General features: G+C 49.4%; 1 pseudogene; it reads right to left on the reverse strand.

The window, feature by feature from the left end:
- Positions 1 to 37616: 37616 nt before the first annotated feature.
- On the reverse strand, positions 37617 to 46895 carry LOC132347477 (developmental pluripotency-associated protein 2-like; annotated as a pseudogene).
- Between the last annotated feature and the right edge of the window lie 7941 nt (positions 46896 to 54836).

Here is a 54836-nt window from a genome sequence, read left to right on the forward strand (position 1 = left end):
CCCTTAGGTTTTACCTTGGGAGAATGGATACACAGCAGGTAGTCCTAAAAGACCTGGAGGGAAGAAGGGGTGGTCATCTCCCACAGGCTCTCAGTAATGATGGGGGAGTGGGCGGTGTTCTCATTTCATTCCTAGAATTCGTATCAGGAAGTGAAACCCAGTGTCACTTCCCTCCCACCTTCAACTTGAGTGGTGAGTCTGCCCTCTGATGACTTAAGGCAGCAAAGACTCATTGCCTCTTTGCATTGGAGGGAACCAAGATGAGCATTTCATCCCAGTGGCGAAAGAGCAATAAGTATCCACTTTGATACTCTGGACAGAGGGCCATCTGCCAGTGATTGGGAATCTACGGGTCAGCCCATCCTAATTTGGGGCAGAATGAACTGTTAGAATCTGCTTTGTAATATTAGGCCACATCTATGTCTTGTAAGTCTTGGCCTGGCCTTGAGGAGCTACACAGACCATGATCCCTCCTCTTTATAGTGTCAAGTATTTGACAATAACTGTATGGTCCCCTTCTGAGGCCTCCAAGGCTTCTGTCCCCAAACTGAACACCCTCCCTCCCCCCAAAAGTGTTCTTTTCTTAACAGTACTTTTATGAATATCCTCGTACATAAATCTTAACATAACTGTCTTTGGATACATTTCTATAAGCTTAACTACTGGGACAAATGGTACATTTTATAGTTTTTGCTCTGTGTTTCCAGATTACCCTCCAGAAAGGGTGATTTTGTTTGTACGCCCACAATCAGTTTACCGAAGAGCCTGTTTCCCCACACCCTCGCCACCAAACTGGGGAATTTTCATCCTTTTAATCATTGCCAATCTGATAGGGGAGAGTGATTATCTCATGGTTGCTTTAATTTGCATTTCTTTGACTACGGGTGAAGTTGGACATGTTTTCCAATCACATCCTATACTTTTGCAATCAAGTTTTGGAGCTAGACGCAGGAGCTTACATGTATTCCAGTTAAATTTTATCTTGCTGGATTCCACCAATCATTCCTTCCTGCTGAGATAATTTGGATCCTGATTCTGTGATTCCAACATATTGGCCTTCCCACACAGCCTTGTGTTATTTGCACGGTTGATAAGCAGTTATCTTTGGCTTCATCCAAGTTGTTGATAGAATGTTAAAGAGTTTAGGGCCAAGGATAGAACGGCTTGGCAGGTCACTGGAGAAATCCTTGGGAGGACACTGCCCCATGTGCTGTTAGGATTCTACCTGACCACGCCCAGGAGCCATGGCCTGTGGGTGGAGCCTTCACCTGGGGCAGGGGCCAGGCACAGACTCCAGCCCGGACACTAATCGGCTGTGTGGTCTTGAGCAAGTGGTGTCACCTTAAAGGGAGATGTGACACATGATTATCTATTTTCTCTTCAGGCTCTGGTGGCCTTTTTGTCACTATTTTGTCCGTAAAGATTTCATGAGAACCTTTCAAACTATTGTCAAAAGTCATCACTCTGGGACTTCCCTGGCGGTCCAGTGGTTAAGACTTCATGCTTTCACTGCAGGGGGCACAGGTTCGATCCCTGGTCAGGGAACTAAGATCCTGCATGCTGCACGGTGCAGCCAAAAAAAAAAAAAAAGGATATATAGATATAGATAGATATATAGATATAGATACAGATATAAAGTCATCACTCTATGGCAAAACGCTCACCAGATTTACTAATCTAATGAAAGACATTCCTTCGATTATCAATATTGACCCTTATGCTCGCCCTTTCTAAATGCTGGTCAACCATTCATGTGATTATCTGCTTTAGAATTTTGCCCAGGATCAACACTTAGCTCACTGGCCTTCCATTTATCCAATTTGTAATTTTTTAAAATTTGGGACATTTGCTTCCATTCTGCATGATTCCTGAAAGTAGTCTGAGCGTCGGAAGTGTTCCGTGCTCCCTGCGGAGACAGGTCGGTTCTGCCACCCTGGTTCAGTTTTCTTTCATATCATGAAGGAGCAAGTCACTGGGATTGTCTCCTCTGCTCCCAACATGGACAGAGGGTCCAGGGAATCCGAGGAGGGTTAATAGATAACTTGGACGGTATTGACAAGGAAGCAGGTAGAATGGCCCAGTTTGAGGGGAAAGAGGGTCTTTGTGAGGCTGAGGTTTGCCAACTGTTCTCGTCATTGGCTGAAGAAACAGCTCCAGTGGGCCTGGAAGAGGGGCCTCTGGTTATCCAGCTCCGGGCGTAATGAAGAAAACAGGCATCAACAGAATCGTCTTGATGACACATGATGGCACTTTTCTTTGAATGGCTTCCATATCAAAAATCAGACAAGACTATTCTAAGGAAGGAACAGTAAACACCCCCATGTCACAGATAAAGAAACTAAAAGAGAAATTAGGTCACTGATTTAAGTGACATAATGAGTCAGTCCTAACTCTGGCCATCTGACTTCCTCTAGCCATGTCTGCGAGGTAGTTGTTGATTTTCACCTTGTAAACTTACCACTAACGGACATAAAAATGGTCATTCCTTGCGGTGTGTTCTTGCTCAGACTAATAATAGCCACAAGAATGATAATAAAGACCTGATACTTCGCTCAGGATCCTTATGCGTGCCAAGCACTGTCCTAAGTGCTGCACACGAGTTAACCCTTTAATCCTGACAGCACCCCTGAAGGGTCAGTGCTGTTTTCACTTGGTTTTTTCACAGATTATGAGATGGAGGCATAGCTGCGACCTGCCTGAGGTCACACATCCCTGAAGGGGCACAGCTGGGGTTGGGACTCAGGCAGCCCGGCTCCCCAAGTCAGGAGAGATGAGTAAATGAGGACGAAAATGGAATAGCTAGTGGAAGTTATTTCTCCCCCAAATTATGAATGTCTTGTCAACAGTGGTCTCAACTGCTGTGGAGGAACAAACCGACTCTTTCACCCCCTGAACGAGCTGCGTGAAAAGGAAGGAGGAGCCATGTGGAAACAGGAACTCGGGATGTGAATAACCTGTCGGGTGGGCGCACAGGCTCTGCGGAATCCTGAGGGGACGGCATAAACCGACGGTGAGTGTGACCATGATGTGGGACACACAAACACCAGGACCCAGGATTACAACCAAGCCAGATCCGTGAGACGGGGCCTCGCTCCACGCGCCCCCCGCCTTCCAGTAACAGGATTGCGAGCGCAGTGACCACTGGCACAGGGGAGGGAAGGCCTGCAGACCCGGCCAGGCCTGGGCTCTGATCGGCAGAGTCCCAGTGTTGTCTTCCAGTTGCTAGACGACGCTGCTTTCCAGTACATGATTAGGGATATAAAAACTAAAATGTAAGGAAAGCATTTTCATACAAATAATTTCAACCGCAACGAGGCAAACTGGCTTCTGATGAAGTTGGCAAGGGCAGGTAATGAACTCACTCCAGTTGACATATTGAGAGTTGCTCTCTCCAGATCCAATTGGCAGCATCATAATTATGGAAACGTCCGTGTTGTTTCCACTTATCCAGGGTTAGGCCTGCTGGTATCTGATTCAGTGTTTACTTCATGAATGAGGTCAGTTCCCAGCACAGCTGGGGTTTCAGCAAAGGAACCAGAGCCGCTGGTCAGCAGACAGCGTTCCCAATCACCTCTGACCGTGGATGTCAGGGCCGCCTTCTCACAGCTCACCCACGCTAGCCACTCTCTCTGGCATTTTCTGGGGCTTGGCTCTCCTCCCTGCTCTGCTGACACTTCCCTGTAGGAGCAGACGGAACCCGAGCTGCAGCCTGAATGTGATGAGATCACGTCCAAGTTTCCCACAGCCCAGCGGTTCACTCTTCAACCTGCCCCCCGGTATTGCGACATCTCGCCCCTTCTGAGTTTCAGAACTGCCAGGAAACCGGGTCGGTTTTTAAAATTATTTATTCCAGGATGGTTCCACTTGTGTGGCGTGAGAGTGACTCAGAATACCTTGGAAGCCACCTCCAGAGGTAACTATGTCCCACAGGCCAGAGCATTCTCTGGGCCAACTCCCCACACTGGTGAAAACAAGAACAAAAGCTCACAAGGGCTCAAAACACTCGTTTACGGAGTGACATCCCCAAAGTTCACGGAGGTGACAGGGAAACCTGCTGAGGGCAGAGAGGAGAGGAGACGCTCCACGGCAGGGCTCAGCTCCAGATGACTGCAGAAGCAGCAGGGGTCTTCAATGTCATCGATCCGCTCCCCTGCGTCCTGAGCTGCAGCCTTGGGATGGCAGCAGCGACAGAGCGTGAGGTCCAAGTCTGAAGCGGCTGTTTCTCAGCTCTGGCGGGGATGTCTTTATCTCAGTGAGAGAAGGTCGTAGGAAGCTTAGGGACAGCAATTTGGTTTGGATTCCACAATGATCATGGGAATCACATGCTGAGACAGTTTCACTCAAAATCTGTGGGCTGTGGGGGGAATCTGGAGTAGGAGGTGGTTTAGGAGCAGGAGGCAAAGGCAGATTCAACAAGGAAGCTTCCTCTTTCTCAACATCGACAAGGCAGAGTATGTGCCACGACCCACGTTCTCACCGCCTAACAGACCAGTGGCTGCTGACACAGATGCGAGAGAGCAGCATGGAGGAGCCACAGTCCCAGATGTGAAGAGGTGAGCTATCTCTCCCACTGACCTCCGCAGAGGGCGTTTTAGGATAAAGACTTCACTCTCTCTCTCCTCCCAAGGGTTGGTCCAGCGGCCACAGGAGACTTCAGAACGTCTCTGCCCACCGGAGAGTCTAAAGAGCTTGTTCGACTCGAGTCAGATTCAGATCACTTCCCTGATGTGCTCCCTCAAGAGCCCAACCTGTCTCAGCCCCAAGATGCTCCGTCCACCCATTCCTGTGACCCGGACCCCCGTTACTTGCTGTCGATTCTGTTGGCCGTTGTATCCACCGTTGTCATGTCAACTTCTAATCTAAATGATCTTTTCCCTTCAATATGCTTCTGGAAGTTTTGGAAGATGAGGCCCTAAACAAAGTTCTTTCCTTCACCCTCTCTGGCCTCATCACCTTGGCTCTCTGTCCACTTGGCTGCAGCTGCTGACACTTGAACGTACCAGACACACACGCACCTCAGGGCCTTGGCACGTGCTGCGTCCTCCGCCTGGAATACTCTCTCTGGGTTGTCCACGTGGCTCCCTCAATCCCTTCCTTTAGGTCTTCATCCACATGCCTGCTGGCCAGTGAGACCTTCCCAACCACTCTCCTCCCCAGACCCTCCCATGTGTGTCCTCCTTCCATACATGTTTGTTCCCGTAGCTTTTAACCCCATCTCAAACAGCACCCACTACCTGTCTGGTCTCCACCTACCTCCCCCATTGGAACGCCAGCTCCACGCCGGCAGGGGTTTTTGACTCTTTTGTCCACTGTCACAGACTCATACCCGTAACAGTGCCTGGCGTATCCACCCTGAAATATTTACTGAGTGTTCCCTGCACACCAGGCACCAGTCTAGACACTGGAAGTTTTTGCAAAAGTTTGTCCAGTGACTGAGGCATTGACTCTACTTTAAGGAGCTCAGTAAGTCCAATAAGCTGAAAGAAGCTGTGTGTCTCCTGATTCCTCGCAGAGATTTGAGGAGTTGGATAAATACTTTGCCTCTCTCCCTCTCCTTCGCTGCCCCCTTGATTCTGTATATTCTGCTTTCCCAACAGTCACAGGAAAGGGGGCTCATTCCAGAGGAAAGGCAGAACCTCCTATGATTTAGGAACACAGGTGTTCGCTCTGCCGGGGCCAAGCGAGCCTGCTTTTTACGAGCTTCTGAGGAGGAAATGCATCTGACGTGTTGTCACCTCCCGGTTGTTAACAGAGAGCCCTGGGACTGGTCGAGCTGTGGGCGAGGCAGCCACATGCAGGCGGCCGGGCCGTTACACAAGCTTTCCAGAGAGATGGGGGGTGGGGGTGAGGTTGGGGGGGCGGTGAGCTGATGCCTCAGCCACAGCAGAGGGACGGAGGCTGCAGCCTGCAGCCAGCAGCCCGGCTGGAAAGTCTGCGTAAAGGACACCTAGAGGAAGAGCGGCCTCCGTCCCTCTCCGCCCCGCTGTAACCCTGCCTTTCTCACCCACTCCCCACCCCAGAGATTTGCAGCCCAGGAGGCTCACTGCATCTTGATCGTGTAAAAGCTCACTGGTTTCTCCCAACAAATCAGAACTTCTTTTCTTTCCTCCCTTTTGAAAAGCCTTTTGTGAGAGTGGGGGTGACCCAAAAGTAACCTCTCTGTTCCTGTCTGAAGGGAAAATATTTCCAGATCAGATTGAGCAGTCTGCGGTGCCAAGCCCGGGCATATATGAATACTCAATTATGCTTCCTAAGCCCCCAGCCGGTCACAGTTTCAGAAACGAACCATAAGCAGAGCAAAGAAATTGCGAATCAAGAGGTTTATTATTTTCCCCTATGAAGTGTTTTTAAACCGAAGTTTCCACATTTTTAAGGGTTTGATGTCATAACATTCCCATGTATGACTGCATTTTGAAAAATGGAGTCATTGTGTGTGTGTCGGAATGCGAGAGGTTTAGCATATAACTTAGAACCAGGAATCTGAGATGCACAGACAGGACAGGCCACTGGGCATTTGCTGTCATGAGTTCATGTGATGGTAAGACTGTTCTGGAACCGTCTGGAAGTTAAGTGTCAGTCTTCTGAAAAGAACTGGGACCTCTGAGTGCCAGCTGTTGTTATGACAAGTGCAGTGTAAGCAGGTTTCTATTTAAAACGTTCACAGCTGGTACTTGACTATTTCTTGTTTTCCAAAGGGTACCCTTTCTCCCTCGGATTTTTTTCCACGCTAGTCTGGTTTAACCCAACCTACTGGGTTTAACCCAACCCAAAGGCATGAAGAGAAGGACATTTATAAAAGGAGCTGGGAAGTTGTGGTCTTGTGCTGCCGGAACCAGGCTCAGATGAAGACAAGACAGCCCTGGAGACAGTGCTGGAGGGTGAGGGGTGGAGAGTGGCCCGAGATGGCGAGGAAGGAGTGTTTCCCTGGCTTTGTGTGAAAGAGGAGGCGAAGGCAGACACCCAGGTCTTATCCCTTCACAGCCTGTCTAGTAAGACCCTTGGGTGCCCCCTGGGATCCAGGACGCCTAATCTAAATAAACTCCAGACCTGTCGACAACAGTTGCCTGTGGGGGGCAGGGGACACTCCAGAGAGGAAGAAGGAGAATTTAGAAGTGGGGTGAGCGGGGCTGGGAACGGGGAAATGGAGGAATCTGCAGCACGAGCAGTCGAAGGCAGAGACCAAGGATGAGCTGGGTGTCAGGACGGGAGCCCAGAGCCTTTATTATCATTTAGGTCCCCAATCTTCCTCGCCTTAATTACGGAATGAAAAGTGGTGAGGCTTGGATACTCAGGGACCGGGGGTTTAAGGCTGTGGATTTTGTTCCTATATTTCCCCAGCTGTGTAAGACTTCTCCCTTCTGATCTTCAGAGGGTCCTCCTCTTCGTCCTCCCGCCTCCATCCTCCCTCTTCCTTCCTCCCTCCTCCCTCTTCCTTCCTCCCTCCTCCTGCATCAGCCCTCCTCCCTCCTCCCCCCTCTCTCCTCCCTCCTCCCTCCTCCTGCATCAGCCCTCCTCCCTCTCTTCTCCCTCCTCCCACCTCCATCCTCCCTCTTCCCTCCTCCCTCCTCCTGCATCAGCCCTCCTCCCTCTCTTCTCCCTCCTCCTCCTCCTCTTCCTCCTCCTCCTCCTCTTCTCCCTCCTCCCTCCTTTTCTCCATCCTCCTTCCTCCCTCCTCCCACCTCCTCTCCCTCCTCTTCCTCCTGGGCACAGCCAGTCTCAAAGGGGCAGGAGCAGCTCAGAGTGACACCAGTGGGGACAGAGGTGTGCTGGAGCTGGGCCTGCAGCAGTCAGCCCTGGAACAAGGCAGCACTTGTGCATATAGAAGCTTTTCAAGGCGGTTTCACAGATACAGGGACGTTGGAGTGAGAGGAACAGAGAAATTCCAGAGATTTTTCACGTGCAAGCGGATATTTCCTTTGAGAGTTCGTAGACTAAATACTACTCCTTGTGTCTGAGGGACGGTGTATACTGCTGACCTGGCAATGTTCTCTGCGCAGAGCAGGCACCAGGAGCCCCACGGCGGCCTGGAGGGAGATGGAGGCAGAGGAAGGTGAGGCCGCCTGAATAAATGTCTTTATGGAAGAACATCGCGGGTGTTCTCCCCCCGCCGGACAAGACATCCATTTCAAATATGGAGGAAGAACTTGTTGGCAGATCTTGGGAATGAAATGGGCTGGACTTCTCAGGATAAATATACCCAGGCCTCTCTATTAACCATTTTCACGTATGTATATATATTTTAATCGACTTTATTTTTTAGAGCAGTTTTAGATCTACAGCCAAATTGAGTGGAAAGCACAGAGAGTGCCCATGTACCCCCTGTCCCCACATGCACAGCCCCTCACTATCAACGTCCCCACCAGAGCGGCACATTCGTCACGCTCAACAAACCTACACAGACATCACTGTCACCCAAAGTCCATACCTCACGTTAGGGTTCACTCCGTGTTTTGTGCATTCTATAGATTTTGACAAATGCATAATGACATGGTAGTGTCACACGGCCTAAAAATCCTCTGTGCACCCCGTATTCATCCCTCCCCTGCCTCCAACCCCTGGCAAACACGGATCTTTTCACTGTCCCCATAGTTTTACCTTTTCCAGAATGTTCTACAGTTGGAATCATGCAGCCTTTTCAGATTGGCCTCTGTCACTCAGTAATGCATTTAAGGTTCCTCCATGTCTTTCATGGCTTGATGGCTCCTTTCTTTTTCGTGCTGAATAATATGCCATTGTCTGGATGTAGCCATTTTCATATATATTTAAGCAGCCAGATTTTTTAATGGGGTGACATAAGTTACTAATAACTACTATTAGAATAAAATCTGTGATAAGATAAAGGCAACACTTGGCTTAAGTGGAACAACCTCTATATCAACCCTATTAATATGAGGGCTATTATCATCCTTCTGGTTGTAATAAGTAAACTGAGGCACAGAGAGGACCTGACAGTTAAGTTAGTGTGGGGAGATCCATAAAAAGAACGGAAGAGTCTAGAATCCCAGCTGTTTGCTCTAGCTCAGATCAGACCGTAATAATATGTTAGTAGTGTGTTTTTTTTTAATATAAATTTATTTATTTAATTTTGGCTGCGTTGGGTCTTCGTTGCTGCGCGTGGGCTTTTCTCCAGTTGCGGCGAGCGAGGGCTACTCTTCGTTGCGATGCGCGGGCTTCTCATTGAGGTGGCTTCTCTTGTTGCGGAGCACGGACTCCAGGCACGCGGGCTTCAGTAGTTGCGGCTCCCGGGCTCTAGAGTGCAGGCTCAGTAGTTGTGGCGCACGGGCTTAGTTGCTCTGCGGCATGTGGGATCTTCCCGGACCAGGGCTCGAACCCGTGTCCCCTGCATTGGCAGGCAGATTCTTAACCACTGCGCCACCAGGGAAGCCCGTTAGTAGTGTTTTAAGTTGATAAATGCGGGGAGGGGGACGGACCCTTACCCTCAGCTCTTCAGGTTGCCGGGCAAAGGGAATTCCTTAGAGTAACACTCCTTGCCTCTCCCCCTCCCCGAACCACTTCCTCCTTTCACCCCAGGGGAGGAGGAGCCACTTTCCCAGTTGGGCAGATGGGGAAGAACTGGGCATGCTCAGAGTATCCCCCAGCTCCTCTCTGGGATAGCCTGGCTGTGGAGCACGGATGGGTCAGCTGGTCAGCTCTCAGCCAGCCTGCGTAAACCAGCAGGTCCAATTCAGGAAGGCGACATCAGCAAGCCCACTGGCCCACACACCCAAGCCCTGTCCTACAAACAGGTTCATAAAAATAATGACACGAGCATCCCAATCTCATTTTCTCTGACTCCTGCCTCTGACTGGTTGTCCTGATTTAAGTGGGGAGGACACCCACTTCCAAACCTATAATGTCATCATGAGTGGCTCTGACAGGCTCTCAGCACCTTATCAGCCAGATTCTTACTGGTGCCAAAGTGTCTCCACCATCACTGAATCTGGTAACTTTGACGCTATTTTAGGCCCAAGGGACAAGTTTTAGTGAACTGAAGTAGTAAATTACATTAAAAGCACTGAACTAGCCTGGAAGCACAGCCAGCCTACTTTCAGGTAATCATTTGATCCCTTAGAGAAATCCAACTGAAAAACTAATTTTAGACCAGAAATTTAACTACTTACAGCCTATACAAAAAGTCCATCTGGAAAGGTCTACATAGAACCAATTGCAAACTAAAATTTCCATGAAAGAAAACAGATATTAAGGCTACATCCAAATTTTTATCAGGAGTTGCAGAAAACTTCCCTCTTCTGTCCTAATGAGTTTTTTTTTTCCTAAATGATGTTTTTAAAATTTATTTATTTATTTATTTATTTATTTATTTATTTATTTATTTATTTATTTATTTATTTTGGCTGCGTTGGGTCTTCGTTGCTGCGCACGGGCTTTCTCTAGTTGCAGCGAGTGGTGGTTACTCTTTGTTGTGGTGCGTGGGCTTCTCATTGCAGTGGCTTCTCCTGTTGTGGAGCACGGGCTCTAGGTGCGCGGGCTTCAGTAGTTGTGGCACGTGGGCTCAGCAGCTGTGGCTCACGGGCTCTAGAGCATAGACCCAGTAGTTGGGGCACACGGACCTAATTGCTCCACGGCATGTGGGATCTTCCCAAACCAGGGCTCAAACCCATGTCTCCTGCATTGGCAGGTGGACTCCCAACCACTGTGCCACCAGGGAAGTCCCCATCCTAATGGTTTGATGCACATTTTCATGCCTTGAGTCCATCCCAGTACATCCAGGTCATTTGGTAACATCTGAATTTTCTTGAGCCAAGGTTGAAATACCACCATGGCTTATTAACATCGACAGCGACAGTAAAAAGTGTAATGTTTCTGTATCTGCCTACGTAGGGACTACACAAGAACCACAATGAGCCCCTTGAGAACAAAACCTAATTTACATATATGTCGTGTGTCTTGTCCACACAGCATCATTCATGAGAGCCCATTAATATTTGACAATTAGGAGAAGGAGGATGGCGATGATGATGGAAAAGGTTTTCCTGAGCTCAGTTACCATCTTGGCTGAGGTGGGCTGCTCAATGAGACAGACACTGACTCACTGTGACTAACAAATTACCGTTCCCAGCCCCCTCCTCCCTTGTCTACCTCAACTCAGGCTGCAAGAGCCAAATGCACCTGGCCCAGTTCTACCAAAGGACATAGGCATGGATGTCTTCTGGAGGCCTTCTGCAAGAGGTTTTGCTTTTCTTCTATGAGGTGGATAGAACTGGTGATGCCCCTTCCCCTTCTCCCTGCCTTGACAGTGGGCATGATTCCTGGAGCTGCAGCAGCCAATCATGACCATGAGGTGACCAACCAACTCTCTAAAGCCACTAGTAGCCTAGTGCACAAAAGCTACTCTAGCTGCCAACCTTCTCTCCCCTGGGTGTAACTATGGCCATCACAGGACATCAGAAATGCCTGGAACATCATTAATCCAAAGAAGACAAGCTGCACTATTAAAATTAACTGCTGGCCTACTACCCTCAGCTAATACGAATGGAACAAGATGTTAAAAAATGATTCTGTTTCAACTCTGGCGAAGGTCCTGAGGCAGTACCAGTAGGTCCCAACTACTCTCATGCTCCAAGGAGGCACTAGACCACCTCTGCATGGCCTGCAAAGAGCTGTGACCACCCACGGGTTGGAGGTGGCAAGGCCTAGAGGGAGAGATTGGAAATTAGATGATTTCTGTAAAGGGAGTTGTTGGATGCTGTGGCCCCAACTGTGGACGGGAGGAGGGGGCCTAGTATGGAGGACTTTGAGGAGGCGATTCACAGGGCTGACATACGTACCCAGTAGCTTGGGGGACCAGACAACTGGTGTCTGTCACGTACCTGAGAAATCTTAACAGCAAGAAGCCCTAAAGTTGGGACTTCCTTGGTGGTCCAATGGTTAAGAATCCGCCTTCTAGCGCAGGGGACTCAGGTTCGATCCCTGGACGGGGAACTAAGATCCCACATGCCTCGGGGCAATTAAGCCCGCGCGCTGCAACTACTGAGCCCGTGTGCTCAGGAGCCCGAGTGCCGCAACTAGAGAGAAGCCCACGCGCCACAACAAAGATCCCGCGTGCCGCAACTAAGACCCGACACAGCCAAAGAAAGAAAGAAAGAAAGGCCCTAAAGTCATTGCAAGGAGAGGTGGCTGCACAGTTAGGGACAGAGTCCCACCCCTGGTTTTCCCACGGAGCAGAGCTGGCCCCAGAGGGCCGCCGGCAGAAAGGGGCTGAGCCACGAGGCTAAAACACCAGCTGAGCGAGTCTCCATCCCCCTCGAGGGAACCACATGTGAGCCAATCCCCCAGCTCATGCAGAGTCTCCAAGAAACCCCAAAGCCCCTCACAGCTTTGAGTGGCCAAAGGATGCAATGGCTGATTACACGGGGGCCCCAATCACTTCACCCTGGAGGGACCCAGTGAGTGGGAGGGAGGAGAGTAGACAGAAAATATGGAGAAACCAAGTGTGAGGGTTCATTTTATGTGTCAATTTGACTAGGCCACGGGGGGCCTAAATACTGGGCCAAACATTATTTCTGGGTGTGTCTGTGAAGGTGTTTGTGGACGTGTGAGTCCGTAGACTGACTGAAGCCAATCGCCCTCCCCGCAACCCGTGAGTGGGCCTCATCCTATCCATTGAAGGCCTGAGTAAGAAAGAAGGTTCCCTCTCTGCCCGACTGTCTGCAAGCTGGGGCATCATCTGCTCCTGCCTTTGGACTCACGCCCACACTGGGACTCATGGCTTCAGCTCTGCCCAGTCTCCAGCTTGCTGTCTGCAGATCTTGGACGGCTCCACCTGCATGATCTGTGACGGTCAGTTCTTTAGGGTAAATATATATCTCTGTCTCCTATCCGTTCTCTGGAGACCCCAGCCTAAAACACAGGGGGAGCTTCGAGAAGGGCACCTCTGCCATCTCCCACCGCAGGCTGCTGGCGGGGCGCGGAGTTCTGGAGCTGAGTGGGAAGAAATTTAACCTCTATACGTCCATGTTGCACAGAGACCCCGTAGACTTGAAATGACCAGAAGACTTTCTGCCATCCATCGGCTGCTGGAAGGTCACAGAGCTGCAGAGATTGCCCTGGGGAGGGGGATGGCGGTGGCTAGAGAGAAACCAGTCCCCCAGGTAGCGTGGGACGGGCCCTGGAAACTAAAGAAGAGAGTTTCACTCTGCTGCACCCACAAACCCCATCAGCGCCGCACCTCGTTTTCACAAACATGGTGTGTGATGCCTGCAGATGATTTGTGTTTTTAGGCAGAACCCAAACATTTCCCAGGTCCCTTCTCCCAGACACTAAACTCTTTTCTCCCTCCTTGGCAATCTGTGCAGGTTTTAGAGCACAATAATGTGTGGAATTGAGACCTTTGGTTTATTAAAAGTAAAATGTAGCTTCAAGGAGCATAGAATTACACAGTTCCGTTTTAAATGTGCTTGAAAAGCAACTCCTTTCAAAGCCGTATCATTTCCCATCCTGCAAGAATCCCGCTGGCATTGGAAGGGTGGCCTCAAATCGAGTTCCAAGCTGTGTCTCAGCCGGTGAGAGACACGGCAGACAGTGTGTTGAAAACCACCAGACCAGGAGTAGCCGATGTTTATCTGTCTCTGTCGAATTCCCAGGGATACTACGGGGCTTTCCAAGCCCATGTGGGAAGCGTCGTCAGCCTGTGCCCAGAGGTGCAAAAAGCATGAGATTGGGCGATGTCTGCATCTTCGCCCCCGCTGCCCTCATCTCGCTTGGTGCTGGCTCTCTCCGAGTCCTCTGGGCCCCTGGGCCAAGGCAGGCTGGATCCAGCTGGATATTTACAGCGCTGCTACATGAGGGCAGCTAGTGGGAGCAGGTGGTTTCTGATATGGGGAAAGGAAGCTATTTATACCGGGAGTTGGATGAAAATCAGCCAGAGGGCAGGCTGCAGCCATAGTTGGTGTTCCTTGTCCTCCCAACGCTGGGGAAAGTTCTCGGGATCCTCAGGTGAAAATATCTCTCAGCCTCGCTGCCTAGACAGTTCGGTTCAGCAGATGCTGGTGGAGTACCAGCTGCCGGGCGGGCACTGAGATGAGTAAGGAGGCCCCTCTCCTCGTTATAGTCCGGCAGGGGAGACCTTGTGAAAGTAAATCGTGATGATGTGGTCCATCTCTGCCCGCTGAGAGCGCCACGGGAACACAGACACCAACGTGATGGAGGCCGCTGGGCCTTGGGGAATGGAGATGGGGTGGGGAGAGGGGAAGGAGGGGTCAGGGAGGACCACGGCTGCGCACCTGGCTCGGTGGGATGGACAGGAAAGGTCCAGGGAGGGAGGAGTAGAATTCAGGGTGTGGAGGTTTTGCAGCCTGACCTGGTGCATTCTGGGAATATCCAGAAATCAGCCATGACCTGAGGGGAGAGGGACTTCCTGAGGGATGTCGGAGGAGAAGGCTGAACAGGTGAGCAGGGCTGGGCCAAAAAGGGTCATTGCCCATGCCCAGGAATGCGCACTAATGCCAACTTCGCCTTCGGGCAGGAGGAGCTGGCAAAGCTTTCTAAGCAAGGAAGCGATCGTTATTCCAGGGAGCAGTGGAAACTGCGGATCTGTGAGCAAGTTCCCCCCGTGTCCCTGGTGGCACCACGCCTGGCACAGCCGGTACAGCACAAATGCTTGTTGAAAGAGCAGACGCGCCAATCTACACCCCTGTCCGGAGGTAATGTGTGCAGACCATCCACGAGATGAGTCCAGGCAGACGTGCTGGGCGCTGGATGGCGGCTGCAGGCACCATCCCCTCCAACCCCTTAGGCAGGTCCAAGCCTCCCCAAGATTTCTTCCCATCACACTTCTCTGCCCCGCAGTCCAGCTCTGTCCTGCCCCTGCTCTGATTCTGCCTGTTGCTTTATCTCCACCTTGGCATCCACCCTGGCATGGGTGTGGCCTCAGGCCTCCTATTTGAAACCCAAGTAATAATCATAACAACAACAAAAGACACTTCTGTGCGCTCTGGCTGAAGGTCTGGGGAGTTGAGGCAAGTTTACAAACACTAACAACTTAAAACGGAGTATTACCCTTCTGCTTGTTCTTAAACATCCGTAAGCCATTTCTGCCTTCACCCCACTTCTTGCTTCTTCCTCTCCCTCCAGGCTTCTCCCCTTCTCTCTCTTCCCAGATGCCTGTTCTTTGATTATGCGGGATAGTTTAAGGTGTTTGGGGTTTGGTTTGGTTTCTTGGTCTCCTTTCCTGCGAACTCTGACTGGTTCACCTTTCACCCTTTAGTGGTGTACTTTTGTAAACAAAGACCTTTTGTTCCCTAAGAAGAATGCTGGTCCCATAAGGTAAGAAAGTCATTGTTCCCATATCACAGCATGATGGAGCAGCTGTGTGATTTAGTTTATACCTGGCACCATAGGGGACGAGAAAAATAAGAACTGTCCTTGGGGCAAATGTTGGAAAAGGACAGATTCTTTGCTTGACCAAATTTTTTCAGACTCCTGAAACTCCTAGGCCCATCTGTGCCCTTCCTTGTAAAATCCAGTTTTAGCAAGAACCCTGCTAAGTCAGTTCAGCAACAGCCCCCCAACCCTTGATATCTGATCAGTTTCTTATCCCCCACTATTCCCCGGGGCTGTCTGCCCACCCTGGCCTGTTTTCGGGCAAGAATCCTCTGAGGTCGGTTTAGCCAGAACTCCCCTTACCCCTGATGTTTCCTCTTAGGAATTTTCCACCCACCGACCCCACCCCTGCTCCTTGGCTATAAATCCCCACCTGCCTGCGCTGTGTTCAGAGGTGAGACCAATCTCTCTCCCACTGCAGGGGTCCCTGCACCCGTCGCCATGGCCCCCCTTTGAATAAAGTCTGCTTTCCCGTCTTCAACAACTGTCATTGAATAATTTTTTCTCTAGCAGGAAAAAAGACTTAACCTAGAGCACTTCGACTTGGTATTTAATCACATGCCCCATGGGTGGCCACACCGTATAAAGTGTAGAAAGCAGAGGTGAAACATGCCCGTGGTGCTGGGAGCAGACAGGACAGGAAAAGCGCTCTTCCCCATGACCTTGTATGGGAAGAATAAACACTCCAGCGCAGCTAATTGGGTTTCAGAGTTGGAGCTGATGGAGGGAAGAGGAGGGGCTCGCTGGGTCAGCTCTGGGGATGAGGAAGAGTGGGGAAGGGCGATGACGAAATGGGGAAGGTGGAAAGAGAAGCCGTTTGGAGGAAGGAGAAAATATAAGTTTTACATGTATGAAGTAGGAGGAGACAGAAGCCGAGAGGCAGCTGTGAACAAGAAGTGCCTGGCAGCACCAAGGCCAGGGCTGGAGAACGCTCTGGACCAGCAGGTGTGGGCTGTGCTCAGCAGAGAACGTCTCCAAGGGCAGCACCTGGTCCTCAGCCCCCAGGGGGTGTCAAATTCTCGGTATGCCTTGTCTTTCTAGAGGGATTGGGAACTTGCTGAAAGTTCTAGTATGTTCCCGACCCTTCGATGTTTGACTCAAACTCTTGGTTTCTTCTTGGAATGCTTCGAAGATTTTCAATGCAAATCCAGACTTTTCCCCCCTCACTTATATATTTCTGTCCCATATCCATTTGGCTTGGTCAGGGCTTAGCAGAGGAAGCGAGGAGACACACGAGCTGGGTGCCAACGGTCCAGCCACTCTGAGCAGCCCCCACCCACCATGATTCAAGGCAATGAGGCCACTTTGGAGGAGCCTTAGAGATATGCACTAGGACAAGCACGCGGAGACGTGCAAAAGGCTACAATGCAAGTAAGTGTCTTTGTGGTAAAGCAATGCCAATCCCACCAGAGGCAGACACAGGACCCAAGGTAGAAGAAGAAGGTAAGAGAGAGGCCCCAGGTCTGCAGGGGCCTGAGGACAGGTCACAGATGAGCAGGGAAATGCAAAAACACCAGGGCAAAGGTGGCAAGTGTTTCATAAAGCAAACTGTATTTCATTTAAAGGCCATCTGGGGACTTCCCTGGCGGTCCAGTGGTTAAGACTCCGTGCTTCCACTGCAGGGGGCACGGGTTCAATCCCTGGTCCGGGAACTAAGATCCCACATGCCATGTGGTGCAGCCAAAAAAAAAAAGGCCATCCATTGGTCATTCGTTCTAAGAGTAAACAATTCCTTGGGAAGAGCTTTCTTTTTCAAAAATGATCAGCTCAACATCACTAATCATTAGAGAAATGCAAATCAAAACCACAATGAGGTATCATCTCACATCGGGCACAATGATCATCATCAAAAAACCTAGAAACAATAAATGCTGGAGAGGGTGTGGAGAAAAGGGAAGCCTCCTGCCCTGTTCGTGGGAATGTAAATTGATACAGCCACTATGGAGAACAGTATGGAGGTTCCTTATTAAACTAAAAATAGAACTACCATATGACCCAGCAATCCCACTACTGGGCATATACTCAGAGAAAACCATAATACAAAATGATACATGCACCCCAATGTCCATCGCAGCACTATTTACAATAGCCAGGACACGGAAGCAACCTAAATGTCCATCGACACATGAATGGATAAAGAAGATGTGGCACATATATACAATGGAATATTACTCAGCCATAAAAAGGAACGAAACTGAGTTATTTGTAATGAGGTGGATGGACCTAGAGTCTGTCATACAGAGTGAAGTAAGTCAGAAAGAGAAAACAAATACTGCATGCTAACGCACATATATGGAATCTAAAAAAACAGTACTGATGAACTCAGTGGCAGGGCAGGAATAAAGACGCAGACACAGAGAGCAGACTTGAGGACACAGGGGGTGGGGAGGGGAAGCTGGGGCGAAGTGAGAGAGTGGCATTGACATATATACACTACCAAGTGTAAAATGGATGGCTAGTGGGAAGCAGCTGCATAGCACAGGGAGATCAGCTCAGTGCTCTGTGACCACCTAGAGGGGTGGGATAGGGAGGTGGGGAGGGAGGCTCAAGAGGGAGGGGATATGGGGACATGTGTATGCATGTGGCTGATTCACTTTGTTATACAGCAGAAACTAACACACCATTGTAAAGCAATTATACTCCAATAAAGATGAAAACATATTTTTTTAAATGATCAGAATAGGGACGTCCCTGGCGGTCCAGCGGTTAGGACTCTTGTGCTCTCACAGCCGAGGGCACGGGTTCAGTCCCTGGTCGGGGAACTTACATCCCCACAAGCGGCACAATGCAGCCAAATTAAAAAAAAAAAAAAAAATAGTATGTGTCTGTTGCCCTTAAAATTCGTACTTGGCAGAGCAAGAAGTCAGAAACATTAAGTCCTTCCAATTAAAAAGGAAAACAATGGCTCTGGGAGGCCGTGAACTTGAGGGCACCTCTCCATCGCCCAGCTTGGCACCGGCAAGCGAGGCCCTCTGCAGGGAGAGCTCCAGAAGGAAGGCCTGCGGGGAGAAACAAGTTTTTCTGACTTCTTTCTGAGAACCAGACGGAGCTTCCTTTTCTCTCCACGCCCCCAGCCCCGCAACAATCACCACATGAAAGCTCTGTTGTAAAAATGTCCCAGGGCAAAAACTTGCTCAATCTAGGCTCAGGGACATGGCGTGTGTGCACAGAGGCCAGTCCCATCCGGGCCGGTGGTGGCCAGAACACAGATCCCAGGGGACCAAGGGCCAAGCTGACCTGTAGAGGCCCTCTTTGAAACCAGAGCTGCTTTTCCCATCCAGGGCCCCCAGCCATCCCAGGGGTTGCCTGGGGGCTCTGCAATTAAAGTATTAGATTGTGACGCCTCCTGGGCCGTCCTCCCCAGCGTTCTGGGCTCCCTGGAGCAGGTGGGTGGGGACCAGGTGGGAAAGCCACCCGTATTATCAGCGACATGGAGCCCAGTGAGGCCAGAAACATCCATGGCTGGAAGAGGCACAGTGAGACTGGCCACCTGGGGAAATAGAAACAACACAGACCCCCAGGCCAAGAACGTTGACTGCTCTAGGGCCTGGCTTCTGCGGCCCGAATGCAAACTGCACCGTCGGGCGGAATGGGGGTGGGGGGTGGGGAAGAGACCACCCCGGATTGCATCCTTGTGACTTTTACACACACAGGCACTCACGCAGGTGCACACACACCGTTTTGTGGTACCACCCCCTCCCTTCGCTCACCTGGTGGGAGAGTTGAGATCCCTCTCCCAGGACTCCTGGGCTGGGTTCCCCCAAATAGTATTCTGAACAGCTTCCACTCATGGGGCCCATCACAGGGAGCACTGTGACAAGGGACAGTCTGTCCTTGGACACCCTCCCCTGGCACCCCTGGCAGAGGACTGTGGCCCACCCGCTGTGTGGCTGAACGCTTCCGTCCTGGTCTCCTTAGAGTGACCAACAGCACCAAGAAGGAAAATGTCTTGGTGTGGTTTCTCAGCGTAGCAGCTGCATCCAAGGATTAACAGGTCTGTAAACAGGCTCTTTTTAGAGAAAGGCTCCATTTTTTCAGATGTACTTTTTTCAGGTCTCTTTACCACGGAAGATCCCAAATGGGGTTGATGCTGTCCTTGGAAAAGGGGGAAATTATTTTTGAGTCATTAAATGGGATGGAAACGAAGAAGGAAACTCCGTTTGCAGTCTGTTGTTCAGTACAAAAGTTGGTTATTTGATCTAAGAGCCCTTGTCGGGTCCGCTGAGTTTTCTCTCATAAAACCATCAGGCTCCCCAAGAGGCAACCTTGATGCCGGTGAGTAGTTTGCAAAATGGTGATTGTGAGAATCTGGAAGGCACGGCCACCCACTTTCCTGAGCCTCTGAAATCTGGAAGCGAGACCAGGGGAGCAGTAAAGGGGTGTGGCGCCCTCTGGCGAGAGTGGCTCAAAACATCCCTCCCGAGCGCCCAGAGTGGGCGTCCGTGGACTCGGGCCTCCGTCTCCAGATGCCCAACATCTTCCCACCTTTGTGCAAAACCCAAGATGACTAGTTTTGCATGTGGCCTTCGGAGTCTGCATCCTCGGGCAGTGTGGAGCTGACGCGGTTCAATCTTGGAAGACCTAATTGAGATTTTGGCCAAGTGGGGAGGGAAGTGTTTATCCCAGGGGAGATACAGAGACCATGGAGGGGCTGAGATCACGGAAAGCCAGATGGCTGAGGGGTCCAGGCCTCGTGGTCCCAAACGCTGAACACAAGACTCAGGCAAGGAAGCCATAACCGGCCAGCTGTCACTACTGGAGCCCCAGGGTTTTCCTCCGAGATAAGGAAGGACCGGGCAGACACCAGGAAGCCTCCAAGTTGAACCAAGTATCTCTGTCCATCTGGGATCAGAGCACTTGTCAGATATGATTACAGAAATTCCCAGGGAAGATTCAAAACAAAAGCCACATGCTTGTTAAAGGGACTGTTCTCGGAACAACCCAACACCAAGACTCGTCTTCTGGGTCAAGTGGAAAAGTTTGCGAAAGGCCAAAGAAGATGGATTCTGGGCTTTCCGGGCCCCAGTTAAAGCCTAGAGGAAGTTATAGGGAGTGAGCTCTGGACGCAGCCCCGACGCTGCAAGAGTCTCTCCAGGCTCAGATTTACACGCCTGACGTTTCCAGGTCCCAGACCGAGATTCCATTCAGGGGCGGATGATTTGATTCCCGTAAATAACATATGTGGCTGCGCAGCGTTGATCAGGGGATCTGGGCGTGAACCGCGAGTCACCGGGGATCCAACAGGAATGTCTCTCTCCGCCATATGTGTTATTTGGAAGCTGAGCTCCTTCCAAACATTCTGATATTCCTTGGAGGGATTGGCCACAGACTCAGAGCCAGGCAAGAGGGGCTTCAGTGGACCATGACACGTGGAGGAGGCCGGAGCCCACCTCCTGCAGAGGGTTTGAAGGTCCCTGAGGCTGGGCTCTAGGAAGGCCCAGAAGGGACCCTGAGAAAGAAACTCAGAAGATTCCTTCACAACGTTATGGGCCCCACTAGAGACAGTCTGAAGCTTGCATGTGCTCTGGCCTTAACATGCCAGATTTTAGATAGTTTTTTTTTCTGGAAGTACAAGAACACCAATGAGCAAACTTGAAAACATCCTGTACTTTCAGTGGAGCAGGAAAGCAAAAGCTTTCTCAGATTCAGAGCCTTGGTGTTGGTGCTGGGGGGTAGTCTGCCCCCCAAGGAGGGACTTGGGCTTGGGAGGAAGAGGCCTCCACACTCCCTTCCTCCCTCTGATGTGTCCATCCATTCTTTTTTTTTTTTCTTTTTTTTTTTGGGCCATGTGGCATGTGGGATATCTTAGCTCCCCAACCAGGGATGGAACCCGTGCCCCCTGCATTGGGAGCACAGAGTCTTAACCAGTGGACCACCAGGGAAGTCCCAATCCATTGTTCATCTTTGTTATGTCTACAGCTCTCACCCCTATTCACGTTTTTCTTATTCTTACTTTTGTGACATATACATTTTTTATTGAGATATAATTCACACACAATACAATTCATCCTTTTTTTTTTTTAAATTATTTATTTATTTATTTATTTGTGGCTGTGTTGGGTCTTCGTTTCTGTGCGAGGGCTTCCTCTAGTTGTGGCAAGCGGGGGCCACTCTTCATCGCGGTGCGCGGGCCTCTCACTATCGCGGCCCTCTCACTATCGCGGCCTCTCTTGTTGCGGAGCACAGGCTCCAGACGCGCAGGCTCAGTAATTGTGGCTCACGGGCTTAGCTGCTCCGCGGCACGTGGGATCTTCCCAGACCAAGGCTCGAACCCACGTCCCCTGCATTGGCAGGCAGACTCCCAACCACTGTGCCACCAGGGAAGCCCCCAATTCATCCTTTTAAAGTTATACAATGCAGTGGTTTTTAGTATATTCACAGAGTTGTGTAACCATCACTACAATCCATTTCAAAACATTTTTATCACCCTAAAAGGAAACGCTGCACTCTTTAGCCATCATCCCCTAATCTTCCCATCCCCTCTAGCCCTAGACAGCCACTAATCTACTCTCTGTCTCCATGAATTTGCCTCTTTTGGACATTTCATATAAACGGGATCGTACAATATTCTGCTTTTTGTATCTGGCTTCTGTAGTTAATATTTCAAGGTTCATCCATGTTGTAGCATACATCATTACTTCATTTCTTTTTAGGTATGAATAATTTTCCATTGCATGGAAATACCACATTTTATTTATCCATTCACCAATTGATGGCCGTTTGGGGTGTTTCTAATTTTTGGCTATTATGAGTAATGCTGCTATGAACATTTGTGAACACAATTTTGTTTACACATAGGTTTTCATTTCTTTTGGGTAGATACCAAAGAGTGGAATTGCTGGATTATATGGAAACTCTATGTTTAATCTTTCCAGGAACTTCCAGGCCGTTTCCACCCCTAGTCACTTTACATCTAACAGTTGGTCAGTCATGTCTGGCAAAACAATAACAGAATCACCGGACCTTTCCAGAAAGATTCTAAACAAGTACTAGGGTTAAATTTCAATTTTAGCTCAGAAAGTTGGCTAACCGGCTGCTTTGGTTAGATGAAATTAATGGTAATACTTTTTAAAAATCCCATTTTGTTTTAACTTTTGCTGAGAAATATGCTAATTCAATTTGGCGCGTCATAATTTCATCCCTTAGAAAGAAGGGAGCAGGGAAGATCATCTGACTTTCCTTGTCAGCTAAGATGCACCATCTTCAAGGATCGCTCATCCATTCACTAATATATTTTTTTTCTAATTTTTTTTTTTAATTTTTTTAAATTTATTTATGGCTGTGTTGGGTCTTCGTTTCTGTGCGAGGGCTTTCTCTAGTTGCGGCAAGCGGGGGCCACTCTTCATCGCGGTGCGTGGGGCTCTCACTATTGCGGCCTCTCTTGTTGCGGAGCACAGGCTCCAGACGCGCAGGCTCAGTAGTTGTGGCTCACGGGCCTAGTTGCTCCGCGGCATGTGGGGTCTTCCCAGACCAGGGCTCGAACCCGTGTCCCCTGCATTGGCAGGCAGATTCTCAACCACTGCGCCACCAGGGAAGCCCCACTAATATTTTTTTAAATGGAGTATAGTTCATTTACAATTTTGTGTTAGTTTCAGGTGTACAGCAGAGTGATTCAGTTACACATATATATTTGTATTCTTTTTCAGATTCTTTTCTGCTATAGGTTATTACAAGATATTGAATATAGTTCCCTGTGCTGTACAGTAGGTCCTTGTTGCTTATCTATTTTGTATATAGTAGTGTGTAGCTGTTAATCCCAAACTCCTCATTTATCCCTCCCTCCACTCCTCACTAGCACTAATTAAGGGCCAGTTGCAGGTCAGGCCTGGGGGCTGGGTGCTCCAGATCCACAGACGAACAAAATAGACAGTGTCTTTCCCTTCCTGGGCTAAGTTGTAGTATGGCAGAGAGATTCAGACAAAGCAGACAAAATTATTTCTTTGCAGGTAACAGAGGAATGACAGAAAATTACAAAGGTGTTGGGTGGCCAGGGGTAGGGGTAGGCTGCTTCAGACAGGATGGTCAGGGAATTCCCACTGAGGAGGTAGATTAGTTTTGCTGTCATAACAAGTTACCACAAATTCAACAGTTTAAAACAATACCCATTTATTCGCTCTCAGTTCTGTAGGTCAGAAGTCTGGTTGGGCTCACCTGAGTTCTAGGCTTAGGGTCTCACACGGCCAAAATCAAGGTGTTGCCTGGGCTGGGGTCTTCCCTGGAAGCTCTCAGAAAGAATCCACTTCCAAGCGCATTCCAGTTGTTCACAGAATCCAGTTTCTTGCAGCCATAGGACTCTGTCTTATTCTGTTGGAGCTGCTGTAACAGAATACCATAGACTGGGCGGCTTACACAACAAACATCTACTTCTCACAGTTCTGGAAACTGGGAAGTCCAAGGTCAAGGCGCCAGCAGATTCAGGGTCTTGTGAGAGGCCACTTCCTGGTTCGTAGACAGCTCTCTTCTGGCTGTGTCCTCACATGGTGGAAGGGGGCCAGGGAGCTCTCGGGGGTCTCTTTTATAAGGGCACTAATCCCATCCATGAGGGCTCCACCCTCCCGACCTAATCACCTCCCTAAGGCCCCACCCCCAAACACCACCACACTGGGAACTAGGTTTCAACATCTGAATTTGGGGGAACACAAACATTTAGTCTATAGCAAGGACTGAGATGGGAATTCCCTGGCGGTCCAATGGTTAGGACTCTGCACTTCCACTGCAGGCACCATGGGTTCGATCCCTGGTCCGGTAACTAAGATCCCGCGAGCCCTGTGGCTTGGCCAAAACAAAACAAAAGCAAGGACTGAGGTACTATCTTCCGGCTGGTGTCAGCAGAGGGTTGGATACTCTCAGCAACTCTGGGGCACCCACATTCCTTCTCACGTGACCCCTCTATCTTCAAAGCAACAGTAGTATCCAGTCTTCCTCGTACCTTGCAGCCCTCGACTTCTTCTGCCACCAGCTGGAGAAAGCACTCTGCTTTTAAGGGCTCGTGTCTTCCCATCTTAAGGTCAGCTGTGTCATAGAACATCACACAACAGCAAGAGTGATGTGATGTCTCCTCATATTCACAGCTTCCAGGGTTTAGGACATAGAATGGGGAAGGACATTTTTAAAATTCTGCTAAGAACAGAGGTTTGTTTGTTTGTTTGACCTAGAGATTATTATATATTTTAAATTAATTTTTATTGGAGTATAGTTGATTTACAATGTTGTGTTAGTCTCTTCTGTACAGCAAAGTGAATCAGTTATACAACATATATCCACTCTCTTTTAGATTCTATTCCCATATAGGTCATTACAGAGTATTGAGTAGGGTTCCCTGTGCTATACAGTAGGTTCTTACTAGTTATCCATTTTATATATAGTAGTGTGTATATGTCAATCCCAATCTCCCAGTTTATCCCCACCCCAGTCCCCCCTGGTAACCATAAGTTTGTTTTTTACGTCTGTGGGTCTATTTGTGTTTTGTAAACAAGTTCATTTGTACCTTTTTTTAGATTCCACATATAAGCAATATCATATGATATTTGTCTTTGTCTGTCTGACTTACTTCCCTCAGCATGACAATCTCTAGGTCCATCCATGTCACTGCAGATGGCATTATTTCGTTCTTTTTTATGACTGAGTAATATTCCATTGTATGTAAGTACCACATCTTCTTTATCCATTCCTCCATCGATGGACACTTAGGTTGCTGCCGTGTCCTGGCTATTGTAAATAGTGCTGCAATGAACATGGGGGTGCAAGTATCTTTTCAAATTATGGTTTTCTCCGGATATATGCCCAGGAGTGGGACTGCAAAAGCAGAGGCTGACGCTGAGACCCGGAGCAGGAGGAAGAGGTGAACATGTGGGCATGGGAGGCAGCATTCTCTCCGGGGGAGGAAGGTGCTTGGTCTGCGTGAGGGACGGAAAGGCCAGCGTGCACTGCAGGAAAGCATGTGATGTGGAGCATGGCTTGAGAGGGGGTGAGCTGCAGGGCGAGACCCTCTCAACCATCAGGGTCGTGGTAGACAGCCATGGACAGGACAGAGCTGGAAGTAAACCAAGCCCAGGACACTTGGAGGAGACTGCCTTTGAAAATTAAACCCCTGAAATCACTTTTTTAAAAAAAATAGCCTGATTAAGATATGTTATAACTGACACGCGATACACAGCACATAGTTAAAGTGTACAATTTGAAAACCTTTGACATACGTATACATCCATGGAAACACCTCCACAATCAAGCTAATGAACATATCCATCACACCGAAAAGTTTCCTCAGGCCCCTTATTAGTTCTTGCTCCTACCGCTTCTGCTTCCCCATCCCCAGGCAGCCACTGATCTGTCGCTATAGATTGGCTTGCATTTTCTAGAGTTTTACATAAAAACAATCATACAGGGGCTTCCCTGGTGGCGCAGTGGTTGAGAATCTGCCTGCCAATGCAGGGGACATGGGTTTGAGCCCTAGTCTGGGAAGATCCCACATGCCGCGGAGCAACTAAGCCCGTGAGCCACAATTACTGAACCTGCGCGTCTGGAGCCTGTGCTCCGCAACATGAGAGGCCGCGATAGTGAGAGGCCCGCGCACCGCGATGAAGAGTGGCCCCTGCTTGCCTCAACTAGGGAAAGCCCTCGCACAGAAACAAAGACCCAACACAGCCAAAAATAAATAAATTAATTAATTAATTAAAAAAAAAAAACCAGTCATACAGTATTTTATGGAATGAATTGTACCCCCCTTCCCAAATTCATATGGTGAACTCCTGACCCCCACGACCTCAGGGGGACTTCCCTGGTGGTCCAGTGGTTAAGATTCCATGCTTCCACTGCACGGGGTGCAGATTCATCCCTGGCTGGGGAACTAGGACCCCGCATGCCGCACGGTGCGGCCGTTAAAAATATATATTAAAACATAAAAATTGAATAAATGTAAAATATAAAACTGGGAAATAGTGTCTTTAAGAGGTAATTAAGTTAAAGTGAGGTCATTAGAGGGCCCTAATCCAATATGACTGGTGTCCTTATAAGAAGAGGAGATCAGAATACAAACACACACACAGGGATGACCATGTGAGGACACCAGAAGGAGAGCCATCTATAAGCCAAGGAGAGAAGCCTGGGAAGAAACCAGACCTGCCAGTGCTATGATCTCAGACTTCTAGCCTCCAGAAATGTGAGAAAATAAATTTCTGTTGTTTAAGCCACACAATCTGTGGTACTTTGTTATGGCAGCCCTAGCAAATTAATATAAGTATGTGTGGGTTTTTTTCTTTTTTCATGCAGCATAATTATTTTGAAATTCATCTATGTTTTTGCATGTATCACTAGTTCATTTTTTTTATTGTTGAGCAATATTTCATTGTACGGATATACAATTAATTTATCCACTCACCTGTTGATGGAGGCTTAGGTTGTTTCCAGTTTTTGATTATTATAAATAATGCTGCTATGAACATTTGTTTTTGTATGGACATATATTTCCTTTTCCTTTGGATAAATTCTTAGGAGTAGAATGGCTGGGTCATAAGGCTGGTGTATGTTTAACTCTTTTTAAAACTGCCAAACTATCTTCCAAAGTGGTTGTACTATTTTTCATTCCCACCAGAAATATATGAGAGTTCCAGTGGCTCCTCATCTCCATCACTTGGCATCGTCAGTCTTTTTAATTTTAGCCATTCTAATAGGTGTGTAGCCGTATCTCATAGTGGTTTTAATTTGCAGTTCCCTAATGAGTAATGATTTTAGCATTTTCTCATATGCTTATTGACCATCAAATAAGAAAAATACAAGCTTATTAAACAAAATAAGCATTATTTATTTGTTCAAATATTTCACCCATGTTTTAATGGGTTGTTTTCTTAACTTTTGAAAGTTCTTTATATATTTTATCAGACATATGATTTGTAAATATTTTCTACCAGTCTGTGGCTTGTCTTCAGTCTCTAACAGTGTCTTTCAAAAAAGTAGAACTTTTAAATTTGGATAAGCTCAATTTTTTAATTTGTTATTTTATGGATTGTGCTTTTGGTGCCATATCTAAGAAATCTTTGCCTAACCTGAGATTACAGGGTTTTCTCCTGTGTTTTCTTCTAGAAGTTTATAGTTTTAAGTTTTACATTTAAGTCTGTTTGGGGTTAATATTTTTAAATGATGCAAGGTATGGATCAAAGTTCTTTTTCTTTTTTTTTCTTTTTTTTTTTTTGGCATATGGATATCCAGTTGTTCCAGAACATTTGTTAAAATGACTATCCTTTTTCCATTGAATTGCCTTTGAAACTTTGTTGAAAATCTGTTGTCCATGTTTGCTTGGGTCTATTTCTGGGCTCTCTATTCTGCTTCACGGATCTATTTGTCTTTATGATAATACCACACTGTCTTGATTACTGTAGCTTTACAAGGCTTAAAATCAGGTGGTGTGAGACCTCCTCCTTCGCCCTTCATTTTCAAAGTTGTTTTGGCTATTCTATGTCCACTACATTTCCATTTGAATTCTAGAATCAGTTTGTCAATTTCTACCCCAAAAAAGCCTGCTGGAACTTTGACTGAGATTGCATAAAATCTACAGACCAATCTGAGAATTAAAAACTTGACAGTATATTTTAAATTAAGATATAATTTACATACCATAAAGTTCACCATTTTAAAGTGTACTGTTTGGTGGTTTTTAGTATGCTCACGACATAGTGTAACCATCACCACTATCAAATTCCGGCACATTTTCATCACCCCAAGAGGAAACCCTGTACCCATTAGCAGTTAATTCCCATCGCTCCTTCCCCCAGGCAACCACTAATCAACTTTCTGTCTCTATGAATTTGCTTCTTCTGGATATTTCATATCAATGGAATCACACAACATGTGACCTTTTGTGTCAGGCTTCTTTCACTGAGCAGATTGTTTTCCAGGTTCATCTAGGTTATAACAGACATCTTAACAATATTGATCCACAGCACCTAAATCAACGGAGAGGTAGACCAACTTGGGACAGTTTGCAGAAACCTCTTTTAAAAAAAAAAATCATTAGTTTATTATAAGAAACATGGAAATTAATTACACGATGAAAAGATTTCAGAACTTCAGTGGAATGGGCACCTTCACATGATGCCATTTCAATAGTGAATTATTTCAGTCTACATATTTTCCAAGAATGTCACCATCTCTAAATAAGAAGTAATCCTTGTCATCTAGAACTACTTTGGTGCCTCCACATTCTAGTAGAACTTTATCTCCAACTTTAACGCTAACTGGTTGAATCTCTCCACCCTTTCCTTTAGAGCCCAATCCAACAGCTACTACTGTTGCTTGCAATACTTTCCCTTGAGATTTTTCTGGAAGCATAATGCCTCCTTTGGAGAAAACGCTTTTTAGAATGAACCCCCTGGAATCAGCTTTTGTAACATATATATCTGCTTATATATCTTACTCAAAGTAAACCATGTGATTCGTTTCCGGTTAACTGAGGGGACGGCTGGCTGGTTAAATAAAATCATTGAACTTTAGAACTGACGGGAAACTTAGAAATTGTGTAGTGAAGTGGTTGCAAGCTGGTTGCCCAGAGGCCAACTTGGCAACCGGAGGTGTTTGTGTGGCCTCTACAGGATGTCCTTAATTTATGAGCCAACATTTCAGAATTTGGGAATTTTCACAAAAGATTCTTTAAAAAATCAGACGTCTGGCAGCCCAGGGCCCGCATTTTGTCTGGAGGTGACGGGCTGGCTGAGGGGAGGAGCCTCTTCTCCAGGTCTCCTTGGTCGTCACCACCCCACAGGCCACCTGTGTCCCCAGACCTGTCCCCTTTCCCTGTCAGGTTATCTACCCTGCCTGTAAAGAGATGAATTTGTTCCTCCCCCAATAGTCAGTCTCTCCTTTTTATAGATCAACCCCGGGGAGGTTACCCAGTTTTGCAAATAGTGAGTTAGGGGCGAGCCATGAACGTGACACTGAAGCCCGTGGCTTTTCCTGCTGTGAGCGTCCCCTCCTCTAAGGTGACCGTCTCATCCCAGTTTTAGAACCTAAAGTCCTGTAGCCCGGAGCCCTCTCAGTCCCAGGTAAACCAGGATCGTTGGTCACCCTCCCTCTCACTTCCCATCCTTCTCTCCCAACAAAAAACATAACACGAGGGAATTTCCTGGCAGTGCAGTGGTTAGGACTCAGTGCTTTCACTGCCTGGGTTCGATCCCTGGTCGGGGAACTAAGATCCCCAAAGCCGTGCCGTACGGCCAAAAAACTAATAATAATGACACGACATAACACAACAAAGTGGAGGTTTTTTGACCTAAGATTTCGTCTTTCCTCCGGCCAGCTTGCTGGGCCAGACGTGGTGCTGTCAGCAGCGCCATCCCTGGCTGCTTCCTAGTCCAAGCGGTGTGCAGTGGTGCCACCCTGACAACAGTGACTGGGGGTGGGGGGGACATTCTGGGCTTCCAGGGGCCGCGCGGCTGACACCAGGCCTGGTGATGGAGTCCACCTGGCACGGAGGGGCCTGGGTCCCAGCTGCCAGCACCACGCTCACCCTGGCTGCCAGATGGCAGAGCGCACCCCTGTTTATGATTAGGTGGCTGACTGCGCTGGGAACCCAGCAAGCCGATGATGAAAGCTGCGAAGAGAACATTGTTATTTGACTTTTCATACTTTCCCAAGTAACTATGCCACTCACTGCTGCTTGAATTACTAAGGCCTTGGACGTGAGGGCCGAGATCTGTTCCCAAGCAGACTGCTCTTTTTTTTTTCCCTCTGTCACCTAGGCGCTCGGCATTGTTGTCGAAATGTTTTCCTGGGCTCACCCGTCCTCCTAACTCAGTACATTCCCTCGGAGAGAACTTGGCGCCCGGGAAGCCCGGATGGCCCAGCAGCCTCACTGCCCAGGTCCTCTGCGCCAGCTCCGCATCCAGCAGGCAGCTTGCCGCGGGCAGGTGACCCCACTGTCCTGTGATCAACTGCAAAAGGCGGCGGTGGAGAGGCAGACACGGCCCCTTTCCAAGGAGACACTGCTTTGCACAGGCAACTTCAGGTAGAAAGGAAAGGACCCTGCCGGACACGTGACCTCCAGGCCCCACTCCGGGGCCCTTAACTCCTTCCTTGGGCCACCTGGGGACAGCCAGAGAAGGTTCCTGGACCCAAGGGGCTCTCGGGTCTCTGCTGTCTTTATTACTGCTTAGAAAAGCTAGTAAACAGATGGTTTGGTTTAGAGAAAATATGCAGCCAGGGTTATTAAAAAGAAAAAAAAAAAAAGCAGAAAAATGAGGAGAGGAAAGGGAAAGGCAGGAAGACTTGTACACAGCAGGACCGGTGACAGCTCGTAAATCCCAATGCCACTGGTTCTGCATGTGTCTCTGGCTGGGCTTACGGAGTCCTCACTGAGCCCATCTGTCCCAAAAGAAGCCCCAATAAAACCAATCGCAGGTGGAAAACGCACTGCTCCCCCCTGACCATCCCACACGTACCCATGACACTCTGGTCAGGTGGGGCTGGGGGCTCTTAGAGCCAGAGAGGTCACGTGGGCTGCCCTCTGCAGGGGCGGGTCACACCGTGGATGGTCACAGGGAAGCTGTCCCTCCCGCAACGGTGAGGGAGGATGAGCGGTCTCCGAGACGTCCCTGAGCGAAAGGAGCTGAGACCACGGATTTCCTGCGGGAATACCAAGGACGGAGGGGGCGGAGGGCCTGGTTACGTCCCTGCTGGTGACCTCAGCCGGGATAAAGCTGCCAGCCCACTTGGATCCTGAGAGCCTTCCCTCAAGGAAAAGCCAAGGACGTGCGGGCTCAGGATTGAACCACAGGACGGGGACTGTTTTTTTTTATCATCTGCAAAATGGGGCTAACAATACAGCTGACCCTTGAACAACTCAGGTTTGAACTGCTGGGTCTTATATGTGGATGTTTTTTGTTTTGTTTTGTTTTTTTAATTTTTATTTATTTATTTATTTATGGCTGTGCTGGGTCTTCGTTTCTGTGCGAGGGCTTTCTCTAGTTGCGGCAAGCGGGGGCCACTCTTCATCGCGGTGCGCGGGCCTCTCACTATCGCGGCCTCTCTTGTTGCAGAGCACAGGCTCCAGACGCGCAGGCTCAGTAACTGTGTCTCACGGGCCCAGTTGCTCCGCGGCACGTGGGATCATCCCAGACCAGGGCTCGAACCCGTGTCCCCTGCATTGACAGGCAGATTCTCAACCACTGCGCCACCAGGGAAGCTCAGGACAGAGACTCTTAAGCAAGGAGGGGGCAGAGATGCCCCGTACCCCCTCCAGGAACCCCCTTCCCACGCCCTCAGCATCTCCCGGAGGGGGGCACCGGGCTGCCAGGATACAGTGGGTTGGGGGAGGGGGGAGCCCAGGGAAGAGGGAGGATCGGGGTGCGGCACCGTCTTCATGTCAGCAGTGTAATATTCCAACCCAGCTCCAGAGGAAACTTGTCCCACATCTAAGGCAGAGAAGCCACGAGATGCCAAAAGAAGCAAGGTGCAATTCCTAAGGATCTGTAAGAAACTGAAAAGAGCAAGGCTTCTGTGCTTAGGGTCTCTTACAAGGTGGGCAGAGGTTTCTCTCTCTTTTACTTCCGCTAAAGCAACATACACGGGAGTAGGAAGAGGACGGGGCCTGCAAGGAGCTGGGAAGGGGGCCCCAGGCAGACGCAAACAGCAGAGACCACTCAAGTTCAGCCCAGGGCGGGGCAGAGGGCGGTCTAAGGCAAGGCTGCTCCAAGTGTGGCCCACAGACCTGCGTTGGTCAGCAAACAGCATGCCCACAACCCTCGGAATAAGTATAGAAATCGGGAGTCAGCACTCAGAAATTTCTATAAGCCTTTTGCCCCTCGTTAGGTTTGTCCTATTATATTTTGTGAAATGCAATTTTGTGACCATTGAGTCTAATAATAAGAAAAGAAGTGGGAGCTTGTATTTTGGATGGCTTTTATTTCTTCCATTTCTTTTTCTCACCTATGTCATGGTTATTGTATTTCACAAAGGCAGCAGTCTGTGATGGCTTGGAAATGTTGAAAACTGCTCCTTCTCTGCAGATACTCACTGGCCCAAGGGATGTGAAGCACCAAGAAAAAAATCCCCCTCCTCAGGACTTCCCTGGCGGTCCAGTGGTTAGGCCTCCGCACTTCCACTGCAGGGGGCCCAGGTTCAATCCCTGGTCGCGGAACTAAAATCCCGCAAGCCGACCCCCCCGAATAAGAGAGAGAGAGAGAGAGAGAAAGAAGCCCCTCCTCAACCCTGGGACAGAGAGTGAAATCCTTGCAGCAGCAGGGGCTACACAGGGGTACTGAGCCCAGGACTGCCAACCCCACCGAGACACACAGGTTAGGGTAATCCCTGCCCTGCCCTGACCAGGCATAAAAACAAGGGCGATCAGAGCCAGCCCTGCAGTGGCGAGGTTCACCGGACAGTAAGGAAGATGTGGGTGCCCCCAGCGTCCGGCCACGAGACACGAGGACTTCTGGGAATGGGGGCCCTGGAGACCCACAGGCTTTGTTATGACCCTGCGGCCCCCTCCTTTCTCCCATCATGCACGTCAGGTGGAGACTCGAGATCCACAGCACAAGGGAAAAGGATGCTGTGGTTTTTTTCTAATATCAGACCACGCCCACCCCATTCTCTACATGCTCTCCATCCCTGTCGCGACACCCACATGGCCTGTGGGACAGGGAAGGTGTCTTCTCCTCCTCTGCGTTCTCTCCTCCCTGGAATGGTGGTGAGAAGGGCCACGGGAACCTCCTAGAACCTAAAAATGCTGTTGGCTTCAACCCAAGATGGAACATAGCGTACGCTTCCCTGTATGTGAAGTACAAAAACAGGCAAAACTGTGAGCAGCTAGGATCATGGTCACCCTGGGGGTATAGTGACGAGGGGACAGGGGACCTTTGGGAGGGCTGCTCTTGTTGGGGTGCTGGTGAAAGGGAGAGTTCACTTTGTGGAAAAAAAAATTGTACCGTTATAACTTGTCCACTTTCCTCATGCACATTATGCTTCAATAAAAAGTTGGAAAAACCTCTCGTTTCCAACCATAGTGACGAAAACAAAATAAAATACCGGGGCAGAGTCTTGCTCTATTCTCTTCCTGTTGTGTGAAAAGCACCGAGTCGTAGGCCCCCCAAAAAGAACAGTTACCCTGTAAGAGAAGCTGGGATCTGTTTTTTGGGTCACTGTTTTCCCAGGTGGTCGGGGGGTGGGGGGACGGTTGACTCATTTTCCTTGCTCCCCTCCTGCCCTTGTCCCCTCCATGTGGGACTGGCCGGGGGCCAAGGGCTGGGAGATTTGGGCTGTTGCCTTGGTAATGCTTAAATATTGGCTTCAGGTTATGATGGTAAAATAAATAAGCAGAAGCCTTGGGGAGCTCTAAGTGGCCCTGCCCGGTGTTCCAGATGCCTGTCAAAGCCCTTGCGACGACTTGGACTTGACTCACCAGCAGAGAAGCATGGAGCTCTCTCCTGGGGAAAGGAGCACAGGTTAGGGGCTGCGTGTGCCCCGGATACTCAGGGACCCTTCACCATACTAGATGCCCGGTCTCGATAGACTGTCCTAAAATCCTTGCTCACAGCCGTGTGGTGATACAGAGGCCAAGAACCCCAATCCAGAGCCTCGGGAAAACTTTCTCTCTGAAGGTGGGGTGGGCACAGAGGAAATTCATGGAGCTAAAATCACTGCTGAAGGTAAGATATACTCACTTTCAGAAGGTGAGGGCCAAGAAAATAAGAGTTGTTTCTAGAGCCCAGAAGCCACAATGCCCTGCCTTCGGGGCGGGGGTGGGGCGGGAGGGAGTACACCTCCAGGACCCAAGAGCAGGGGAGCCGAGATTTGCAGCAGTGGCCGAGAAGATGACGACCCTGGTCCAGGAAGTAGCACAGAACTTTGCCCAAGATAAATTCTCCATTCCAATCCCAGCTCTGTTGCCAAGAAGCTCTTTGATTTGGAGGTGTATAACAGGTCCTTAGCAGCTCTGGGCCTCAGTTTCCCCATCTGTAAGCCATTATTTTTATAGACAGAGGCGGGAGAGAGTGGGACTCCAGCCCCGGGAACAGTCCCTGCGAAGCTCATCCCATCACACTCTCCCCAGCTGCGGCAGATGTGCAGTGCGTATTCCAGGATTTACGATGCGGCTGCCCTCGGGGAAGTGGAAACTGTTCGCCTCGCCCATTCCGAAGCATCCAAATAATAAACCTCCACTGAAGCCTTGGCTCAGGCGGTCTGCTTGTCCTGCTGTGTGTGCAGGGGAGGGAAGAGCACACAAACTTGGGCAGGGGTGGGGTAGGGATAGCTCCCTCTGGGCAACGCTGAAGCATGGGGGCGGTGCTGGGAGGGGCCCTGAGTGTTTGACACCAGCATTAGGTCACCACTGTCTTGCCCCTGGGGTGTGATATGTCAGCAGGCAGCCATTGGCCCGCATGCCATGATTCACAGCGGCGTGCATTCCTCACCCTGGGCCAGGGCCGCCCTTCCCAGCCCTCTCCTTGCTCCTGTTCCCTCCCGGCTCCCTGCCAGGGCTCCAGCCTCTGGAAGCCAGGAGGGAGTGGAGTGAGGCAGTGCACCGGCAGGGCCGGTGCCCCGGACGCACTGGGGATGCTCCTTTTGACAGGTTGGTCCTCTCCAGAGCCACGGGCTGCCCCCTGAAAATGTATTGAGCTCTCCTGCTGTTCCGTCTACACAGTGATAACAGTGGATGTTTATTGAGCCCCTTCTGTATGCTGTGTGCCAAATGCTCTAGGTGATGACTGTCCTTCGAGGGAGTGTTTTTGTTTCCTAGGGTGCCCGTTACAAATGACCATAAACGGGGTGGCTTAAAACAACAGAAATTCTTTCTCTCACAGTTCAGGAGGCCGGAGGCTGGAAATCAAAGTGTTGGCAGGCCATGCTCCCTCTGAAGGCTGTTGGGGAGAATCCTCTCTGGCTTCCTCCAGCTCTGGGGGCTCCAGGCCTTCCTTGGTTATGGCCACATCACTCCCCTCTCTGCCTTGTCTTCACATGGTCTTTTCCACTCTGTGTATATCTCTGTGTGTCCTCCTCTCCTTTTCTTTCTTTCTTTTTTTAATGAATTAATTAATTTATTTTATTTTTTAGCTGTGTTGGGTCTTCGTTGCTGCGCGCGGGTTTTCTCTAGTTGCTGCCAGCAGGGGCTACTCTTCGTTGCGGTGCGCGGCCTTCTCACGGCGGTGGCTTCTCTTGTTGTGGAGCATGGGCTATAGGGTGCACGGGCTTCAGTAGTTGAGGCACGCAGGCTCAGTAGTTGTGGCACACAGGCTTAGTTGCTCCACAGCATGTGGGATCTTCCCGGACCAGGGCTCGAACCCGTGTCCCCTGCATTGGCAGGCGGATTCTTAACCACTGCACCACCAGGGAAGTCCCCTCCTCTCCTTTTCTTACAAGGACACCAGTCATCAGACTTAGGGTCCACCCTAAATCCAGGCTGATGTCATCTGGGGATCCTTAACTAATGACATAGGCAAGGACCCTGGTTCCAAATAAGGTCATATTCGGAGGGCCTGGGTGGACATGAATTTCGAGAGCCCCCTTTTTAGTTTTTTAATTTTTTTACTTTTTGCCTACACCGTGCGGCTTGTGGAATATTAGTTCCCCCACCAGGGATCGAACCCGGGCCCTCAGCAGTGAGAACACAGAGTCCTAACCACTGGACCACCAGGGAATTCCTGAGGGACCCCTTTTTAGAGATGAGGAAACCAGGGACCAGTGAAGCAAGGTGGTTGGTCCGGAGTGCCCCAGCTGGAAAGTGACGGAGCGGAGTCAGGATTCAAACTCAGGCCCAATGGCCCTAGGACCCACTGTAATATTTCTGCCGGAGCCCAGCATCTGCAAGAATTCCTACCCTGCACGTCCAGGCAGGAGGTAAAACAAGTAGGAAATCCTCAGCTTTCGGGAGCAAAGCATCGTCCCATCCTCCAGTCACTCTCTAACTTCAGCTGGTGAACAAATCCCCGAACGGAGTTTGTAAAATCCCTCTCAGAGGTTCTGACCCAGTCAGCAGGATCTGCATTGTAAACAGGACCCTAAACCCCAGATGACCGGGTACAGGTGATGCAGGCGGGTCCAAAACCATGTCCTGAGAATCCCCGAAGCATCACTGAGATCAGACCCTGGGGTTAAGATCAGCCCATCACAGCTCAAGGCAGGAGCAGGGAGCACAGCTCAGCCAGAGGGACCGCTCCCCGTGTCTGTGCCAGATGAGCCCAGAGGGCCAGGCCTGCCAGGGACCAGAGGGCCTCATCCCACCACCGCCAGCTGGTGCCGAGCAACCCAAGGAGGAGTGTTTGGATTCAAACTCCCATTCCTGAAGGAGCTAATGCAAGCTCATTCTGGGAGAGCCCCAAGGCAGCTCTGGGCTCTGCCCAAACCCCAGCATGGAGGATTTGGAAAGGCCCAGAGAATGAGCCAAAACCCTCTTCCCCCTTTACAATTCCAGCGCCAATAGCTTTTCCCCAAGACCAGCCCTTTCATAGTGGCGTCATCTGTGCATCCTCAGTGCCAAACGATGATGGAAATCCGGCATTCCAAGTCTTCCCGGCCAATTGGAGCTGCAGCCTCGTACCCTACGGAGTACAGCTCCCGTCCACCACCCAAAGCCGGGAGGAAAACAGGTACAGCTGGTGAACAAGACGTCCTTGGCATCTCACTAGAGCCCTCTCTACCAGGTCTCATGAAAAGACATGAGCTCAGCTTTTGGACCAACCACCCAGGTCTCCAGGGCCGCTGCAGTGGGCAGTGGCTCTGCCAGTGGCCACACCCAGAATCACCTCTGGCTTAAAATTCACTGCAAGTCCCAAACCCTCTGAAGTTTAAGAAGGGAAAGAACAGGGAAAAAAGGAAGGAAAGGAGTCACGCCATCCAGGCGGCCCTGTGAAATAAGGAAGCATCCCAGGATGCCTGGAGAGTAGACATCCACTGTGTTTGGGGTTCGTTTGTTTGTTTTTAATAAACATTTTTTTAATTGAGGTAAAATTGGTATATAACATTATGTTACAGATGTACAACATAGTAATTCGATATTTGTGTACACTACAAAATAATAGACCACAATAAGTCTAGTTACCATTATTACCATACAATTACGCCCCTTCGCCCATCTCACCCACCCCTCACACCTTCCCCTCTGGTAACCTTTTATTTTGTATTAAGACATGGACCATCTATGTTCCTTTTTTCCTTTAACTTCCTTTATTTTTTATGGCCGTTCAGTGAAAGCACCAAGTCATAACCACTGGACAACCAGGGAATTCCCGACATGGACCATCTAAAAGCAATGATGTTGGTATGTCCAAACCAGGTTTCTTCCTCTTCCCCATTTATCTTTTCATAATTTTCTTATTCCTCTTAGCACATTCAGGGTATAACATATTATCTTCTAGGTCTGGGGCTGGGAAAGCGCAGGCAGGTAACGTAAAGAGAGAGACCACCCTCCGGCGAGTGTCAGGCACCCAGGCCTGACCTGCATGGAACTGCAGGCGAACCCAACCTTCTGTGTCTGCCAAGAGCGGTCTGCCAGGGACCACACACCACTGGACAACTGAGGCTTGCGGCAGAAAGGGCTCAACAGAGGTGGGAAGGGGCTGTGAATTCACAGCCTCAGGTTGAACGTTCTTGCAGCAATTCTTGACCATGCTGCCAGCATGGCTTCCTGAGCTGAAGTTATCACTCCAACCACGATAGGCCTTTCCTGCTCTCACTCGTCCTACTTTCCCGAACACTTGTTCTATTGGTCACCATCTTGCGTTTCCTTGAACGCGACTGCAATCTGGACTCCTGTGATGATTGAGGAATATACTGATCTTTTTCAGGAGTCTCAGATAAACCCCTATTTTCTGGCCATCGGTACAGTTCCATAAGGTGTCCCAACTCGCTTTATTAACTGGAGGCATCATGGTCGGCAAGGGTTAAGCTGGTTTACTACAACTAGATTTGGGGCAAGCCTTGAACTCTTCGTTTGTTTGAGGAGGATGAGCTTGATCATTTGTATTCAGTGGCTCCACATTGACTTCTTTTTTTATATTTTTATTTATTTATTTATTTATTTATTTATTTATTTTGGCTGTGCCGGGTCTTAGTTGTGGCACACACGATCTTTGTTGTGGCATGCGGGATCATTTAGTTGCGGCACGCAGACTTCTTCTTAGTTGCGGCATGCATGCGGGATCTAGTTCCCTGACCAGGGATCGAACCCGGGCCCCCTGCATTGGGAGCAGGGAGTCTTACCCACTGGACCACCAGGGAAGTCCCTCCACGTTGACTTCTGAAGTTGAAGAAACACCTGGTTCCCTTTGACGGTCTTCAACAATTCCCTCATTAACTGGAACCAATGTAAGAGTCACATTTTCTTCATCTAATGCCTCTTCAAAGAAATTCTTCTTGTAATTTGGGTATGCCATTTTTCTGGGGGTTTTAAAAAGAATTTTATTGAGGTGGGATTCACATAACATAAAATTAACCACTATAAAGTGAACAACTCAGTGGCATTTAGTACATTCACAGTGTTGTGCAAACACCACCTCTATTTGGTTCCAAAACATTTTTAACACACCAAAAGGAAACCCCCTGCCCTTTAAACCACCATCAGTCCTGTTCCCCCTCCTCCCAGCCCCTGGCAACCACCAATCTGCTTTCTGTCTCTGGATTTACCTATTCTGGACATTTCATATAAATGGAGTCATACAATATGAAACTAGACATCTGTTGTTTGTAGCTGCCCAGCACCCCATTTCCCCCTCTTCTGATGGTAGCACCCACATTTTACTTTGGGGAAGCCACCCCACCCCTCCCCTAAGTCCACTTGGCTGCCCATCCACGGCGTACAGGGGCGGGCACATGACTCAGACCTGGCAAATCAGTCAGCGTGATTGGTTCAGGGATGGGCTTGTGACTCGATCCCCCCCAGTGAGAGCAGCCACAGGACTTCTGGAGCAAGCGGCTTCTCTGCTTGGCTCACTGATCAGCAGAATGGGAGACTGCGGTTGCTGACAGCCACCTTTGTCACCATGGAAGGAGTGCCCACCTGGGAAAGAAACCCACCTGAAGGAAAGCAGAGACAAAGCACTTAATCCACGCAAAGGGCTCGTGTGTCCGAAGCAAAGAAAGCCAAACTGAGGGCGGGAGTTTGCAACAAAGCAAGGATTTTGTTGCAGGGCGCCAAGCAAGGGAATGGGAGACAAGTCTCAGATCCACTCCAACTTGGTCTCTGAGTTAGGGATTTCTAAAGGGGAAGAACAAAGGAGCTGGGGTTAATCATCTTAATCATCTGTGGTCTATGTGTCTTTGAACCCGTGGTCTGTGAACCCGGGGCATCTGTGTCAACATAATCTGTACAGGTCATCTTGACCTGGAAGATATCCCAGAACATCCCATAAACTGTGATGCTTATTGGAAAGCTGTGACTCAAGGCACGTGACCGTCACTACTCCTTATTAACTAGGCAAACGTGTGATCAAACAGGTGTGGCCTAGGACAGAGAGGAATAAGAAGACCAAGAATAGAAACCCGGGTATTGGGCTTCCCTGGTGGCACAGTGGTTGAGAATCTGCCTGCCAATGCAGGGGACACGGGTTCGAGCCCTGGTCTGGGAGGATCCCACATGCCGCGGAGCAACTAGGCCCGTGAACCACAACTGCTGAGCCTGCGCGTCTGGAGCCTGTGCCCCGCAACAAGAGAGGCCGCGGTAGTGAGAGGCCCGCGCACCGCGATGAAGAGTGGCCCCCGTTCACCGCAACTAGAGAAAGCCCTCGCACAGAAACGAAGACCGAACACAGCCAAAAATTAATTAATTAATTATTTTAAAAAAAGAAACCTGGGTATTATTTTAATTATAAATTAGTCATTATAATGACCAATAAATTTTAATTATAAATTATAATTATAAATTTTAAAATTATAAATTTTAATTATAAATTATTTTAATTATAAATTAGTCGGTTTCAGCAGGAGGCTGGTTCTTGTCCTCATTGTTTGAGCACCTGGATCCAACTCTGCCTGAAGGTAGCACTATCCTCAAAACATTTCACTTTTGAAAGTTGATCGCATCCTTTTGTGCTCAAGCTGATTGGAACTGGGTTTCTGTAATATGCAACTAAAGAGACCCAAACAATACATGCGGCATTTCACTCACCTGCCTTTGCATACTCCCATCCTTTACGAAATCAAATACAACTCCTTAGCAAGGAACGTACAGTCTTCCTGATGCAGCCCTGTCTCCTTCCTCCTTCATCCCTTGTAACCCCCCCTCCTCGTTTAATATGCCAGCCACACAGTTCATACACACACACACACACACACACACACACACACACACACACACACAAAATGCTTTTCGTGCCTTAGGGTCTCTGCTCTTTCTGTCTCCTCTGCCCAGAATGCTCTCATCACCCCCACCCGACTCCCAAACACTTACTCATCCCGTATCACTTGATTCAGGCATTACCTCCTCCAAAAAGCCTTCCCTGACTCAGTGCCCCACCTCTCCTCCAGCAGAAAGCCTTGTCCCCTGGGCTCCACACAACCGTGCGTGTGATTCAGTCACAGATCTTGACCACACATTGTTGTTCATTATCTGCCTGTGTCTGGCCTCCACCCCGCCCCCCCGCCCAAACAGGGATCCTCCAGGGCCAAGTGTGTGCCTGGCTCTGCTGACATTACAGTGCTTGGGTCACAGTGAGGCTGAACTTCTTTATTTTTTTTTTCCTTAATTTTTTTGGCTGCGTCCAGTCTTAGTTGCGGCATGTGGGGTCTTCGCTGAGGCGTGCGGGATCTTTCCATGCAGTGCGGGCTCTTCGTTGCCCCGAGGCATGTGGGATCTTAGTTCCCCGACCAGGACCGAACCCGCATCCCCTGCTTTGGAAGGCGGATTCTTTACCACTGGACCACCAGGGAAGTCCGTGAGCTGCTTTAAAAGAAAGCTTATTTCCCAAGTTTTTCCCAAAGATACAGACTTTAAATGTATGCAGCAGCCTTCATCCAGGCAAGCGTCAGCTCTGTTCTGTCCTGTATTAAGGATGCAATGTCTAAATAGAGACACAGACATAGAAAACAAATGTATGGATACCAAGGGGGAAGGGAGGGCGCGGTGGGAGGAGTTGGGAGATTGGGATTGACACTATACACTATTAATACTATGTATAAAATAGAGAACTGATGGGAACATACCGTATAACACAGGGAACTCTACTTAATGCACTGTGGTGTCCTAAATGGGAGGGAATCCAAAAGAGAGGGGATATATGTATATGTGTGGCTGATTCATTTTGCTGTGCAGTAGACGCTAACACAACATTGTAAAGCAACTATACTGCAATAAAAATTAATTAATAAAAAAATAAAAATTCAGATTTTGAAAATCAAAAAAAAAAAAAGGGTGCAATGTCTAATATTTCAGTGATTGGTCTTTGTTTTGGCTGAGATTGGACTCTGGAGCCACACCACCCCCGCCCATGGCTGGGGGAAGGCGAGGATGGCGAGAGAGGGGACCCGCTCACAGGGAGGCCTCTGACTCCTACTCTTGATGCCAGGGAGCATGGAGGTCTCTCCCCCAGCCTGCGATGACCCTGATCAGGCCCTTCGATGCCACCCAAAGCCTGTCTAAGGCTTTTCGTAGCGGCCACAATCATGTCTTTAAATGTGAGAGCCCGGAGGCTGTCAGAGGGGGTCATCTGTCGTCCCCCCTTCCTCACCGATGGAAGGACCGGCCAAGGCAATCATGTCAGGCCTCTGCCTGCCTCTGGCTAGCTGGTTCCATGCACTTAAATGCAATGTCTGAGCCTCCGGGAGCAGAGAGGGGCGTCGGGAGGTGACAGTGGCGGGGTGGGGCTAGGAGCCTGCCAGGCGCGCTTTTCCTTGTTTCTGGGTGTCCCAGAAGGGACCGCCCCTCTGGATGCCGCTTAAGGTGTGAACAGATGGGGTGGGGCTGAGCTGGGTACCGGGGACATGGGGAACTGGCTATCCCGAGTCAAAGGATGAAGACGCACAGATGCCTTTACCTCCCTAATAGGCAACTTCAGCTGGTTCCCAGTGGTTTCCTTCCCCCACCAGTGCCTCCAGTTACTTGTCAGGGAGTTAAAGTTGCCTCTCTGGACACTTCGTGCCTCCTGCAACTGCTGGTCTAACTTCCCTGGACCAAATGCACACCTGGGCCCTAGAATTCTAATGACCCGGCCCATCCTAGGACTTACTCAGGGAGAATGGGTCCTGGCAGGTGTTGGGGAACCCACTGTTGGCTTCTCTCCTGGGGTCAGCAGGTCGGGACCGGGCGGATTGGAAGCCTCATCCTCTGAGAAGCCAAGCCACTCACCAGCCACCTGCCTGCATTTGAAGCACCTGCATGGCCCTTGTACTCCCCTCCAGGGTCACTCAGTGACCCTACAAGCTCCCAACCAGACCCAGCTGCCCCGGCGGACGAGTACGGGACCCAGCTGCCAGAGTCAAAGGTTGCTTCTTAAGGATTCATTTTTCCAGGAACAGTCTATTAATGTGGGAGAAGAGGGATGTTTCATTCACTTATTCATTTATTAAACCTTCATCCAGAGCCACTATGAACCAGATGCTGTGCTAGGTAGTGTGTGCAGCGCAGAGATTTAAGGCAGTGACCACCCTGGACCCAATAACAGTAATATGAGTTAAAAATAGCTAAGTGGGGCTTCCCTGGTGGCACAGTGGTTAAGAATCCGCCTGCCAATGCAGGGGACATGGGTTCGAGCCCTGGTCTGGGAAGATCCCACATGCCGCGGAGCAACTAAGCCCGTGCGTCACAACTACTGAGCCTGTGCTCTAGAGCCCACGAGCCACAACTACTGAGCCCGCATGCCACAACTACTGAAACCCATGCGCCTAGGGCCTGTGCTCTGCAACAAGAGAAGCCACCACAATGAGAAGCCCATGCACTGCAACGAAGAGTAGCCCCTGCTCGCCGCAACTAGAGAAAAGCCCTTGCGCAGCAATAAAGACCCAACGCAGCCAAAAATAAATAAATAAATAAAATTTAAAAAAAAAATAGCTAAGCGCTAGGGAATTCCCTGGCAGTCCAGTGGTTAGGACTCTACAATTTCACTGCCAAGGGCCCGGGTTCAGTCTCTGGTAGGGGAACTAAGATCCCGCAAGACGTGCAGTGTGCCACAAAAAAAAAAAATTTGCTAGGTGCCAGAAGAGCACAGTGACCGAGCGCTCTGGGACCTGGGAGACGAGAGAGCCGGAGTCCCTCTGAGGCTCTTGCCCTCCCTGATTTAGTTTATGTGACAAGAACTTACAGAGCCTTTGGTGCCAGGCGTTGTTCTAAGAACAAACACTAAGCCATTTCATTCTCATAAGAGCTTTGTGGGGTCGGTATTATTATAACCATATTTTATGGAAGCTGGGGGGCACGGGGCACAGAGAGGTTGAGCTGCCCAAAGTCACACAGCTGCTAAGTGGCAGAGGGCTGTTTGCACCCCAGCAGGCTGGCTCTGGTCTTGCTCTTAGCCAGCCCACCAGGATCTAAATGACTCTGAGGTCAGAGGTCAGCCGAGCCGAGGTCAGCCGAGCCGAGGGCTCCTCGCAGGGCTGCAGGGCTCTCAGGCTGGATAGCTCTGTCTCTGTCCACCAGCCACCAGAGCTGGACTCCGGGAGCCACATGGGTCCGTGCCGTGCAGCAGCAGGAGGTGGCCTCCCGCCCCTCAGAACAAGGTTCTACACCCGCATTCAACTTGAATTGACTGTTTGTTTTTGAAGGAAAAGCAACACAATGAAACCCGACCCTGGGTAAAGGGCCTCTCCTTCTACCAGTGGGAGGGGATGGGCTCCGAGAGGGAGCCCCAGGACCCATGCGGTCCCTTCCGCCTGGACCGCTGACCACCACGTGAACGCCAGCCAGAGAGAACATTCCGAGGCCCCCGGCGGCCTCATCGCCTCTCCCAGGGGTTTGGGAGGGGGCCTCAGAGGGCGGCCCGTCTAGGAGCTTGCAGCCTCCCTCGTGAGGGCTGACTCTCTCCTGGGAAAATGGACAGGTGAAGTTCTAGAAGCAGGAGTGGATCATGTTCCAAATGGTCTCTCCTCTCAGAAAGGGGCACCTTCTAGATTGGGACAGCCTCACCCGGATGGAAACTCCACCAGGGCCCGACTTCTGTCTTCTTCACCACGTCTGTCATCCCAAAGCCCCACAATCGTCCTGTAAAGGACGAGACAACCAGCTGTTTAGGCCCACAGGTCCCACCACCCAGCTGAGACCATCACTCTGCCACAGCTGCTTTCCCTTGTTCGGTACGTAAGGATGGGCTTGGCTTGTCCCAGTAAAACTTTATTTATGGACACTGACATTTGAACTTCATATTATTTTCACGTGTCATGAAATAGCGTTCTTCTTTTGCTTTTTTTCCCTCCTAAGCGTTTAAAAAGGTGAAAACCACCGTTAGTCTTCAGGTTGTACAAAAACAGGTTGTAGCTGGATTTGGCCAACGACCCCTGACATGGTGGCCGCACAACCCTTGGGATCAAACCCAAGCCCGAGGGGCCTCACACTCCGCCAGCCAGGGCCCCCCGGACCCCCCGGACCCCATGTAACATCTGCGGTTCTCAGCTCACACCTCTCTTGTGGGTTCTTCTGGACCATTCTTCCTCCCTTTCCTGCGCTTGATTGTTTTTAAGGCCCAGTTCAAGCATCCCACTTCTGGGAAGCCTCTCTCAATACACAGTCGGGTTTAGATGCCCTTCTCTTTATCGCTTGAGCCCCAGAACTGGGCCCCGGTGTGGTTGATACCAAGTCTGAGGACAGCGGTTTGCTCCTTGGCCTCAGGCATCAGCCTGGAAGCTCTTAAGTGCAGAGCCTGGGCTTTCCATCCCCATCCCAGGGCCTCCACGGGGCTTGGAACGTGGTAGGTGCTCAATAAAGGCTTGTAGGAATAATTCAGTCTTCCTCTTTCCCCTCTCCCTCTCCTTCCCCCATCCCCCTCCCCCTCCTCTCCTAGTCCCTAAGGTTGTTGGTCCCCAGGGCCCAGGCCTGGGCTCTTTTTTTCTCCATCCACCCTCACACTTTCTGTGAGCTCACCCCACATCAGGGCTTTAAGACCATCAGCTTCCCACTCATATCTCCAGGCGGATATGGGGCAGGCATCTCGAGGTTTCCATGCCCCACACCTGCTCCTCTCACAGGCTTCCCCATCTCAGGTGCCATGCCCCCAAACCCTGGGGTCGCCCCTGAGCCCTCTCTTCCAGCCCCTCTCTCACAGCCCCTGTCTAATCCATCAGAAAATCCTACTGGCCAGACTCTCAAAATACATTCACCACCTTCACTGCTCCTGCTGGCCCCAGCCACTGGCCTCTCACCTGGATGGAGGCCGAAGCCTCTTAGTTGGTCTCCTCTCTCCCTGGTCTCTGCTTGACCCCCCTTCACACAGCAGCCAGAGGGACCCTGTGACAGCATAAGCTGTCGAGCAAGTCGTGCCTCTGCTCAGAGCCCTCCCGTGGCGCCCATCTCCGTGGACGAGTACATGATCTTAAGAGGGGTCTGTCTGCCAGGCACCACTGAAGCGCTTCACTCATTGCCCCTCAGGAGAGCCCTGAGGTAGGGCCTGAGAAACAAAGGCCCAGGGAGGTTAAGTAGCTTGCCCAAGGCCACACAGCTAGCCATGATAGAACTCAAATTCCTGACATTGGCCTTCGTGATCACACCCCACTCTCTGAGGTCAGCTCCTCCCCCCCAAAGGGAGCACCTTTGTCCCAGGTACCCTAGTCCCCTCCTTCTTTCTTTCTTTTAAATATTATTTTTGAATAAGTACTACATGTGTATAGCCTCGAATTTAAAGTGTATACAAGGGGGGAATTCCCTGGCGGTCCAGTGGTTAGGACTCGGCCCTTTCACTGCTGGGGCCCGGGTTCAATCCCTGGTCAGGGAACTAAGATCCTGCAAGCCATATGGGGTGGCCAAAAAATAATAAATATATTTTTATAAACATTTTAGGGCTTCCCTGGTGGCGCAGTGGTTGAGAATCCGCCTGCCAGTGCAGGGGACATGGGTTCGAGCCCTGGTCTGGGAAGATCCCACATGCCGCGGAGCAACTGGTCCCGTTAGCCACAACTACTGACCCTGCGCGTCTGGAGCCTGTGCTCTGCAACAAGAGAGGCCGCGATAGTGAGAGGCCCGCACACGGCGATGAAGAGTGGCCCCCGGTTGCCGCAACTAGAGAAAGCCCTCTCACAGAAACGAAGATCCAACACAACCAAAAATAAATAAATAAATTTTTAAAAAAATTGTTAATGTACACAAGGGGAATAGAATAAATCTCTCTCCAACCCCTGTCCACCCACAGCCACCCACTTCTCCTCCCAGAGGCAGCCTCCTGGAGTTCAGCGAAGTGCTGCCCCGTAGGTGTCACGGACATGGAGTCGTGCACCGTGGTCTCTGCGTTATACGTGCAAAAAGGTCTGGGAGTGCTGGCTGCCTCTGATCAAGTCACTTGTTCTTTGAGGGCCTCAATTTCCTCACCAGCAAATCGAGGGACCAGAGAAGATGATGCGAATACTTCTGCCGCTCTGAAGGTCAGCTTCAAGTAGTAACAATGATAAAGGAGGTAATAGGCATGAAAGTGCCTTGTCAGCCGGAAACGTTGAGACATCATGACCCCGTGGGCAGAGGAGCCATGGAAATCAAAGAAACTGGCCTGGGAGCAAACAGCCCAGTGTGTGCTCAGCTCAGACCGGAGGCCAGAAGGGCATTGGTTGTTGACCCCGGTATTCCAACAGCATCCCTTTCATCTGGTCCTTCATCCATCCTTCGCTCCCTGGGTGGATAAAGATGCTCTCCAGCCGGCTCATGCATCTGCTCCTCTTTGCTAAGCTCTCTTCTGAGCCTGTGTTCACAGGCCAGAGCCCCGGCCACCGCCCTGAAGACCTGGGCTGCAAACCTACACGGCATTTCCAAACTTGTGAAAGAGACAAGGAGCCTGGAGATGAAACATCTGAGTTGGGGAGGAGGTGGCCACTTCCAACAGGGCAGCTTCTAAGACTTTGATCTTGTCAAATGTTAGCTGTATCGAGCCATGGAGCATGTCTACGGCCCTTGGGATGCTATTATTCTCCTAAACAGGCTCTTTGCCCAGAAATCATCTTGATCCACAGCCTATCACTTTCTTTTCATAATATCACACCCTTACTCCTACTTACATCCTCCCAGACTTTCCCAACCTCTCCTTCCATCTGGGACCCTTCACATCTGCCAGATGAGGCCGTGTCTCCCCAAAATCTGTGCTACGGCTGTCGTTTCATCTTTGCTCATAATCAGGCCCTCCAGCCTCTTCATCACTTTTATTGCCTTTTCTCCTCAAAATTCCCTCCAGAGTCGCCGGTGAACTCTCCATGTGAAGACCCAAAAGAAAATTCTCCCAATAAGAAACATCCTCTTATCTCCAAGGGTGCTATTTTTGTGCAAGGACTTCTCATCAGCCTGATTGCAGACACGATTTTGGCTGGATCGAGCATATTTTGTGATACTCGTGGTATCACATGCTGTTATCTGAGCGTGGGTTTTCTCCCCACTCCCAGCCTGTTTTCCTGCTCTCCCTGGATCCTCTTTATCAAGCTGTAAGAGGAAACTGCTTTGTGTTATGATCTGTTTCTGCCTAAAGCACATTCAACCTGAGGAACAAAGCCGTGGGGCTCAGCAGGTAATCCTGGAGCCCTGGGCCCACACCAGCTACCTCCGCTGGTCGTTCCAGCATCCCAGGGCCCCTGCAAATGTCCGTGGAGCATCTTCCAAGTGGCAGGTAACGCCGGAGGGCTTGGCCACATTATCTTATTTCCTCTGAAACAACCATCCTAGGAGGTTTCCATTATAGGGAGTGGACACTAGGGTTGGACGGGTTAAGTAACAAACTTGGCCGTACAGTCGGGAAGCAGCAGGACGGGGATTTGAACCCAAGGCCTTACCTTTCCTGTGGAACTCGTAATGCCTCAATGGTTGTGGCCGATCAGCCGGGACACCATGGGGCTGGTACTTCCGGTAAAGAGAGACTTGTTCTCCAGACACTGCTATACCTCCAACAGTAAACAGCCAATGCGCTTCTGGTCTCTGATCCAAGCTGAGCAAAAGATACTCCAATGACTGCACTCGTGCATCTACTTCCCCAAGAACTGCATCACACCGTCGGTCCTTATTGAGATGGAATGCAGGAAAACTCCAGATGTGGGGCACAGAACTTTCCTGTACTTGAGCAATTGGTGTTTTGTTCTTCTAGGTAGGACTTAACATTTACCTCTTTAATATTAAATACATGAAACAAACTTGGACACGAATGTTCATAGCAGCACTATTCACAAAAGGTGGAAACCACCCACGTGTCCATAGACAGACGACTGGATGAACGCAGGGTGGCACAGCCATGCAATGGAATGTCACTCGGCCATAAAAAGGAATGAAACTCTGGCACACGCCACAACCCGGGTGAACCTTGTAAACATGCTCAGTGAAAGAAATCAGACCCAAAGGGCCACATAGGCTATGATTCCATTTTATTTATGTCCAGAGGGAATTCCCTGGTGATCCAGTGGTTAGGACTCTGGGCTTCCATGGCAGGGGGCACAGGTTCAATCCCTGGTCAGGGAACTAAGATCCTGCAAGCCACGCGGTGTGGCCAAAAAAAAAATTTTTTTAAGTTCTTTTTTTCATTAAAAAAAAAAGAAAAGAAATGTCCAGAATAGGTAAATCCATAAAGACAGAAAGCAGACAAGTGATTTCCAGGGGCTGGTGGGAAGAAGGAACTGGAAGTGGGTGCTTAATGGGTGGGGGGTTCCTTTTGGGGTGATGATAAAGGTCAGGAACTAAATAATGGTCATGGTTGCACAACATGGTGAATGTATTTAATGCCACTGCAGTATACACTTTAAAATGATTAAAATGGTAAACTTCATGTGATGTGTATTTTACCACAATAAATGAAAAGTAAATGGGTCTCCAGGCTGGCGTTGCAGAGCCCTCTTGGCTGACACAACAGCTCAATCATCTTTCACTGGGTAAAGTGGCTGGAAGGGAACCTGATATGATCTTGTACTGCCCGTTTGCCCATTCTGCCCTCCAAGATATGATGGAGGCCCAGGCGTTTTCCTTATAGCAACAAAGTGGAGTTAGCCTCGGGGGGTCTTATCGTTTGTAGACAGTATGATGTCCGAGATTTGCTTCAAAATAATACAGGATGGGGATGCAGAGGAGTGAGTGGAGATGTAGGCAAAACAAGACTGGCCATGAGTTGACCATTGCAGATGCTGGCTGACAGGTACGTAGAGATGCATTATAATATTCTGTCCGCTTTTGTGTATGCTCGCCATTTTTCATAATAAAAAAATGAAAATGGCACTTTTTAAGCTTTTGCAGAAATTTTTGAAAATATAGGAAAGCTTGAGGACTGCAGCAGCCATCTAGAACACCACCGCCTGGAGACCATCCCTGGTGGTGTCTTTGTTCCATCCCCTCCAGGTCTTTTCCACATGCACGTGCAAATCATGCTCTAAGTACTATGCTTTATCACTTTGGAAGCTTATCATCAGGGGTACCTGGCTTTGGCTACCAAGTCACTGGCGTGCTGTGCTCAAAGTGATACCTGTAAGTGCTATGAAAAGCAGAGCAAGGAAAGGATTTTGGAAGTGCTCGGGGTGGAAGGATGGGGTGGGCTGCCTTTTTAAATAGAGTGGTCAGGGTGGGCCTCCTGGAGAAGGTGGCTTTTCTCAGGACTTGAGGCGAGACAGCTGGCCATGGGTTCATTTGGGGGTGTTCCCAGCAGAGAGGTCAGCCGGAGCAAACACCCCAAGGCGAGCAAGTTCCTGGCCAATTGGAGGCACCACGAGAAGGAAGGGAGTAGGGACTAGGCCACGAGGTCAAAGAGATGAGGGGGGTGTATTTGCTTTCTGATGCTGCTGTAGCAAATCATCACAAACTTAGTGGCTTAAAACATCAGTAATTTATTTTCCTGTGGTGTCCTGAGGTCAGAAGTCAAAACAAGTGTCACGGGGCTAAAATCAAAGTGTGGGGCGGGTTGGTTCCCGCCGGAGGCTCCCGGGCAGACTGTTCCCGTATCTTCCAGCTTCCAGAGGCCGCCCGCATGCCCTGGCTCATGGCCCCTCCACTTCTGCCTCTGTGGTCACAGAGGCTTCTCCTCTTCTGGGGTCAAATCTCCCTCTGCTTCCCTCTTATAAGGACACTTGAAACCACACTTAGGGCCCACCCAGATAATTCAGGATGATCTCCTCCTCTCAAGATCATTAACTTGATCACATCATCAAAAGACCCTTTTCCCATGTAAGGTGACGTATTCACCAGTCCCAGGGGTTAGGACATGGCCATCTTTTGGGGCGCTGTAATTCAGCCCACACAAGGGCTCTGATCAAAGAGGGTCCTGTGAACCTTGTAGCAACTTCAGCTTTTTCTCTGAGTGAAATGGGGGCTGCAGGAGGTTTTGAGCAGAAACATGATCCGATTTATGGTTAAAAGGATCAATGTGGCTGCTGTGTTGAGAAGATTCTAGAAGGGCAAAAGGGAGACTCCATAGGGGGTTATTACAGTAATCGGGTGAGAGAGGAAGCAGGGGAGGTGGTGAGAACAGTCGAATCCGGAACATCTTCTCATGTCACGTAGAACTGAAAGGATTTCCTGACAGGTTGGATGTTGAGTGTGGGAGAAAGAGCCAGGGATGACCCCGATGTCTTTGGCCTGGGCAACTGGAAGGATGGAGTGCAGATCACAGGGGTCAGGAGCCGGTTGGGTTGGGGAGGGCAGAAGTGGATCTGCAGAAGTTAGGTTTGAGCTTCCTGTTGGGCATCTCAGCCAGATGGAGAGGCAGGTGGATGGGGGAGTCTGGAGTCAGGGCACAGTTCGGGCTGGACTGATGGCTGGGAGGCACCTGGGTGTGACCAGAAGAGCAGGGGTCCGAGGGCTGGGTGTAGGGCACACCAGCATTGCCAGCTGGCAGAGGAGGAGCAGCCGTCAGAGAAGCAGGAGAAAACCAGGGGAGCATCACCCATGACCCAAGAGCCATTTCAGGGGAGCGGTGAGGGCAACGGCAGCCCGGAGCCTGAGGCTGGGAACGTTCCCGATCTCGCTCTGCACCCCAGTTCTAGAAGGAGTCCTCAGACCTTCTGCCCACCTGGGTGAAAGACGGCCCGTCAGGTTCAGTCTTTTTTTTTTTTTCCTCACAATTTTAACCATTCTAAAGTGTGTAACTCACTGGTTTTGAGCCTCTTCACAATGTTGTACCACCGTCACCACTATCTGACTCCAGAACATTTTCATCACCCCAAAAAGAAACCCCACCCCCACTGGCAGTCACTTCTAATCCCCCTCCCCGCAACCCCAGGCAACCACTAATCTACTTTCTGTCTCCATGAGTTTGCTTATTCAGGTCATTTCCTATCAGTGGAATCATACAATACGTGGCCTTTTGTGTCTGGCTTCCTTCACTGAGCATCATGTTTTCAAGGTTCACTCATGTATCAGTACTTCATTGCTTTTTATGGCTGAATAGTATTCAGTACGGCTATGCTACATTTTATCTGTTCCTTTGTTGATAGACATTTGGGTTGTCTCCACTTTTTGGCTATTGTGGATAATGCTTCTATGAACATCTGTGTCCAAGTTTTTTGCACAGACCTTATGCTTTCAATTCTCTTGGGTGTAAACCTAGTCTTGGAGTTGCTGGGTCTTGTGGTGACTTTAAGTTTTTGAGGAACTACCAGCTCATTTTCCACAGGGACCGCACCATTGTACAATCCCCCCACCGTGCATGAGGGCGGTCAGAGTCTTTTTGAACTGTAACGGTTCACCACCCTGCTCTAATTCCTTGTGTGTGCACACGTGTGTGTACGGGGTGGGTGTGATCCAGTGGACCCCAACCTCTTTAGACTCTAATTTTAGAGAAGCCAGTTTTAACGACCAGTCTAGAGAGTATCACGGCAACCTGCAGCTTCCGTGTTCTGGACCAAGCTCGCTGAGGGAGGGGCAGGAGGCCCCCGGGGGGGTCCCGTGATGCTCTCATTTCCAGGGTGGGAGAGAAAAAAGCCTCCTCGCTCATCAAAACCACAAGGGAATGTCCAGCGTAGAGAAATCTACAGACGGAAAGTAGATTGATGGTGACTTAGGGCTGGGGACAGGGGATGGGAAGATAGTCGGGGGATAACTAAACCATATATGGTTTCCTTTTAAAGTGATTTTAAAAAACTAACATTGTAGGAGGTGATAGTTTCACATATCTTTGAATATACTAAAAATGACTGCATTGTACACTTTAAGTGGGCGATCTGTATGATATGTAAATTATATCCCCCAAAACAATTGTGTAAAAAAAACCCACAAGGGAGACTGAAGAAACTCTGGGACAGAAGCCAACGAAATAAAGTTCTCTGAAGAAAACAGCAGGAAAGCCCAGTTTTCATCTACAAGTTTTCAGCAACATTCCTGCAATCTCGGCCCTCGCCTTGACTCCATGCACATCTCTTAGGTTTGTGCCCAAACTTTCCCCCACGGAGGAGTCAAATCTCAGCACATCTCAGAGGAGGTGGAGAAAAGAGCCAGGAGGACCTGTCCAGCCCCTCCGCTCTGGGTCAATTCACGTGGTCTCAGCCGCCCCCTGGTGGACACTGGGGACTGAGCCTTAGAAAGGGGCATATGGAGGGAGCTGGCGGCTGGACCAGTCTGAATAGCCTGGCATCCTCTTCCCAGCCCACAGGGGTACCTCTTGGCGTCTGAGTCCCTTTATACCCAAAGAAGGTCAGTCCTAGCCCTTGTGTGACCCTTTTTAAAAAATTTAACTCCTTTTTATTATGGGCGTTTATTATAGAGAATTGCAAACATTTTTTAAAATAAAGAAATAGTCTAACGAACCCATACCGCCACTCTGCTTCAACAATTACCAACACGTGGCCAGTCTCATCCTCATTTTGTCTTGACCTCTATCCACTCCCTCCAACTGTATTATTTTAAACCAAATCCCAGAGAGCATATTCCATCTGTAAATATTTCTGAATGCATGAAAGATAGACTCTTTTTAATCTCATCACAATACTATCACACCTAAAAAAAAAATCTTCAACATAATTAAATTAAATTTAATTAATTAAATTAATTAAATTAATTAACTAGTCATAATTAAATATGACTAGTGTCATATTATCAATAGTCTCCTCAATGCCAAAAATATTCCTTTTTTTTTTTTTTTTTTAAACAGACTGAATCAGGATCCACCAAGTTTGGTTGGTCTGACATTTAAATTTCTTTTAGATAAAAAGGTTATAGGCTCCCTGTTCATCTTGCATCTTACTTGTTGAAGAAAACTGCTCTTCTATTTTTTCCAGCTTTATTGAGGTATAATTGACAAAAAAAGTATATACATTAAATGTACAACAAAAAGATTTGATATACGTACACATTGTGAAAAGATTACCATAATCAAGCTAATTAACACATCCATCACTTCACGTAGTTATTTGTGGGGGGGGTGTTTGTGAGTAGTGGGTGGTGAGACCACTTAAGACCTACTGTCTCAGTGTTTTTCTATTTTAACACATAATTTAGATTTGCAAGTGGCCTGGGATTGCAGCCGTGTTCACAAACAGGGAATGGAGCCACATGCCGACCGTGTTTGTGGTTGGAGCTACAGTTTTATTTGCTTTTCTGTCCCAATTTTCCCAGCTCTTTGTGGCTCTATTACTTTTATCATGGAAAAACTATTTTTAAGACAGAAAATACACCTGAGACTCTGTCAGAGAAAAATGACAAATACCACACAATTGATGTCTTTCAAATGACCAGAACCTAAAATTTGTCCAGAAGTCCTTCTGAGATTTCTGAGCCTGTGAAGGAGGCGGTGAGAAACACAAGGATCTCTGAGATCCTGAGTCCAGGTCTGGGCAGGTGAGGCCCCCGCTCGGTTCCCAGGTTGGCCCCAGTCTACACAGGGAGCCCTGGACCCCTCTCTCTTAGCTGCCCCTCTTCCCTGAGCTCGGAGGTCCTCCTCTGTTCTCCTTCCAGAACAGTCTGCCATCCTCCAGCCCTGGCGGCCCTGTCACACAGCCTGTTTGCTGGCAGCACTCTGATATCCAAGGCAACATCAGTGATTTTAAATACTGTGACCGATTCAGATGTCACTTTGGGCCAACTTGGCCCTTTGAAATTTAGATAAACATGGCTCAAATGCCCTGATTTCACAACCTGCTCAGGTCCAGACTAAAACCCCAAATGGACACACAGACACACAGTGTTCTCCCCTCCTCCCCCGTGGTTCCCACTCTGCTCTCCCAGCAGTGGCGGCGGTTGCGGGGCCTCCATTCAGCTTCTGATCAGCAGACCTGTGCCCTTTGCCAGTTTCCTCCAGAATCCAATCATACTTAGGATATCCTGGGACGGGTACCTTTACTAAGATACTAATGGCCATGTGGGTGGGGCTCCAGGGTTCCCTCATCAGAGGGCTCGGGGGTGGCTCTTTAGCTGGGCTAGAGCTGAGGGCACATTGACATGAAAGTTGTCATCAGCCAACTGAGGACAGCACCAGAAAATAATCCAGAAAGATATTATTAATAAA

This window comes from Balaenoptera ricei, chromosome 1, assembly GCF_028023285.1.
Source record: "Balaenoptera ricei isolate mBalRic1 chromosome 1, mBalRic1.hap2, whole genome shotgun sequence".
Lineage (NCBI taxonomy): Eukaryota > Metazoa > Chordata > Mammalia > Artiodactyla > Balaenopteridae > Balaenoptera > Balaenoptera ricei.